A 72,089-nucleotide genomic window follows, 5' to 3' on the forward strand; every position below is an offset into this window, starting at 1 on the left:
TGGAGGCAGGGTGGTCGGGGCCTTGGGGCCTCTGCTGTGGGTCCTAGGAGCAGAGAAGAAATGATTGGCATCTCCAGCACAGAAGCCAGTCAACACTCTCAGATCCTATCTTCTGTCTCCGGTTTTACAAGGGAGAATGTTTCTGTTTAGAGAAAGGCTTAATTCTCCTTTCTTCTCTGGGCTAACTCCCCTGGCACTTGGGAAGTGGAAATGTTTGTGATGTATCACTTTGCAACGGATGTGTTTGTTCCTAAAGTAAATTAAGTCATCAGACTTGATTAATGGGCTTAGGTTGAAGAGTTGAGAGGCATGGAGCTCACCTGACATCCAGAAATACCGCATTGATTTTCCACCAGCCATAGACCCAGCCCCTCCTGAAGAGCTTTAATTACAGATGGGAAGGAGGTGGGACCCAGCAAGCCTGGGAGCAAAACAGGGCATTTTGTGTAACAACTTGCAGATCTGTGGCATTCTTTCTGCTTTGTGTCAGGCTTGGATCTGACCCAGTTTACTTCACACCATGGGCTCTCAAAATTCATGGGAGTTTCAACAAGCACACATGGTGTTGTAGCCGCTTGCTCAGTTCCTGCACACAAAACTCAGAAGGAGACGGAAGGAAACAACTATGTGTAACTCCTTCCCCTTCCTCCTGGCCTTTCCAGAACTTCAGCCACCCTGTCTCAGTTTTGCACTTGCCTTCAGGAAGGCCAAGCCCTCAGCTCTTACAGGATCCCACTTCATCCCTACATCTGCTTTAACCTCTTGCATCCCTTCTCCTGAATTACTTTGTGCAGCTTAATGTGGCTGAAAGAACAACAAGGACTTAAATACAAATCCTAGCCCTCCCATAAATTAGCTGTGTGACTATGGGCAAGTTGCTTAATCTCTCTGGGCTCCAATTTTCTTCTCCATAAAAATGAGGCCCTACCAAAAGCAAAGTCCTAGCCCTAGGATTCTGCTCTGTCTCCCCTGAGCTAGTTTCGATTTGCCCTTTCCAGAATACATTGCCTCTTAAGTTTTCTCCTGCCATTGCTAGAGCAGTAGGAGGTGGGAGAGGGGCAGAGTCTATTTTAATATGGATTCACGAAACATCTAAATGTTCCTCATCCTCATACTAATTCTGTGCACGGGTTTTCTCATCTCCCTTCTTACAGATGGGAAACACTTTCTGAGAAGATGAATGACTTGCCAAGGTGTCCTGGCTTAGCCTTGATGGAGTTAGAGGACTGAGGTTTAAAATCAAGCTCAGAATCGAATCCTCATTTAGAACAACACAGCTATTTGCTCCACACCAAATAAACACCAGGCTCCAGGGCTGCTGTGGCCCCATTAGGAGGAAGGGGAATGATCCTTGCGTCGTTCGGCCATGGTTTGAAGTTCATGCTGCTACTCTGATGAATTAGATGCTACTCTGAGGATCAGAAAGGGAGGATGGTGCTGAAGCAGCCAAAAGTCGTCAACAAACTGTTCTGTCCTTGGTCCTCACCAGTACCATCAGGGCAAAGGCTAATGATCCCAGCGGGCTGAGGTCTATTCTGATTGAACCCAGCCACCTAGTCCAGATGCGGAATCAGAGGCTGTGAAACTCTCCAGGGACTTCATTCCCACTGGCCACTCTGCTGAGAGGAGTCCAAACCACTACATCCCAAGGACTCCAAGCCTCAGGGATACCTGCAACCCACAGTTGCCTTGTGTTCCAGTCACTATGGTTACATAACCCATCCCCACAAAACTTAGTGGCATGGACCAACCACTCATGAGGCCCATGGAGTCCATGGGCCAGGACTATACACGTGGGGAGGTGGCTTGTCTCTGACATACCTTGTCTACAGCCTCGACTGGCAGACTCGAAGCAGGGGGGTGGGTGGCTGGAATCATCCTAGGACTCGTCCACTCAGACATTTAGCACCAGGACTAGGGAGACTCAGACAGCTGGGTTCACTGGGCACCCCTCTCTTTCCCCCCAGCACAGCGGCTGCAGGGTGGCTGGACCGCTCACAGGACACCTCGGGACTCCAAAGGCATGTGTCCCAGGAGAACCAGAGCCAGGTGGCAGCCAGAGCACCTTTCATGACCCTGCTCCAGGAGTCACACAGGATCACGTCCACCACATTCAGTTCATCAAGCAGTGACAAAGTTGGAGGGGCGGGGGCGGTGAGGGGCTTGAGGAGCAGATAGGGCTGAAAGTCTTGCTGAGACCAGTCTCATAAACTACAATCTGCTATCCTTAAGATCAAGATTCTTCTGAACAGTTACATGGCCACCTCTACAGGAGGCTGGCAACATGAATAAATCAATCACCTAGGGCTGAACAGGTTGTCATCTCCATCCACCCACACACACACAAATTAGGGCTCTATTAGCAAAGAAAGGAGACTAGATCTTGGGGAGGCACTTAGTGACTTCCCTCCGGCCGGCTTGGTTAACTGTTTGATCCTAGGGTGTGATACAGAGTAGGGGCCCAACAAACACTCAGCTATCATTTGCAGGGGAGTAGAAAGGGCAAGTGTGCAGCACCCAGTCTCCCTCCTCACCCTCCCACCCCACCCAAACACAGCCTCACAAGGAGGGACTTCCGGCCTGCTGGGAGCCAGCACAGTGGTGAGCCACAGGGGAGGCCCTGCCCAACCAGACACAGAACTCAGCCTCTGGGAGCAGCAAAAAGAACTCTCCATCCAGGTAGCAGATACATTTCCATTTGCCCCGAGGGAAATGGGGAGGTCTCTCTGGGGGCATTTCCCAAGGACACCACCTCCCAGATATTCAGAAAATGTGAACATTTCAACCCATTCCAATCAGGTAGCCCTCAATGAGCACCTACGTGTGCAGCACGATTTTCTTTGGATTTCCATACTGAGCTAAGGATTCAGGGCAGTTTTTGTTGCGCTCCAAACAGTTGTCCAGACCGTTGTGTTCAGAGAAGCTAAAGACTTCTGGAAAATAGCAAAAGCACTGCCAAGCATCTTAGAGTTAAAACAGGCTTTATTTTTTTTCCCTACAGGCACTTTTGGAGAAGACTCGTGGTCTATGGAAGAAAAGAAAAGAGGAGCTTGGAAGGGCATGCAGCCTCGTAATTTACAGAAATAAGCACTCCACCTGCTGCTCTGACTTGACACCGTGAGGGACAAGGAGGGTCACCGTGGTTCCCTTCCAGGTTTGCCCCGTGCCCGCCCTTCTGCGTAGAGGAAGTCACAAATGGAGCTAAGAAACAAACAGAGAACTGAACTCGAGAAGGAAAACACAGGAGGCCTCATCCAACCCAGAAGTCATAAAGAAGCAGCAGAAAAGGTCTAGAACGCACAGGGTACCTTTCTTTAGTCGTCTGCCAGGATTACATTTGAGTCATTTCTTAACACTTGGCAAAGAGGCTTAGATGTTTAAAACTCCTTTTGTGGCTGGGGAACTGGAAGGATCACATCAGTAAAGAGCAATGGGATTTAACCTTTTCGTACTACAATCACTTTCACTTCAAAATATTTGATGTTTTATAGGAGTGCTCTGTTAGGTTGAAGCTTTAACCTGTTCCTCCAGTCACCTAACCGAGCAGTTTTCCAGAAGGGACAGGACTTTCCTGAAATCCTTAATATCCTTAATATTTGGAATCCTTTAATATAATACTTGTAGGTGATCAAACTTTGTATTTTCTGGTACTCTCTTGCTGGTGATTACAAATTAATTGATATGTATTGAATGCTAGGTCCACGTGGAGGAAACAAAGTAAGTCTGTGAGAGAGATTATGTCACCCACTTATTTGCATAGACTATAATCTCATGCTAATTATTATTATTATTTTTTAACTTCATCGTTTTTTTTTTTTTCTATTTTTATTTATTTTTGGCTGCGTTGGGTCTTTGTTGCTGCAGGCGGGCTTTCTCTAGTTGCGGCAAGCAGGGGCTACTCTTCATTGCGGTGGCTTCTCTTGTTGCAGAGCACAGGCTCCAGAGCACAGGCTCAGTAGTTGTGGCGCACGGGCTTAGTTGCTCCGCAGCATGTGGGACCTTCCCAGACCAGGGCTCAAACCTGTGTCCCCTGTACTGGCAGGCAGATTCTTAACCGCTGCGCCACCAGGGAAGCCCCATGCTAATTATTGAACGAAATTTCTTAGACCTATCAAAGATTGATTAAGTAAATGATGATTAAGCGTTCTATGGTTACTGTGCAACTATGAAATTATGATGTAGATTTATGTCGATATGGGTAACTGCGTTTTCTTCCTAGGGTTGTTGTAACAAAGTACTTGTCATAAACTTTGGTGGCTTAAAACAACAGACATTTATCCTCTTACAGCTCTAGAGGACAGAAATCCAAAATCAAGGTGTCAGCAGGAGCTTGTTCTCTCTGAAGGTTCTAGGGGATGGTCTTTCCTGGGCTCTTTCCAGCTTTGGGTGGTTGCTGGCAATCCCTGATACTCCTTGGCTAATAGATATATCACCCCCATCTTTGCCTCCATCTTAACATGGCATACTCCCCCTGTGGCTGTGTGCCTGGGTCCAAATTTCTCTCTTCTCATAAGGACATCAATCATTAGATTAGTCATTCGCTTCAACTACCCTGCATCTATCATGTTGTGAGGAAGCGCAAGCCACATGGAAAAGTCACATGCATGTACTTTTGTCAACAATTGCAGCTGAGTTCAAAATCTCACTGAGCCCAAACCAGGTGCTAGCTCTGTGAGCGAAGAAAGAAGCCTCTAGGTATTTCCAGACCCCAGATGTTCCAGTTACGCCCAGCCATTTGAGTTTTCCCAGCTGATGCCCTGGACTTCATGGAGCAGAGGCAAGATATCCCAGCTATGTCCACTCCAAACTCCTCACCTAGAGAATTCATGAGCTGTAATAAACTGGTTGCTCTTTTATACCTCTAAGTTTTAGGTTGGTTTTGTGTGGCAATAGATCAGATGGTTTACAAAACATCATGAATGGTACAGTCACATTTTTTTTTTTAAGTATGAATGTATGTGCATGCATAGGAAAAGCCTAGAAAGTTTGACCCCCAAACTGTTAACCAAGATTATTTGAGGGCAGGGGTGGGGATGGATACCCTCTTCTTTACACCCTTCTGTATTTTCTCAATTCTTTCTACGATGAGTTCATATTACTTAGACAATCAGGAAAAAAGAAGACACTTTTTGTTTAGAAAAAATGTACCACTTAAATATGGGGGTTGTGTTTCCAGCCACAAGTAATGAAGGTGGAGGCCTCTCTGTACCATAACCATAATCAACACCCAAATTATTTTGCAACCAAAGCTCGTTTTAGCTAAGTCACTTGGCACTCCCACGGCTAAGTCTAGTCTCTTCAGGGCTGGGTTATACGGAGGTAGCAGGAACTAAAAAAGAGGTTTGGGCACTTTCGTGGGCACTGTCCTCCTTCAGACCCACAGCTCCCCCTCCTTTGGGAATGGGGAGGGCAGTGGTTGTGCAGAAGTTTGGGGTGGAGAGAAGGTGGAAAGGACAACAAGAGAAGTGGGAGTGTCCACTGAGGGCCTGCCGATGGAGACCAGGTGATGTGGCAAGGGCACAGCTCATGCATCTCCATGGCTCGGCATGGGGTTGCCCACACATGCCACGGAACCGGGCCTGTGTACTGCTGTTATTTCTACCACCGCCAACAAAGTCTCTAACATAAAGTGTGTCACTAGAGCACATCAATTTCCTTCAGAGATGTAGTATTGAAAGGTTAACAACAAGTCCTGCCAAGAGCACAGACACAAATCTTGGCTTGACAAATGAGGCCTTGGCCCTCTTGAATGGTCACACTTTGGAGACCGAGGGAATGCGGGGAGAAGCAAAAGGCCACAATTAAAAAGAAGAGTTCTTGTGACTTCCACAAAAAATGTGTCAGGATGGGGCCAAGGGTGAGTTCAGTATTATATGCATGGTTTCTAAGGAAACTTTAAAAGCAAATAGTACATTAGGGAGGAAGGCACTCATTACACACAGGAGAAGTTCCCAAACCCAGGGACCAACATTCCCTTCCAGCAGCAACTCCCCACTTCCACAGAATATTCCACGCAGAGATCCCAGGCATAACTGGCACCCAGCGGCCTCCACAGACGTGGAGGGAGCCCCAAGACACCAGGCAAGAAGTGGGTGCCAAGGTGCTCTGAGAGGCTGGGCCAGCATGGGATACTTCCCGAGTATCCTCCAGGGTGCCACCACTCTGTTACAGCCAATAGCCGCTTCTGCTAAATCTGTGATCTTGTCTGTACTCACTTGCCTATTAGCAGATACTCTGGTGGTTTAGAGTGAACTACTTAAGTGGCTCTGGTTTCTATAAAGAGAGTAGGACATGCAGTGCAAAGCAAAACACATCCTCCCAGCACCTTCCTTTTGTTCTTCCCTGCCTTTCCTTTTGTTCATCACATTGCCCTGACGTTTTCATAAGAACAAAGGGAAACATCCTCATCTCCCAGCCAAGGCAGTTTAGGGCTGGGGAAAGCCCTAAATCTGCCTACTTCAAAATTTATATGATACTCTCTGCCTGCTTCAGGTCTCCCTCTGTTTGGCCTTCACTGTACATACAGCTCCGACAGGATCCTTCACACTCTACTCTTCCCCAACCTTTCCTGGGCCAGAAAAACCTCACTATAGTTCATTTCCCAGTGACCTTTGTCCTCACACACAATTCCTGAGGACCAAAGCACACCATACACACACACACACACACACACACACACACACACACAATAAAATCCATGCTTCTGCTTAAAAAAGGCTAAGTCACCTTTGTTCCCAAGTCAGCAAAATTTGATTGTACTTGCCCAAGTTTGACAAATCTAAAGAAAGAGTGTGGGGTGGAATGGAATGTTTTGTCAAATCCTAGAGAAGAAAACTAGAGAAGCAAAATTATTTCTTTTCCCAAGAGTATAACAACATTCCAATAAATGTTCATCTTAAATGTTGATGGTTTATGTTTTGTAAATAAATCTGATCGTAAGGATTTATAATTTTTTAAGGATTATAATTTGTTTTTTTTCAAACAGGAAGCAAATTGGTCCCAATTTATTTATGAATAATGATATCTTTTCTGCAATGATTTGAGGACCTTCTTTTGCATCTACATGTTTCCTTTAAAATTAAAATCTATTTCTAGACTTCATATTCTGTTCCATTGATCTGTTTAGTTCTGTCTCCATATCATACTATTGTAATTAGTGTAATTTTATAATAAGGCTCGATATCTAGAAGTCGAAGAAATTTCTTTTGTACTCCTCTAGGATAGCACACTTTAATTACTAGATAAAGTTTAGCATCACTTTAATAATTTTCTTCAAAAATTTACTGGAGTTTTGATTGTGTTTATATTGAATGTAGAGACCAGAGGAAAGTTGTATTATTTTTAAGAGTCTATACTTTAAAAAAAATTATATCTCTCCATTTATTCACCCTCTGTAATAGTCTCATAAAACTTCATAGCTTATTTTTATGTGTTTAATGTTTTTTCCTATGTGTTCAATTTTTGCTACTATTGTGAATGCTGTATTTTTTCTCTCTGTTTTAGAACTGATTATTATTTGAATATAAGGAAGCTGTGTTGAATTTCTTTGATAATAGGTTTTTTTCCATCACAACTGTTATCTTCCAAACCACAGTTGGGGAATGCTACAGAGAGTTTCAGAAAGAGATTATTAGATGTGGTGACAGTATAATTCTTTATAAAAATATGAATTCATAGTAGAAAAATCTGCTTTATTACACATTTTGATACATTACACTGTAAGTTTCTCTGAGTTTGAAACAGCTACTGTTTTCTTATTACAGAACACACCATCCATTTTCATAGTGTAAACACAACGTTAAGATGTAATAATGGAGTTGCATATCTCTTTAGAGACTGAACTTCTTTCAGTATGCCTTTGCACCTACAAAAAACGGAATCCTAATGCACTCATGCTTGTAAGTAAAAAAAGAGAGGGTCTCTATATGGTCCATCATTCACTAAAATAAAATAAACCTTAATTGTGGCTATTTTCGAACATATAGAACTTCTAGATCAGAGATAGTATATTTATTTACCCACACCAATCCTATTTCGAGAACCTATGAGGAGATCAGAAGAACGTGCACAGTATACTACCATTTATGTAAAAAGGAGGGACACATCTACACATGTGCTTATAAATGTATGGAATATCTCTACAATGATATATAAAAACCTGGCATCAGTGGTTGCCTCTGGAGGATACAGGTAAGCAGGAGTCTTACTTTGCACTGTGTACTCTTTTGTAGCGTTTGAATTTTCTATCACATGCGGGTGTTGTATTTATTAATCTCCGATGTTGGAAAGACGTTGAGGAACAGTAATACTCCATGCTAGCAATATTGTGGTGAGAATGAGATAGGAATTTTTTAAATTTGTAAATGGGATATAAGTTGGTACAATTATATTCGACATGTCAGAAGCTTTAACATTTTCCTTTATCTGCATCTCTGCTTCTTTCTGCTGGATGGACTCCTCAAAGCAGAATTACTGCATGTGGTAGGCGGAATCATGTTTCTCCCAAATGGTCCCCGCACATCCTAATTCCTAGAACCTGTGAATATGTTATGTTACATGGCAGGGAGTCAGGCTGCAGGTGGAACTGAGGTTGCTGACCAGATGACTTTGAGACAGAGAGATTATCAACGATTACCTAGGTAGACCCAGTGTAATCACTAGGGTCTTATAAGTGAAAGAAGGGGACAGGAGAGTCAGTGTCAGAGTTATGCAGTGTAAGAAGGATTCAACCAGCCATTGTTGTCTTTGAAGATGGAAGGGTCCAGGAGCCAATGAATGTGGGCAGCCTCAAGAAGCTGGAAAAGGCAAAGAAATAGATCCTCCCCTAGAACCTCCAGCATGAATGCAGTCCTGACAACACCTAGAATTCAGCCCAGGGAGGGTCATTTTGGACTTCTGGCTTCCCAGACTTCAAGGTAAGTTTGTGTTGTGTTAAGCCATCAGGTCTATAGCCATCTGTTACACCAGCAATAGAAAACTAATGCACTATGTCAAAAAAAGTACTCATTTATAAGTGTAAAAATATGAAAAGAATCTAAATGTCCATTAATAAAGGAAGAGAAGATAAATGATGCTACATTTATATGAAGGAATATCATACAACTAGTAAACACTTAATTGTAAAATTTGTTAAAAGTTATGAGAAAACAGTAAGTTGAAAAAAGCAATTTGTAAACCTGTATCTGCTTTCAAGTATAAAAATTATATATGCATATAATAGATATGTCACATAAGTCCAGGCTTCAGCTCCAGAAAAGAGAAATTATTCAAGCTATTTCAAACAGAAAGGGAAATATAAAGAATCAGACCCATACAAAATCATGGGGGAAACTGTAGGAGTGGACTTGCAAGGGGTCTCCTAAAAGGTCAAACCAGCCCTGCCAGGGTTAGCACTACCTCGACATGGATCACAAAGGGGGAGCGTCAGGTAGAGTCCTAGCCTGAGATCGTGCAGCCAAAAGGCAGGGGAGGGACTTCCCTGGTGGTCCAGGGGTTAAGAATCTGCCTTCCAATGCAGGAGACATGAGTTCAATCCCTGGTCAGGGAACTAAGATCCCACATGCCGCGGGGCAACTAGGCCCACGTGCCACTAGAGAGAAGCCCACACGCCACAACTAGAGAGGAGCCCATGCACCACAACGAAAGATCCCACGTGCCACAACTAAGACCTCCTGACACAGCCAAAAATAAATAAATAAATAAATATTTTTTAAAAAGGCAGGGGAGAGGAGATGGTCCCTTTTCTTATCGCTCCCTTTCTCATGACCATTCTACTCAAATGGTATAAAGAATATTTAAATCTAACGCAAATTTTTTTCTGCCTTTATAATATTTTTAGAAGACAAGCCAGAAAGAAACACCAGAGACTCTATTATCATTAAGAACACAGGTTCTGGAGTTAGATGACCTGGATTTAAATCCCTCTGGCCAGTTACCTCACTCATGGTGCCTGAGCACCTTTGCCAGTAAATGGAGTAATATCAGTGCCTACCCCGCAGGGCCGTCAGGAGGGAATGAGCTCATTGTTGCCAAGCACTTAGCAGGGAGCTTCATCCGTAAAGGAAAACTGCTCAATAAATGGGAGCGATTGTCTTTATAATACTTATACTTATCAGGTATTACTTATCATGTATTAAGTTTATCATCAGAAAAACAAAAACCTCATTTCAGAAAAATCCAAGCTGGATGTTAAGCTTCCCCAAATAATCATGGTCTGATGAAAAAAATATATAAATTTTAAAACTTGTTGCCCTGTATCAGGTTCTTTCCTTTGTATATCTGCTTCCTGTTGATAAGGGGAATAATAAAGACACACAAGGTCTATTTAAAAGTCAAGATTCAAAAGACCCTGAGTATTTTCATTCTCAAGGCCATTAATTCTATCCAACAAATGTCACTCTCTGTTTGTTGCATTAAAAGCAGCCTATTTCAGCATTTGACAATGAATGAATAAGTTTTGGGGGACAAAGGGAAAAGTTCTGATAATCAAAGGGGGTAAAGGAGATGATCGGTTTTCAGTGAAGGTTGAGTTACTAGTTTGACTCTTGATCCTAGAGCCATCTAACTATGGACACTTATAACTGATGAAATGTAAACTTCTTAGAGGCCACCCTCTTGGTAGTGGCTACTGAATAAGCAGCCTGGTCTCCTAATGAAGAGCACAAATTCGGGCTCCACTCTCCCTCCTTATGGGACAGGGACCCTGAAGGAAGATGCTTGATGGTTCACACTTTCACATAGAGATTTGTCATTCGGCGCCACGGCCTCCCTTTGGGAGAGGCAGCTCCAGATTCATGAGTAAGGAATCCATGATTCTCACTGAATTTCAGCATGTCATGTTTAATGGCTTGTTCTTTTTCTACATCACACAATCTCATGGTCCCCAGGGACAAAAAAAGCGTCCAAGTACATGAACTTTAAGGGACCTAAGTGTAAACTCCAATAGGAAGTGATTTTACTTTTATTCCTAAATTCCATTACACACAAGTAAAGGAAGTAAGGCTAATAATTTAGTCAGAATTAGAGATAAGGACCAAGCAGGAAATGACTTTTTATGCGATATCATCCAGGGCCCACATTAGGGGAGGAATGGGCAGGGCAAGCCCTTTGTCCCTTACAGATCTTTCCAGCCCTCTCTGAATGAAAGAATGGTACAGGCAGGGGCAACTTTAATGATAAGTTACCTCAACATAGGTTGTACTGCTCTGTGTGACCGTGATGTAGACATTACTCTAATACTGAAACAAAAAAAGAATGAAAAGAGGGAAGGAGGGAAGAAAGGAAGGGAATTAAAATCCTAATTGTTTAGTAAGATAAACCTCAGCTGGGGAAGCCAGTGAATGTTTCTAGGAATTTTATATTCCAGTTAAGTAATTGTGTCCTTGTGTCACTTTTAATATGGGCATGTCTACCTTAGAGAATATTTGGGATGGTGTTCACAGTGCAAAACACTTTCATCTCACTCACGCATCTTTAATTATTGGGCATGAGGGCGCAGGAGAAAGATAAATCTGGCTCAAATCCCAGCTTGTGTGACTTTGGGCAAGTTACTTAGTCTTTTCACCTATGAAATAGATCAATTAATACCTATCACAGAGGGTTGTTGGGAGAATTAAACAAGGTGATGCATGGAAGTGCCCAACAGAGTTGGCAGTCAATAAATGTTTGCAGTAAATTTCTCCTATGACTGCTTAGTAGATAACTATTTTTTAGACTTTTTAAAGTTGTGGTAAAATACACATAACATAAAATTTACTGTCTCGGTAATTTTTGAGCGTACAGTTTAGTAGTATTTAGTACCTTCCCCTTGTTCTACAGCTGTTCTCCAGAACTCTATTCATCTAGCAAAACTGAAACTCCATAACCATTAAACAAGTCCTATTTCCCCCTCTCCCCAGCCCAGCAACCACCATTCTACTTTCTGTTTCTATGAATCTGACTACTCTAGGTACCTCCTATAAGTGGAATTTGTCTTTTTGTGACCGGCTTATATTAGAAAATCAAGTTTTTAGATTATTTTTTGAGACAACAAATTTTTAAGAAACAAAAGTTTTGGCAACTGCATGTAATATTGATACATTGCCTGAATATCTAACTATTTAGGTAAAATCATAAAGTTTTCCAAAATAAAGGTGATCTATTATAATGTTAAATCATATAAATTGCAATGGATGAATTTTACACAAGTACAGTCAATTCTCAAATCTCCTACCATGTACTGGCACTTGTGTCTTATCCTTTTTACTGTTTTGGAAATTCTTGGAAGTCAGGTAGTACCTGGCATGCATTAAGAGTATATTAAATACTAATGGACTAATTAATAAACCAATGGCTTCAGATCCTATTTTATGAATTGCTAGCAAGAAAATGTCCATCATAGGGTATTTCCCTTCCCATTGATTCTGTGCCACATCTTTACTCACTGACTGATGGTACTTAGAGAATGCAAAATTATTTAAATATTAACCTAAGCAAAACACAGTTACAAAGATGAAGTAGATGAAAAACACCTGCATTAGTCCTTTGAAATGCAAACTCAATCAACTTTTGGATCAAAAACACTTTTGTGTCCCATCAGCTTCTTTTCATTAAAATATTTTTTTTATTTGTTGGCTGTGTTGGGTCTTCGTTGCTGCATACAGGCTTTCTCTAGTTGCGGCGAGCAGGGGCTACTGTTCACGCAGTGCACAGGCTTCTCACTGCAGTGGCTTCTCTTGTTGCAGAGCACACGCTCTAGGTGTGCGGGCTTCAGTAGTTGTGGCATACAGGCTCAGTAGCTGTGGCTCGCAGGCTCTAGAGCGCAGCCTCATTAGTTGTGGTGCACAGGCTTAGTTGCTCGGTGGCATGTGGGATCTTCCCAGACCAGGGCTCGAACCCATGTCCCCTGCCTTGGCAGGTGGATTCTTAACCACTGCACCACCAGGGAACTCCCCATCAGCTTCTTAATGTCAACGCACATGCCAGATTTGCTCAGTTTTCAAATTCTGTAGTACTAATTGACTTTTAACAGTAGGATTGGCAAATATTTAAAACAAAATATCCAGGCCTTGGGAATTCCCTGGCGGTCCAGTGGTTAGGACTCCAGGCTTTCACTACCAAGAGCCCAGGTTCAATCCCTGGTCAGGGAACTAAGATCCCACAAGCCACATGGCACACAGCAAAAAAAAAAACAAAAACCAGTACTGGTTAGGGTGAGGGAAATAAGGGCATGCTAGGGGAAATCTAAACCTTTAAGAGGGCAATTAAAAATTTTTGTGCATTCTCCCCCCACCTTGCTCCCCCCAGCCCTGCAAGTTCATTTCTAGTTAATTTATTGCACAAAGACAGTCATACAAATGTTCAAAGATATGTAGCTGTAGTAAGGTAAACAATGGTCACCCAAAGATGCCTACAATTTAATCCCCAGAACCTGAGTACCTGTGAATATCTCATGTTCACGGCAGGAGGTGATAAAGGCTGCACATGGAATGAAGGTTGCTAATCAGCTGACCTTAATATGATGCTCCTGGATGATACCAGACGGGCCCAATGAAATCCCAGAGGTCATTTAAATGTGGACGAGCGGCAGCAGCACAGTCAGTGTAGGAGTGATTCGATGCTGGTGTGGGAAAGACTCAATCAACATTTGCTGGTTTTGAAGAATGGAAGGGAGCCGGGAGCCAAGGAAGGAAGCAACTTTTAGAAGCTGGAAAAGGCAAGAGAAAGGATTCTCCCCTAGAGTCTCCACAGAAAAATGCCGCCCAGCTGATACCTTAATTTTAGCTCAATGAAATCTGTTTTGGGTTTCTGATCCCCAGAACTGTAAGGTAATATATTTACGTTTCAAGCCACCAAGTTTGCGATAAATTTGTTACAGCAACGATAGGAAACTAATGCAATGACTAAAGAAGCTCACTGCAGCATCATTTGTGACTACCCCCCCCAAACTGTAAACCACCTAAACACCCATTAATAAAAGCCTGACAAAATATTGCATCATTACCACGGATGTTGAAGACTTTAGGCTTTCATCAAAGAGAGAGCTGCGGGAGGTAACCTCTCTTTCTGCTTTCGTGAGGGCTTGCCAATCAATTTAAAGTAAAAGGGAGGGAAAATATAGCAAAGAGATTCCAGTCAATAAATTATAAATGCATAGCAAATAGAACACAACACTGAGATTATAGTACTTTGGGGTCACCCAGTCTTATTTCCTTCTCACCATCAACCTATAAATATGCCAAGCACTGTGCTAAACACTGGAAAATATAGAGAAAAGCAGCTCACTGACTAGAGGAGAAGCAGCAAGAGAAGTATACCAAGTGCAAGACATGGCAAAGCAGAGGAAAGCATGGGTACCTCGCACAGGGAGCTTCTCATGCGGGAAGTCAGGGTGGGAAGGCGGGACAGGACAGCTGCCAGGAGGAAATGCCTGAACCCAGTCTCAGGGGAGAAGCGGGATATTCAGCCAGACAAAGAAGACTTGGAAGGCCGTCCGGGGGGAAGAAACAGCTTACACTAGGCTAGTTGGTATGATGTCCAATGTGGGTGGGGTAGCATCTGAAAAAACCAGAAAACTTTAAAACCCTACACAAGGACTTTTACGTAATTAGCTTTTTTACATTCTCTGAACCTCAGTTTCCCCACCTTCATCATAGAATCATAACATCTTCTTTTCAGGAGAGAATGAAGGGATCAGCGTCTCAGGGCCAGAAAAGGAAGACCTGGCTCCTGGAAGTCCCTGCCCTGTCCTTTTCCCTCCAGGCCGAAGCCCCTCAGCCCCAGGTAGGCTGGAGCCACTTCTGGTTCTTTAAAGCCCTGATGCATTAAAGAAGGAAAACCATTTTGTGGTATATTTTAATCATTTATATTTAACAGATCGTTCCTTTTAACACATACAAAATACAATGAAATAAAATTATGTATTCATTCAAAGTTCAGGACAGAGCATGTGTTCTGGAACTGAAACAGAGATTTGAATTTATATAATGAAGGTTTTCTTCCTTCAATCCCTTCCCTGGTTATGACTCTGTAAGACCTCATGTAGAGGGAAACTTTGAGTGCCTTGGTGAATGAGAAGCTGCAACAGCCTGCCGGTGCCAGGCCCTGTTTATGTTGACGGGAAGAAAGAAAGCCAAGTTGTGCATCAAAATCATCTGGGGAGCTTTTAAAACAGGCTGAAGCCTGTGCCCCACTCTCTAGATTCTGATTCATTTGGTCTAGAGTGGGGTCCAGGCTTCTTAACACTTTTTAAAGTTCCTCAAGTGATGATAATGTAAAACCAGGGTCAAAAAATACCATAAATGAAAGTAGGAGAGACTGAGACAGGAATCCCTTCAAGTTTTATCAACTCATGTACAGATATTTATTAAAAGACAAACAATGGTAAAAAACGAAAACAAAAGACAAAGGAACAAATGGGAGCCAAAGGAAGCTTCAGTAAAAAGGCTCACCAAGGACAGACAGTGGTACTGCAGGGGCACCCTGGGCACCCGGTGGGCAGAGCACAGAGCACGGTGCAGGCCCAACCATGAAGAGCAATGCACGCAGTGTTTGCACATAGTTGCGTAGTGGGAAGGAATCCAAAAGAATTGTGAACAGTCTGTTAAAGTTTGTCAATTCAGTTTGCAAATATCACGTGACAGCATCCTGACCAGGCAGTTAGGAGGTCCCCAGGGTGGATGGAGAGGCAAGCGCTGGGTCCTCAACCCCTATGTTGGAGACACCAGCACTGGTCAGAGGTAGCCACCATGGTGACCAGGCAGACATCACGGTACCAAGAGAGACAAGATTCTCAGGCCGTGACCAGGATAGCCAACCTACTGCTGTAATACAGATGCATGCACCCAGAACCATGGAAGTCAATTTTCTGTGTCAGACCTCTAGTCAGGCTCTTATACTTGGGGACAGTGATGGAGGGGCCCCTAGGAACTTAAATCTTATACTTAAGATATACTTACACTTAAATATAAATATATATATATATTTATATATATTTATATAAATATAAATATACTTATACTTAAATCTTATACTTAAACACTCTTATTTAAGAGTGTTCTCTGAGAGCTGAGTTACAAAATCAATGCTTAATAGAAGAGCCATGCTAAGGAGAATGAACGGTCCTGAAATCAGAGCAAGGCAGATGGTGAAATTATAGAGTAAGCAGTTATCTAATTAGAAGGGGTGGTCATCCGCCATATGGGGGCATAGGAAACAAGGAAGACACTGTTCCTGGGCTTGCTAAGCTCTGTACTGGGGATGTGGCGCCCTGGTCAGGAGACTCAACCCAACTGTCCTCAGCCTCCGCTGCCTCCATTTTACTGTGGCCCCCAGTGTGTCTGGATTATCACAAAGCCTCCTAACTGGCCTCTCTGCTTCTGCCTTTGCTGGCCCCAGCGAGCAGCTAAGTTACCCTGTCAAAACATGAGGCGGATCATGCTCTTTTCCCCTCAAACCCTTCATTGGCTCCCATCTCACTCAGAGTAAAAGCCAAAGTCCTCCCAACAGGGCTTCCCTGGTGGCGCAGTGGTTGGGAGTCCGCCTGCCGATGCGGGGGACGCGGGTTCGTGCCCCGGTCCGGGAAGATCCCACATACCGCGGAGCGGCTGGGCCCGTGAGCCATGGCCGCTGAGCCTGCGCGTCCAGAGCCTGTGCTCCGCGACGGGAGAGGCCACAACAGTGAGAGGCCCTGTTGATGCTCTGGAATGTTCTTCCCCTACGTATCCACAGGGCTCACTCTCAAGTCCTTCAGGTCTTTGCTTCAGGTTGGGAGGTCTGTCCTGGCCACCCATATTTAAAATAACAAATTCTCCCACCTCTCACGACTCATTCCCAACCCCACTTTTTCTTTCTCCATGCCACTTATAATCATCTAAATATCCTATATTTCACTAATACATGTGATAATTATGTCTCCCCCACTAGAATGTAAATTCATGAGGGCAGGGATTTTGGATGGTTTTTGTTAACTGCTGTATTCCCAGCGCCTAGAACAGTGCCTGGAAAATAGGCATTCAGTAAATATTTGTTCAAACAAATGAATAAGCATCCAGGATATCTCTATTGTACCAATGGCTTCATCAAGTTTTCGAAGGTAAGTGATTCAAAGGTGTGTTGATGTTGGGGTAACTACCTTTTTCACAGCAACCTTTTGATGATGATTTGGTTTCCCACAGAGTAAAGGAGAGAGGATGTGCTGGTCAGAAGGCATGTGGTCTGGTTCCATTCAAAGTTTTCGTATTGAAGGAGTGAAAGAACCAGCATGGCAACTGGTGACTTGTTCATCTTATTTAGGGCTTCAGACTCCCAACAGCTTCCATGATGGTGAGTTCCTGGTCTTGACCTGTGAGACCCCCTTGGCCATCCACTCGGAGGACAGCTTTCCTCTTGATTCCTGGAGCTCAGCTTGTGCCTTTCAAGCTCTGCCAGTTGTGTTTAGGGAGAACACACAGCAGCAACCTGGCATATGTGGATCTGAGAGTCAAAACGATGGTTGATCACAAAGGGCTGGGTAGGGAGTGACATGCGACCATGGGTCCTGCTGCCCAGGTGCTGATTCGAATTGGACGGGCTGCGTGGAAGCAGGCCCGCGGCTGAGCAGAGCCGGTCCGCCTGCGGCCGACACGTCTGTTCTCCTGGAACCAGAACACAGGTCTGTCTTTGTGGAAAACAGCCCTCACAAGAAGGCCCACTGCTTGCGCTGGTGGTGCGAACGCAGAGTTTTGGCCTTTCCTTTCTTTCATAAGATGCAATTTAGTGTGATTCACAAACCTGGCGAGTCCTAGAGGTCCTGTTCTCCAAGCACAGTCCTCCTGCACTTAACTTCCCAGGCCTCGATCACGGCCAGGTCCCGAGGCAGTGAGGACAGGGGACAGGGCTGGTTCTCAGAGGGGATATCACCGCCACCTCCTCCTCGGCTCAAGCACTTGTGCCTCTGTTCTCAAATAGGAGTAACCCAAGCTGTGGGGTCAGCTGACCTGGGTTCAAATCCCAACTCTGCCTCTTTCTGGCTGTTGCGACCGTCACGGAATGTCTGGAAGCCTCAGTTTCCTTGTTTGTGAAATGGTTTTGTAATTGAGTTCTGTAGATAAAATAATGTACGTAACGGCCAGTTATAGTACCATACCTAGAGCAGAATACACACTTGAAATCTAAGTGGTAGGAAAAAGAAATCCGTCTCAGCCCAGGATCCATGCGTGCTTAGTTGCTAAATGTCATCACAGAAGTGACAGGGGTGCAGAGAAGGGACCAGACACAGGGATCAGAGCATCGTGGAAGGTTTCACAGGGCAGGGAGGAAGACAAAAAGAGTAACCTGTACCACAGAAAACAAGACTATGGTTTGGTCATACATTTCTCGACAGTCAACTTTACCCATTCTGGTAACAGTACACTTCCTAATAATGCTGTTGGATTTCAACAAGGAATAACACAATGAAGATTGATTTGCTCACTACTGTGAGTCCACTGTTCACATGAGATCGTTCGTTCTACGTTTGGATAACCTGCTTCCGGGTCTCAGAGGCGCTGGCACAGAGCTATGGCTCTATCCTCCTTTGTATATCTTTTTTTTTTTTTTTTGGCTAGTCCCTCTGTCAATTTTAAAATTTATCCTTATTTTTATTTTTAAAACAAAAAATACATTCAATCATTCAAATTCAAACATATACAAAGGCATGTAAATAAAAATCTCCCTCCCACCCCTAACCCCCTGCTGCCCAGTTCCCAGAACCCAAAGCAAACAATGTTACCTTGTTACTAATTGTTTGTCTCTACTTTTAGAAATAATCCAGGCATATATAAGCAAACATAATTGTTTTCTCTTTTATTCAAAGGGTAGCATATAAAATATGATTCTGCCCTTTTCTTTTTGTCATGTAATTTTTCTTGGGAAAATTCTATATTGGTATCTGAAAATCTTTGGGTTTTTTTTAGATGATTGACACCTACAGTTTTTAATCCTTCAGATAACTGTGCAATTTATCATGGGATCACCTGTCAGCATGGGTACCTAAAAAGTCAAATTTTCTTCCCATGGATTCTAGAATAGGAGCTATTACAAAGCACCACATGTTAAGAAAACTGCCTATTTCCCCAGGATTACAGGTTTTACTTTCCTCATGGGTATTTTTGTTCAAATACAGGACAGCAGACGTCAATAAAATCATTATTAATTTGGTAAGCAAAAACAGAATTCCAAGCTGTCTTCAGATATTCTGGTAGAGAACAACTTCCTGAACATACTGGTATTTAAACTCTTTAAGAGCAAGTTGGGAGCCTTATGGAAAAGGGCTGATCTCTGGAGAGCTGAGCCCCTGCCCACCCCAGCAGGAGAAACTTGGTCGGTCTGAGCAGCAGTGAATTAGGCTTCGAGTCAGAATATGCAAGGATGCTGTGCCAGGGTTCTGGAACCAGGATGGGGGTTTGGACCTGAGGCCGGGCTGGATGGGGAGAGCTGGCCAAGACAGGTGCCAAGGTGAGAGCGCCGTGGCTGACAGTGGGACCTCCCGCCTGACGGGGACTGGAGCGTGGATTCCTTACAGCTGATGAGAAGTTCTTATTATTTAAACCCTTCATCTCATCCCTTCTCACGTAATCACAGGGGATCTATATTGTTCTTACTCTTGCCATGCATTGGGCTCAGGGCGTTTCATATGTCATTCAATTCTTGCAGTATTTCTGAGAAGCAGATACTCTATCCCACTATGGATAGAAAACTGGCTCAGAGAGATTAAGTGACTAGCTCAAGATCACACAACGTTTGGGAACATTGCTATCATTTATTAAGTACCTACTTCTGGAATTTTTATCACTTCCTATGGTTATTCAGAGAGGGAGTACTGCCAAATAGTTAAGGACTGTACATACTAGTTAATCTAATACTCTCTAATAAAATCTAAGTAGGCCTATCATACAAATGAGGAAACTGAGGCTCAGAGATGGGTTGGTGAGTTGCCTGAGGTCATTCAGAGAGTAGACAAGCTAGAATATGACCCCTGGCTCCAATGTGTTGCCTTTCTCACCGATATGCTGGGTCAGCTTCCCCACTGTGCTCACAGAGAAGTCCAGCAACTCAGCAGTTGGTTAAGTCCTGAAAGCCATTTCCTCGAGTGACTGAAAATTTAAACCACTAGAAAAATAAGATCTGATGCGTCTGACCATTTCAAACTTAGAAATCATTTCCAGATAGGCTGATGGGACCCACAGCAAAGGAATACCATACACACACCTTGTGTGTTTCTAAGCCTCTTAGAAGTTGAACTGCCTTTAATAAAAGAGGCCACTTTTGGAAGCTCCATCTCTGCCACTGGAATGATGGGATTGGGACATCCTAGGGTCAGGACCAAGTAGGAGGAACTGATGATCCCTAGAAAGGCTTTAGCTATGATCCAATCCTAGATTAACTGCCCACCAACTCAGAGGCCTGGGATAGACGTGAATCCTCAGCTGGGTTTTCCCATGTTCCTGCCCCCAGACCCCTAGCATGGCACCCTTCTGCACTCTGCCTAGAAATCTACTCCACCCACCTCAGACTCACCAGAGCCTACCGCGTGGAGCATTGTTAGAATTCTAACAATGCTCCACGTGGTAGGTAGAAGCAACCTGTGACCAAGGGGAACTTGTCATGGCTGATTCTGACCCTGACCAAGTGGAATTAAACCTTTGACTTGACATTAGCTCCTGTGGTTTCCTTTCTTCCCTCAAACACCCTCTAAGAGAACTTCTCCTTCTCATGCCCCACCCCCTAATCCCAGGCCACAGGTGATTTGTCCAGCTTGGGTCAGGTGTCCGCCACTGGCCCAAGGAAACTTATGAACTGCAAGATGGCTTGGCCGTTTTAGATGTATTAGAAGGTGCTGAGAAAGCCTAGCCACAGGAGAAGAATAAAATAGACCCATAAAGAAAAGAAATTGACAAATTAAAAAGCCCCACGTAGAGGGCAAGCTTAGTTCTTGTTCTTAGTACTTAGTCCCAAAAGATGGGACTTTTGGCCCCGTGTGGGGTTCGCCAGGTTCCGGTACCCACCCGTGACCCTTTACATTCTGGATCAGGCTGGTTTGAGCTGGCAGCCAACAGCATCAGTTTCCAATGGAGACAGCGTGTGAAGTGCTTTCCTTACGTACCTACTATGCGTCAGGTGCTGGGCTCACGACAACTATTATTTCAAAACGTCTCACTCACAATTTATTGCTATAAGCTTAATAGTTACTGAAGTTACTAACATAAGCAGATACTCAGTGGGACCGCCCAAATGGCTTATAGATTTAAATTAATCAAATTTACTACAGAATTTCATGAACAATTTATATGGCAACTGCAGATGGAAGCTTAAGACAGTGAACTCACTCTTCTATCTTTCTGTTTAAGTCTTTCACATTAAATAAATGCCTCCTTGACTACTGGAGAAAACATAATTATAATATTCCATTGAAGCTGAGAAATAAAACAACCTTTGTTTATTTTTAAAAGATAAACATGGCTGATCTGCACTAATCGTAACATTTTGAAGGAAAAAAACAATATTCAAGATTTTTAGCCTGTAAATAAATAGTATCCTGTTTTACTTATTCTGTTAGCCAAAGATAAGGTTGGAAATGAGAAAACTGGATAATGCTTATGGATTTAAAAGTATCAGACATGGTATTCGATTCTGAGGAAATAAGGGCATAAATGGAAAAAATGGCTTAGTAAATGAATAGAAAAAATGAACTTAGGAAAGAATGACATTTAAAAGTTTATACAATAAACTTTACATGCTTGACTTGAGAGACTAAAACATTTTTTCAAGTCCTTAATGATGAGAACAGCAGCAAAATTCAAGACAATTAAAAATCGGCATTTAAGAATCTGCTGTATTGTCGTGAATAAATCTAAGACGACTGTATCAGTGAAGCCTAAGAAAATCCCAATTATGACTCTATTCAAGCCAAGGAGCACTGACTTTCCGTTTCATTTTCAAATGTGTTCCCTTATTCCAGTTTTAAACTGTACCTTCAGATACAAAAGCCTCGAAGAGAAACAGGGTTCCAATGCACGGCTGTAGAACCAGTCTCGCTGCATTAGACTTGCAGCATATAAACGACTCTGTCTCTAATTAAAATAGCAAAGCCAAGCTCAAGTGCATGCCCTCCTGTTCTAAATACATCATATATCTGAAGTATAAATTATAGAAATAAAGACAAATAATGGCATGAAGGGCATGATAGTTTATTTTAAAAAACTGTACCACACTGATCATAATGACCAGCATACACATTATGATGGCTTTTCTCTTGGGTATTAACATTGCAGTATTTTTGTATACTGAAATGTTTCAATAGGACCAAGAACGTTAGAGATATAAAGATCTTAGATGAAAATGAACACTAATAATTCCGGTGTCCTACCCCACAGAATTAATTTAAACCCCTTATGAATCAGTGGCATTATAATGTTATATAGTTATGAAGGATGAAAGTTTTCTTCTAAATAGGCAGCATGAACTTATACTTCCTTTTTCTTTAATCTTTAGTTTTTATAATTTAAGCTATGTCCACCCTGGCCAAAGCACAATCATACAAGACACCTCAGATAATTTCAATGCTACCATTGCAAAGTTTAGTGATTTTTACTTAAACAAACAAACAAAATCAAACCACTGCCAAAAAAGGAGGCAAGTAAAACTGATTTTCCAATCATTTGAAAAGCATAGTGCTTATTTGTCCAATACAGACTCAAACTTAAATTAAATGCTATCATTATAATCTCCAAACTTCTGCAATAAAATTAACATTTATATATATATATATATACACATATATATATATATATATATACACACACACACATATATATATACACACACATATATATATATATATATATGGGTTTTGTTTATAGAACTGTATTTTGCAATCAACAAGAGAAAGTTATTTTTTAAAGAACAATATATTTGGTTACAGTTCCACATGTTGGTAGTAGAGACAAAGCCACATGATGTTAAATCTGGCTCTAAGTTACCTAAGGTATAAAATTTTGATCAAAATTATGATACTCTGATCTTAAAAATTCAACCCATGTGAGATTACTTTTTAGAGTAAATGTGCTGTTGAGTAATCATTTCAATAACCTTCTCTTTGTATGACTATCTGCAAATTGACCCTTTTCTTTAATCAATGTGACTCACCAGCATTTCAAACTGACCTCTTTACTTCTATGTTACCATTTTTATACCCAGGGATTTCTGAGGCAGCATAAGTTTGACTTCATTAAAAACAGTAAATACTTTAACCTTTCAGTGACAGTTTTTAAATCTGTAAACTCAAGAATCACATTATTGAGCTCAGCAACTAGAAAAACATTGAGATTTTGGCATTTCTAACCAGAATCTCTTTGTGCTTTTTAAATTAAGCTGCTTTTGAATCGTTTTGGTATTTATCAGCCATCGTATTTCCCTTATAATAATAAAAGAATATACTTAAGGTAATTTTTAAGGTTAAATGTTCTGGGGGCTTATCAATACTTAAAAACAGAAACAAAAACAAATACTTTTTTCCGTCAGCATTTGGAATAGTAGAAATTATTTCTGGTCCCTCCTTAGATCAACCAACACTACTTTTCATCACGTATAACACTGAATTTTACAGACATCCCTGAAAAGTTTTTGATAAGTAAACGAGTGAATCACAGTGGAGTCTCCATCAGTTAACAGTGTAGATCCAGTAACAAAACAAAACAAAACAAAAATTACACTGAATGTTAAAAGAAAATCTTCAAGCTAAAAAAAAGAAAAGAAAAGAAAAGAAAACCCTCCTTAGAATTAAAACCGAGTGTGTGTTGTCACTGATTCTGTGCTCGTGTCTCCAATTGATTAGACTCCTTCTCTGGGTTATAAGACATGTTCGATGAAATCTCCACACCAAGTTTCCAGGACACTTGAGTGAAGAGGCTATGCTACTGTAGCATCTAAGGGAACAGAGTGGCACCGTTTTCTTCCCTAACAAACACCACATCCAAAGATGAGCATGCGTGTCCCTCCACTGTGCTCACCAGCATGTATCAGGAGACAAAACTTGCTGGGCAAACTGATGACAGCTGATCCTCCCACCCCACCCCCCAGCATCAACAGGAGGTTCCCAGCAGTTTGTCATTATGTGCACTGGCCTTTCACTCTTTCAGTCAGAAAAGTTGTGGTTACTTTAAAAAGGGGGTGGGGGGGTGGAGAAATGAAAAAACCAAGAGTCTAAAGGCACAAAGTCGCATAGCTGCTCTAGTTGGAGTTTGTAAACAGAGAATAAGTTGAATTTAGGTAATCCCAATCTGTGAGAGTAAAAAGGCATCCGCAGCAGGCTTTTATCCAGCCAGCTTCTTTGAGACCCTTCATGGGTTTTGAGGTCTACAAAGTATGCACTAAAATACCCATACTTCAAAAAGCAATAAGGCAAATAGTATAATCATTATTCCAAAAGTTACAATGGTAGTGTAGGCATACATAGTATAATTTAGTTACAATGTGTGGTACTGTTTCTATTATATAACCATATTAACTGCTTCTTTCCTACATAATTATATATTCAGCCGAGTTTCAGTTGAACACAAAACCATCCTTGTACCACTGCTGACAGTTGGCAATAGCTCTTTGATAGCAGTTTTTATTCTGCTGTAGAAATTATCCTTGAACTGAAAAAAAGTCCATAATCCAACCTCCAGTCATTAAACACTATCATATTTGTGAAGAGCCTCTTCCAACTTCTGCGTCACTTTTTGGAAAAATATTATTTGTTGTTGTAAGAAATGCTGCATCTGTGATTTAAAGTCTCTTACTCGAATTTGATGGAAGTGGTGAATTTCTGCCAAAGTGGCAAAAGAAATAGTGTTACAGCGATCCTGAATGCCATCAGCCTTTTGGATCTCCATCTTCCCTTCTTCCACGTGTCGCCTACTCTCCTTTACTTTGGTAAGAGCTCCTGTAGTTAAGACAAAAATTAATTAAAAAATATGTATGTATCCCAGTGGTTCAGCTACATAGTAAACAGAATGCTGGGCATTATAAATACTTGCCTGAACTATTTTAAAGTCCTTTGGCGTTTAAAGGGTTGGCCATAATCACTTATTAAAAAAGAAGAAATCTGGTAAAGTTCCTGAAAACACCTCCATTGCTGCAACTTCAGTTATCAAAACCAGCTTTTGCCATTGACCAAGTAGCTATAGCATGTTTCATCTCTTGCAGGCAGAGAAACTATAAATGACAGATATCAAACTCCAAGGAATTGTCCCTAAAAAGACAAACTAAGCAACTTTGCAGTTTTAACATTCTTAAGAGAAAAGGTGTGACACCATTATATATGCATATATTAAGAGAGACATTTATAAAGGGGAGAATACTGCATGCATGCCTGGTTTTGACTCCACATTCTATCAGGAGACCCGTACCTGCAGCATAATGGCCCTGTGAAGTAAAAATTTGCCTCCTTTTCTTTCTTTTCTTTTTTTTTTTTTTTGGCCATGTGGCATGTGGGATCTTAGTTCTCCAACCAGGGATCAAACCTGTGCTCTGAGCTTCATTAGAAGCTCAGAGTCCTAACCACTGGACCGCCAGGGAAGTCCCTCGCCTCCTTTTCTTTAGGAGCTGTAAAGATCAGTGAGTTTTGAGTCTGCCCTAGTGATGATCTGGTAATGAAGCCAGAAGGTGTCATAGCCTCCAGTCAAGAAATGTCTCACCAGAGGGTGTGTGCAAGGAGGAGGGAAAAGCACGGTCTCTGTGGCAGGTGCCACATGAGGGCAGACCCTCCCCTAGAAGCATAGTCATATGAAAACACAAAAGGTTGAGGATGCTTAGGGGGTAGGAAAAATAAAGACTATTCATGGGTTCGTAAAAATGATAAAGCTCAGATCACTTGAGCACAGCCAGCTCAAGAATTCAGAATACCTGACTCCACCTGGCACCCATTCTACTAAACCATGATGAAAGAGAGAAACGTCTAGGACACCTGGCTTGGAGGTCTGCGGACATGGTGATGCTACAGGGGGGGAAAGGTAGCCTGTTTAGAAGGCAGTGGGAAAGCTGAGCAACTTTGTTGTGGAAATGTTCAGTTTTAGCTGATGGTGAAATACACAGGGGAAAAGCCCTATATCTAAATTTCTTCAAATCTACAAAATAATATAGAGTAAACCTAGTATTAAATACAGCGCCTTTCAGAGCCTAAACAGCGTCTTTTTTTTTGGCACAGCTCAAAGACCCGAGAAATTAAAACCCACCGACAACAAATGTTATAGCTACGTATGTATGTATGTATATTTTCATTTATTTATTCTAAAGAAGATCTTTACCTGAAAAGCAGGTGAGCCCTGGAGTAGAGAAAATGCCCTGCTTCCCCTGTGACCACACAGCGGAGATGCCGTTCGTGTTAGCAGAGCTACAGGAAGACCCCTGACCCATTCCCCTAAGAAGCCATCGCCCTGAAAATACAGCGCTCTTAACATTTTCCCCATGGCGGACGGGACTCGGGAAGCAGTGAAACCTGCCTGCTTGTGGTCTCAATACTAAACAGAGAAAGGGTGCTCCCCCTCAGAGAGAGAAAATAATTTTTTGTAGCAAACTTATGTTCATTATATTTGTACAAGTGTCCTGTCCCGGTTTATATGTAAAAATTGAAGTTGAAGAGACCAGGAAAGTATGAGACAGAAAACTAAAAAAGAAAAGAAAAATATTTCAAAAAGATGGCTGAGAATATGAAATTTATGTTTCAAATGGTTGAGGGTGAGAACAAGAAGTCAAGAGAGCCAAGTCTCAGGAGATCTGACTGTTCATGTGATTCGGGGCCGAGGTGCGGGGCCCACCGTGCGAACACAGAGGACAGGCGCCAGCGCCCTGCTCCCGCAGACCCCCGGGCAGCTGTGCAGCAGCTCTGGCCTGTCCTGCGAATATGCTGCAGGTATTACTTGTTCTAGTCACTAGAGTCCAGCACAGAGGAGCTCAGAAACCTGGCCCTGAGCTGTGCCAATGTCAATGAACCTGCAGCTTGTCAGACTCCAGATGAGATCGCCATATTCTCAGAAATGACATTCTATTACACAGAACTGCAGACTGCAGACGTGCATCCATGAAACCAACTTACAAATGAACAAGACTGAAGTTTTCACAACCTGAATCACATCGGCATACATTTTCAAAACTCCTGGACACGGTACGAGTATTAAATCTCTGCAAGGTCTGAAGGCCTTTTGGCATTTGACACCTTTAAGCTTTCTGAGTGTACATACTAAAGGAGCCGAGAATTTAAGACTCACTTTTCTCCCAACTATAAGTTTATTTACTAAATAACACAGAGCCCCAAACAGTTGGGCTCTGGGGCTAGAATCTCAGCTTTACCAACATTTATGGAGGGTCTAGTGTAGAGCACAGAGCTGGCACACGGAGAAACTCACAAGAAATGTTCAAGTCCCCACCCTCCGGAAGCTCTCGAGGAAATCACCTTGCAAAGCACACTGAGGACAGGCACACAACCATGACATGAAGTGAAACAGGACCACAAAGCACAGAATTCTGCATAGGAGCTGAATATGGCTTTCTCCAAGATAACGTGATCATTTCACAAGGGAAAATGCTCGGAGGGCCTGCTACGTGCCAGGCAGTGCTGTGGACAAAGGGGGGAGGAAGGGCGAGAGGCAGGGAACAGGCGTAGATAACAGTAAATGGTAGCAGCCAAAAATAGTCACAATATAGGCGAGGCACTTTCCGTGTACCAACTCTCACCCTGCTGCTACTTTGCAACAGACATTGCTACTATTTTATGACAAGGGAACTGAGAAAGCCACCCAACCTCTTCGAGCCTCAAAGTCAGCGGTAACCCAGTAAGAGGCAGAGGAGATGGGATCTGAGTGTACAATGACTTCAAAGCAAACACTACAAATATTCAGAAAAGAAACTGGAGCCTGAATAGGCAAAAAAGCAAGGTGGGCGCTGGTGAGCAGGGTGCAGGGGATAAGGGCTGGGCCACTGAGGATCAGCTATCCCCTCTCCTCCCCTTGACCCCAGGTCTCCCCACCCCCTGCCCCAGAGCTGGGGCTCCCGCACTGCCCTTCTCCCTTCCCACCTTCCTTGCAGGTCCCGGACTTTTATTCTGACATGCAAGTCAGAAGACCTTGTGAGTATGTAAAATAAACCATATAGGTTTTGAAAATTTCCCTCTGGAATCTTACGAACCTCATTCAATTCACTAATTGTACCTGCAAAGCCTTTTAATATTTATAAGATGTCTGATTTTAATATTTATAAGATGTCTGATTTTCTTATCTTTGTAGCATATGATTAGGATGCCACAAAACATCGAAAAAGCAGTACATATTTCATTATTTTGAAAATGTAAGCTCAGACCTACATGGGGGAGGGGGGCCTCTCTTCCCCTGCCTCTCTCCCCCCCGACTTAGATCTTACTGGAAAGTTATATAAATTAAGAACTACCACCAAAAATAGTAACATACAACCCCTGGATGGGCTTTGCCTTTGTTTGCTCTAGTGCAGTTGGACATCCCAGCAAAAAATTATTTTGCAAACTAGGAAGGACAGAAAAAAATACTGAGGCGAGTAAGCACCCAAAGGCCAATTTTACTTGGAATTTTGGGTTAACGCACTTAATGCAATTCAAATCCATTAGCATAATGCATCAGGATTGCAAGTAGCAAGGAAATAGGAGGAGATATAAGATATGTTTTTTAAGAAGAGACATACTTCCTATCTTAGGGACTATTTTTTGATGTGACAAGATTTACATGCCTGAAACCATTAAAAAGCTATACAAGGCAGCATATGTATCAAACAGCATTCTATGAATGTACAAACTCTGGTAGAAGAGTGAGTGCTAGGTGTAATCAAAGAAGATCACGTCTCCACAAAACGGGACCCACGAATTTAGAGCAAGTTTTAAAATAACAACAGCAACAACCTCTTTTAACTAAAATGTAGCTAAACTGATTTTCCCCCAGATCCACCTTCAGAACAAAAATGATTAACAATAAAACAGGCTGATAGCAGTATACTTTTTGGGGGTGGGGGGCTGCACTGGGTCTTTGTTGCTGCGCGCGGGCTTTCTCTAGTTGTGGCGAGCAGGGGCTACTCTTCATTGCGGTGCGCGGTCTTCTCATTGCGGTGGCTTCTCTTGTTGCGGGGCACGGGCTCTAGGCGCGCGGGCTCAGTAGTTGTGGTGCGTGGGCTCTAGAGCGCAGGCTCAGTAGTTGTGGCACACGGGCTTAGTTGCTCCGTGGCATGTAAGATCTTCCTAGACCAGGGCTCGAACCCGTGTCCCCTGCATTGGCAGGCAGATTCCTAACCACTGCACCACCAGGGAAGTCCCAGCAATATACTTTTTGAAAAATCATAAGAGTTCCTGAGTTGAGACAGCAGTCCAGTTCTTCTCTAAGCAGCTGGCTGTTAAAGTTCAGGATGACAACCCCAAAGACCTTCAACGCCAAACCCCCCAAAAAGGAAGTTATCTTTTGTAAAATATTATTCAAAGTTTAAAAAATTATTTCCTTTAAGAAGAAAACCATTTTGCTTTTAAATATTCACCTTACAATCCTCTGGTTAGTTCTTCCTATACATTTTAACACTATACATTAACACTTCCTATACATTAAACACTAAGGGTTTAGTGTGTTTGCTTTCTTATGAGAAAGATAAAGTCAAGTCCTTCAGTAAAGCTAATTATGGAAGTTAATTAACTGGTTTACTGTCTGAGAGTGAACAGGAAAAAAAAAAAGTGACATCCTTTAAACAGCTCAAGCTATCCATCTGAACAAACAGCATGGGTGTTTAAACACTTGGGGATTGACAAACAGAACTATTGGGTTGGGCAAAAAGTTCACTCGGGTTTTCAGTAACATCTTAAGAAAAAACCCAAACGAACTTTTTGGCCAATCCAGTACTTTCTGGAGTTTCCCTGAAGCTTCCCTCTTACCCCCCTTCTACCCACTGCATCTCTAAATTCTGGGTTCTCTCAAGATCAAAGTGGGTACATACTTTTCCAATAGAAATTATATTACAAACATTGGTTTAGATGTAAGAAAAATAGTTTAAGTAATAGAACTAGCACTTGGGTTTTGTCACAAATGGCGTATTCTCGCAGTTTGCCGATTCTCAAACTGGGAATTATCTGTACACACTTCTACGCTTCACATATTTTCATACTTAAAATATTAAGTATCACAAGGAAGGCAGAGATAGCCACATTTTCAATCAGGTTTAGCTTCTAAGGAGTGAGAGTTGGAGAAAGAAAACTACTGGAGCAGAGTTAGATCACTACAGACTTGCTACTTCTAAGATAGCTTAAAAAATTAATTTGTAGCTTAAGAAACAACTGCAGAGGTACAATATAACCAGCTGTAGAGTTGTAACAAAGCATTACAGCATATTTTTAAGTACTCTCTCAGCCGTACTGCATTTTTTACCAAACCCAAGAGGAGTGTAAATAAAAGCTAAAACCATGGCCCAGAATCTAAAGAGCAGAGGGAACACACATTTTTATCATGCAATTGATAAAAAAACAGGCAAGGGTTTTCAAAACCTGTACTTTTTATGTGGCTAATTTAGAAGGTATCTATCCCCTGCCAGGTCTCTCCTCTCATAAACATCACATTGCTATCTTGCTTTCATAACAGAAAAGGAAAAACAAAGAATTAAGGGAGAGAAATGATAAAATAAAGCCTAAGAGGAAAAGTAGTTGCTGTTGTATTAAACAGAAGTCCCCAAAACACTCATGGGTAGGGCAGTGATTTTAAAATGAAAGAAAATTAGTGTCAAACACATAGCTAGTGGGAAGCAGCCACACAGCACAGGGAGATCAGCTTGGTGCTCTGTGACCACCTAGAGGGGTGGGATAGGGAGGGTGGGAGGGACATACAAGAGGGAGGGGATATGGGGATATACGTATATGTATGGTTGATTCACTTTGTTACACAGCAGAAACTAACACACCATTGTAAAGCAGTTATACTCCAATAAAGATGTTTAAAAAAATGAAAGAAAATTAAAAATAGGAGAGATCAGAGGGAAACACATTTTAGAATGGGAACCTAAGTACATAACTGTAAAACTGTCTCTCAGGCTAAAAGACAGACATTATATGGAATAATATATGGGCAAAATAAGATTTTACTATGAAAAGAAAATGGTGGAGGCAAGTATTAAATTCTGACATTAAATAAGAAGGGGCTGACAACACAAAGCAGTATTATATTCTTCATTTAAAAAAAAATAACAAGACAAAATAACAAGAAGGTAACAAATGAAAAACGGTTCAGCCTCCCCAAGTTACACAACTGAAAATAAACTCTTAAAGTGTATTTGAAGTACAGGAAAAAGTATTAATGAAAGTGGGGCAATATATTTCCACCACACCCAGGACTTTGCTTCCAAACAGGCAAAAGCAACCCAGCTCCCGTTCAGGACACCGGGCTGAGCTGGACACATTTCAGGTGTTTCTTCCTCAGAGGGTGGCTGAAAGGAACACAGAGACAGCCCCTCCTAAAAAGGCTTACAGGCTGAGAGGGAACCCTCAGCTGAGCACTCAATCTAATTATTAAATCAGTTGGACAAATTATTTAAATTTCTCCACAGGATAGAAGGTTCACCCAGGAACTGATCACCCTAAGCCTTTATTCCAAAGGGTGGAGAAGGAACCCTGAGGACTTCATTCTCATCCATCACTCTGTCCTGGCAAGGCACCCACTGGGGAAGCCGGGAGAGCTGATTCCTCAGTGAGAAGGGCAGAGTTGGGTCCCAGATTTTCTTTTTAATGCACAATAAGGGTTTTAGATGAGTTTTTGGTACAGTTTTCTCAGTCTCTCTAACAACAGGCTAAGTGACTTGTCCAAAGTCCCACAGCTAATTCCTGGCAAAGAACCCACCCTTCCTACCTGCCTGCCAGCCCTGCCACTTCCCACTCAACATACCAGGCAGGGCCTCTGCTCCACTCTGCTGAAAAGGGTCCTTCCTTTTCCATGTTTGGAGAGGTAAAAGGAAAACTAAACCAGTATTTCAACTTTGCTTTAGGACCTGCTATTAACAAAATCTCCCAGACTCCTTTGGCATTCTTAGCTGACTCTGTACATGCAAAATTCCTAACAGGTTCATCTGTATACTTATCGCAATTGCCCAGTCTCAGAGAAAGGCACTTTGCCTGCTTCACCATCACCAAACCCAGCAGAACTCATGTCCTAAATTCACTCCCAGCCCTCTCCTACCATCCGCTTGGTATCTTACAGTGTGAGCACAGTTTTAAAGCATGCTCAGGCTGGAATGAGCATCCTGCCTCATAATCCGCATGCACTCAATTTCAGAGGAATATTACACGTTGGTGGTGAACATAAAAACATAAAGAAATCAATCATATGACAAAGTTCATTAATATTATAACCTTAAAAGGCTCAAACTCAAACAAACTCATTTTATAGATTAATTACAATCCAGGAAGTCAGCACCATTTTTTCTTTCTTTTTTTTTTAAATTTATTGATTGATCGATTGATTGATTGATTGGCTGCGTTGGGTCTTCATTGCTGCGCACAGGCTTTCACTACTTGCAGCGAGCGGGCGCTACTCTTCATTGTGGCGTGCGGGCTTCTCATTGCAGTGGCCTCTCTTGTGGAGCACGGACTTCAGGCGCGCAGGCTTCAGTAGTTGTGGTGCACGGACTTAGTTGCTCTGCGGCATGTGGGATCTTCCCAGACCAGGGCTCGAACCCACGTCCCCTGCATTGGCAGGCGGATTCTTAACCACTGCGCCACCAGGGAAGTCCCAGCACCATTTTCAAAAGCATCATGTTATTTACACAGCATGCCATTAAATTACGTACATCAGTAAAACTGTTTAGGAAGCATTTTATTGCCATTTTGGTTTTTCTACAATGAGAGCAGTGAAGCTCTGGTGTCATGTAGTCAATTAGCACATTTTAAGAACCCACTACCAGCTGAACTAAAGCACATTAGCAAATACAGTCACACTACATTAAACTCTGCTGTATCGTTTGCTTCTGATTTGCAGAGAGAAAGCACTTTCCTGGCAACTTCTGACCCAGCAAAACTAGACAGGGGCAAAAAACCACTGCAGTGCCTCAGGCATTTTAACCAGGGAGGCCCTAAATTCAGCTGAAGAAGTTGTCCAGCTTCCTTCCAGTTTCCCTGGTTAAGGCCTCTCCTCCACCTCCCTCAGGCCCCCCAGGGCTTGCTGGCTGCTCCAAACGCTCCCAACCCACCAGTTTCTGCACCTGAACTTTGCCTTCCTTTCTTCAACCAAATCTCTTATTCTCAGTATGCTTTGTCCCTCCTCAGACCAATTATACAAAAGGCCCAGTCACTAAGCAACAGGGATCCAAAAGCTACATTTTCTCCCTTTAAAAAAAAAAAAAAAAAGCAAGCATTTTATTTAATTTTGAAATCATGACTGTGCCAGAAACATTAACTAGATTTTCTGTCTTCCCAGGGCCCTGCCCCAGAAAACCCAGACTTTGGTGTGAGGGACAGAACAGGAGACGGGCTGAAGGGCACAGGGACAGCTGCGCAGAAGTTGCCTGAGACTGGACTAGACCTGTTTTTCTTCATTCCCTCGTATGCGTAAAATGTTGAAAGAGAATGCTAATTTGGTCAATGTGGCCTACTTTGCTCTTATCCTCTCATCACTGGTACCCACCCCTCTGGGTCCCTGCTAACTCCCCATTAACTCTTTCCCCTCCCCTTTCCTTCCTCCTTTTGGTCTCCACCCACCCACTTGTTGATTCCTCCTTCCCCTCTCTGCTCCAATATTTACTTTTTGATTTTTTTTTTTTTTTTTTGAGTAAAACGGCTCAAAAAACAAAGGCTGGCATTACGTAACAGAGACAGGACGGCCGTCCATCCAGGCAAAACAGTCCCACGTGAGCACCTGCTCTATGCAAAAGCTGTGGTCTGCACCTCGCGGGGTCTCGTTTTCTTCTCTCAGAGGTGGCCAGGAAACTTAGACAAGGTAAGCAACTTTATGAGGTGTCAGCTGCACATGAACCTGGGCTGCCCAACTTCCCAGCCCAAGCAGTTCCCTGTACCTGCCCGATGGGGGCTGCCTCCTCCCTGAGATCTCAAAGCCCCATGGACCAGCCCCGGTACACAGCACGCCACGCCAAGTCCTCCAGAAGCCTCATCTCAGGGATAAGCAACCCCTGACCTGCCTCCAGGCCCTCAAAATTCTATTCCTGAATCACATCCTACTAAGTGGGCTCCAGATTTGGACCACATTAGTAAACTCTGGAGGGCACGAATAGTACTACTGAACTCAAGACAGTGACAGCAATTTTTTGAAGGGATTAAGTGTCCTTAGAGCCAAGAACTATCAAAATGCAAAGATATAATTAATTTAAGATTCACTTTCAATTCACAAAGAGAACTTCTGAGTCATTTTAAAAGGAGGGAAGAGGCTCTCGGGACAAGGATCATAAATTGCAAAAAGCAATAACAACAAAAACCTGGTTGCTTGATAATGAAAAAATTAATCATTTAAAGAACTCAAGCCTCTAGGCTTGGTTTGGTCCTGAAGGTACAAGAAGAAGTCGTTTGTTCTAGGTAAAAGCCTTATTATATCCTAATTAAGCAGCCCTTACAGCTTCATTCAGCAATCACCACAAGTGTAAGGGCAGAAGGACATTTCGTATGAATGAAAGCATTCACTTGAGTGCACCACATCTTAAAACATTTGATTACTTTTACTCACTATGTACATACATTCACACAGCTCACCTTGTTCCAAAAATGAAGAGGGAAATCACATGATTGTATCTCTTGTGGCTCATTTGGTAAAATAGGCTGTTCATCGCTAGGAAATTTTACATATAATAAACGTTCTTATGTTTCAGCTGATACTGAATATTAAATCTGTGATAAAGATACTAGGGTGATAGATTCAAGAGAATTCTGCAAAACAGTGTCTTTATTTCAGCAGCGTCTGGATACAATGGTGAAAATGTTGATTTGCCCATGGCCAAGCAAACATAGATAAAGACTTTAAAATCTGAGAATAAGAAAAGCATGTATCATTTTTTTTCTTAAAGGTTTTATACCCAGAAAATCATAATAATATAAAGTAGAAAGAATATCCTTGATAATCATGAACATACAATAAAACTTGAAAAAACAACTGATGTTGTAAAACAGAATCCATATAATGGTTTAAATTCAGAGAATACAGTTGATGACTGAGGTCCATTGTTCACAGTTCCTAATTTCCTAATTCTTTTGTTTCCTGATATACATGCATGAATATTGGTCTGTACAAATAAAGCGGCATTAGATATGTTCGCAAGCTGCCAGCACTTTGAATTGAAATGGCCTTTGACATACAACAAAACATACATGTACCTAAGAGAAAAGTGAACATTGGAAACTACCTTTAACCAAAGGTAAACCTTAGTTTCTTTCTTTCCAGAAGATAAAGGGAGGCCCAAGCTAAAATAAATCTAATAGAAGCTGCTAAACAGATAGGCCCCTCTATATGGGGCAGGAAGAGAGTGAGGTGGCACCGGCCCTTTAGAATGGAAACCAGGGAGATGTGAGCTACCCGCCCAAAGCCAGGATCCTTGATTGCCACGACTGCTTCTGAGAGGGCTGCAGTTCGTACTACAGTTAGAGTAATATTTTCAAAGACTCTTTCCTTCAAGTATTCTTCTCAAATAATGTCTAGTTTTTAACTTTAGAACTGTAATTGTAAACCCTGGTGTTAACCAACTGCTATTTAAGCTATGGTGGTACCAGTGGTGAGCAGCTAGGCCAGCATTAATCGCTTTCCTTAGTGCCGTCTGCTGTGGCCCTTATGACTGGAACTTCACATGGCTTTATAATCACTAAGCTTTGGAGACAATTTCTACATCAGCGGCTGTAAACTTAGGAACACTCTTGACCCTGGGGTTTTCCTGCTTCCTGACACTGGCAGGGACCAGGTTTCCACTGGCTCTGAGTCTTTACTCTGGCCACATCTGGACTTCCTGAACTAGTTGTAAATAACCAGCTGAAGCCAAAACAAAGCAGCTAGAAATATATCATTTTAAGATAGACATGAAATACAACTCAAAAAGCATGGAAACTTATAGATTACCCATGTTGACATTTACTAGTTTTTAAAGAGGTCTCACTGCAGGCAATAGGTGGGCTTTTGTGAAAATCACAGATGTCAATATAACTAAGTATAATTTTAAAAAAACAGAAAATAGGATTTCTAAGACTCCCTTCAGCCCCATTCCTTCTCTTTCCCTCTAATCCTTCTCCTTTTCTTAACCTGCCTCTTTCTATTCCTGGTATCACTACTTTCTGTCACCCAGACGGAAAACTTCAAAGCCCGCCTCGAGCCTGGTCTACTAATAAGCCTCTGCCCGCCTGTACTCAGCCCCCAGGAGCAGCTTCTTGGGGACCAGGCTGCACTCACTGAGGGATGCCTGCAAGAGCTCACAGTTAGGTTTCTGTGGCTCACTTCCTGTCTGCCAAGTGGGGATAAAGAGAGAATATACCTCAAAATCTCCCATGAGGTTTAAATGGATATAATGCATAGAAAATGTGAAGCATCGTGCCTGGCACACAGGAAGCCCCCAAAGTATGTTCCCTACTTCTATCACAATTCCGATGTCACTCTTCAGTTTCAAACCTTTAGTGGCTGTTGACTGCCTACAGGATAAAACTCAATTTTCTAGCAGATGTACTACTTACTGTAGCATAAAGAGTACTGACCAAGGTCAAGGCAAAAAGTGAACTCAAATGCTGGCTCCTTATTAGCTGTGTGATCCTGGAACTCACTTTACGTCCCTGAGCCTCAGCTCCCACAGGTACCCAGCGGGGGAGTTAACAGCTGTGCTGGGTTCAATAGTATCTACCCCCCCACCCCGCTCCAACAAAATTCACATCCACTTGGAAACTGTGACTGTGATCTTATTTGGATCTATTAGTTTAGGTAAGGTTGTACTCCGTTAGGATGGTCCCTAAATCCAACGTGATTAGTTAGCATCCTTAAAAGAAAAGGAGACAAAGGGACACACAGGGAGAACGCCAGGTGAAGACGGAGAGAGACCGGAGCCAAGAACAGCAAGGAGTGCCGGCAACCACCAGAAGCTGGAGGGAGCCTCCCCTAGAGCCTTTGGAGGCAGTGTGGCCCTGCCGACACCTTCATTTTGGACTTCTAGACTCCAGAACTGTGTGTGAGAGAATAAATTTCTACTTTTTTTAAGCCACCCGGTTTGTGGTAACTTGTTTCAGCAGTCCTGGCAAACAAATACAACAGCTAATAGTTAATGCTTAAAGACATTTGCCATAGAAATGGCAAATGGTCCACCCAAAGAAACGGAGGCTGAGAGGAGCTGCTGGTGGGAACTCAGCCCCACGCAGCTGTGCGTCCAGGCGCACTACCACCCTGCTGCTATACCCACTCCTGAACAGAATGAGACACAATGGATGTGACTGCCCGCAATACCGCTGCTCACAAAGCAAACAGGCCAAACTGGCGGCCACAGCTACACATACACCAGCTACCTAACCTGCTGGACCTCCAAGTCAAGGGTCAGCAAACATTTTCTTTAAGGGTCAGATAGTAAATATTTGATGCTTTGCAAGACGAGGCAAAATCGAGGCCTATATAACCATTAAAAATGGAACCTTTAAAAAATGTAAAAAGCATCCTTCGCTCAAGTGCTATAAACAGACAGGCACCTGGGTGGGCTGGACCCGCAGGCTGTAGTCTGCAGACCCCTGCTCCATCTCCAAGCATCTCCACTGATGGCTCCACAGGCCCTAGTGTGCAGGTCATTTTACACTCCTTCCTGTCCCTTGCCCTACTCCTGTTGGCACACAGCCCCTTGTGTCTCCTCCTCCCCACTCCCACAGACACTGCCTCAGTTTAGGACTGCAACGTGTCTTGCCTGAATCACTGCAAGAACTCCCCATCTTGCCCCACCCTGAGCCACCCTTCACACCTGTCTCCAGGACCTGCGCATCTAAAGTGCCGGCCCGACCACATCAATACCCTTGTCTGATCTTCCATGATGCTCCCCCCATCAACTCCAGCAGCACATCAAAATCACGTGAGGACCTTTCTTAAGAACATCAATGTCTAGGCCACACATTCCTGACATTCAGATTCAACAGATCCAGGGTGGGGCCCATGTACAGCTAGCTGCAACCACCCAAGGCTGACTGTGCGAGGCACCCAGAATTTAATCCCTGATTTTTGTACATATGGTTCCCTCTGCCCAGAATGCCCTTCCCTGCTCTGCCTACCAGGCAAACTTCCAACTGCTTTTCAAAACTCTTCTTAGACTGAGACTGGGAGAAGCCACCCCTGAACTCTCCCGTTCACTCTGCATAGTTAACCACGCCTGCCTCCTCTGTCCTACTTCACACCATGGCACGTGCCCACAACTGCATGAGTCACGCTGTACAGTGACAGCTAACTCACCCTGTCAGCCTCCCTCACTGACCTGAGCCCTGCGCTTGCAGCGTATCAGCTTTCATATGCTTATCAAAGCTAGCCTAAAGCATTCTCAAGATCAACCATGCACCTTCCATCAATGTTCCTCCAAAAGTCAAAATACAATTATCTTTCAAAGGGAAAACCAGTGCTACCACCCAAACCTCTAACACAAATAACAGCAACTCTCCATCCTCCTGACTCCCACGCACTCTTATTATACAGGCACTAAGTTAGATCTACCTCCTATTTCAATTTTCTGCACACACATCCTCCCTCCCTCATGGAACTGCATCTTCCCTGAGGGCAAGGACCTCCTGCTTAAGACGCTCAGTGCTGTGTGTATCCAAGACACTCAACAAGGTGAATGCACTCACTCTGGATCATATGCTTCGAATGAAGCAAAAGGGACCTTCAGTATTATCATGAAGGCTTACCGAAGAGGAAAGAAGTGTATGATATACAAGTTTAAACACCAGGAATCAATATAAAGTGAAACCCAAGGTACATAATATTAATTTTTCTGGCACATAAAGCATTTTCAAACTTCCTCCCCACCGTCTCAATGAATTATGGAAAGTCATTTCGTAGATACTTAAGTCTAAGACGTTTAAATCGCTCACATGTTAATGACTTCATCCATAAACCATAACCAGATCCTATCTTTATTTCCTGTACACTTTTAAACCCTGTTATCCATCATCATATAAATTGAAAAACAAAAACATTCTATGAATCACAGAAGAAATCTATTTTAAAATCAACCAGAAAATACTTACGGGAGTGACTACTTCATTAATTCAACAAGCATTCATTAAGTACTTACTACGCATGCACAAAACGGTGGAACTTCATACTAGAGGAACGTAAAAACTCTGATCCCCACACACTAACCAAGCAATGTATAGTCTCTGGCACACCAGTCAGCGTTCCATCAGCGATGGTGACTTGGAAAAGGGCTGGGATACTCCAAGAAAGAGAACTCGACCTGAGGCTTGACTGTGCACGTGTTGGGTGGGGGAGATGTGGAACAGAACACAGGAGCCTGTCAGTCTCCAAGCATTACACTCACGTCCTGACGGCCCATCCCCACCTCTGTGCCACTCACAGCCTTCCTCATCTCAGCTGACGGAAACTCCATTCTCAGTGTTGGTGAAGCCAAAAACCATTCACCCTTGATGACTCCTCTTCCTCTCAGGTGCCACATCTGATCCCTTAGGAAAACCTGCAGATTCTACCTCCAAAACATACCTGCAGTGGGACCCCTCCTCACTGTCTCATCATCTCTCACCTGGATTATTAGATTATTGGCTCCCTGCTCCTGCCTTTGGCCCCCTCCCACCTCCCCATCCTATTCTCAACACACCAACTGGACTAGGTCTCTTCCAAGGCCTATTGGTACATCATTCCTTCGCTCAAGACCTGCAATGGCTCCCTTCTCACTTGAGCTTTTACTCCAGATCCTGACAATGACCTCTAAAGCCCTGTAAGCCGAACCTTCCGGGACCTCATCTCCTACTCAGACCCTCTTAGCTCCAAGCACCTGGCCTCCTCCTGCCTGGCCAGCACACACCCATGCCAACGCCTTTGCTCTAGCTGTTATCTTCTGCCTGAGAAGCTCTGCCCCATACCTGCTTGGCTAATGCCCTCATCTCCTGCAGGCCTCGGCTGAAATCTCTCCTTCTCAGGGAGGCCTCAACGATCACCCTTTTCATTCTGCCCCATCCCCACTTGAACCGTTCCACTTTAATTTTTCCCCCTAACACATATCATCCTTTGACGTACATTATAATTACATTGTAATTACGTACTGTGTGTTTCCCCTTGTGGCTCCACCCTGCTAGAATGTAAACGCCACAAGGGCAGTGACCTTTGTTTTGACTACTGATGCAACCCTAGCATCTTTATAGTGCCTGACCTATGATGGGCACTTCAATATCTGTTAAGTAAAATCAGGTTTATCTTTCAGAGGATCCCATGAATAAATCGAATGATGTTAAGCTCCCCTCCGTAACCACTGTCTCCGACCCGCTAAATAACACATAAAATTTCTTTATCAGAAGAGAAAAGTCACATCACAGTAAGAGATGTAAAGTTCTAAGAAAAGGAGCAGAAATGACGTGGACTAAAACTCGTCCACACTGAAGTTTAACCAAGCTACAAATCCAAGACCAACAATGCAAGACTGGTTCTACTTCCGGAGAGGAGACAGCACTTAGAACTCAAAGTGAAGTACAGTCTGTAGGAGGGAAAAAGCCCGTCACACCTTCTCTCTCTCGTGGCCCTATTAATTACAACCTCACTGGGGTCGGAGGGAAGCTGCTCCGGCACCCAGCTCGCCTCGGCTTCGGAACACCTGGGAGCTCTCGCCCGCAGGCAAGAGGCCAGGTAGTCATCACTTTCACGTCCACAGCACCTGGCAGGGCAAGCCCTGCATGCACGTTTGCTGATCCAAACTAAACACGCATGACTCTTCTTTCACGTCAACTGATAAAGGATTTTCACACTCCTAGATTGCACAGTCTCGTAAGCAAATAGAACGCTACTGAAACTAGCCTGAAACAATGTCGAAATGTTCATCATATACTTAGGAGTATTTTATTTTCAATGCAGGAACGATGCTATTAAAGTCAACCAACAGAACGATACCTAGGAAATCGTGAACCTCACATATACAGATGAGGGAACTGAAGCTCAGAAATGCCAGTGCTTGGTGCAGGCCACAAGTAATTTGGAGGAGGAGAGGGACTGGCGACAGCAAACTGGTGACCCCACTAACACTGACGTTTATTCCTCTGTTACCATTTCTTCTGGTGTGCAATACAGAACAGCTGAGTTAAAATACAACGCTCAACTGCTATACCGATGCTCCCTTGGCGTTTCATCCTTTTGCCTGCAATTCTGGTGGTAAAAGGCCACCAGGAGGGATGATAAGATCCCTGGAACTGCCTTTTAAGGGACAGTACCTCCCATTTTAAAGGTACCATTTTACTTTGCAAAAATAAAGCATTTAAGTGAGCAGTTACTAAGAACCATAACATTTGATCCTCATGATAACCTTATGAGGAAGTGTTCCCACTTTGTCAATTCAAAACAAGGCTTACAGAGGTTAGAACAGCTTGCCCAAAGCTCCGCTCACATCACACACTGGTCGCCCAGATGCCAGGCTGGCCCACAGTGGTGAGACTGTGCCTGTGGGGCTCTAGAGCTGACTCAGCTCCCTGTCAGAACTGGGCCAGCCCCATCTCCTCTGTGTAGCCCTGAGGGCTCTCAGCAACCTGGCACACAGCTTCTCCGCCACTAGTCAAAAAACTCCATGAGGGGACTTCCTGGTGGTCCAGTGTTTAAGACTCCATGCTTCCACTGAAGGGGACACGGGTTTGATCCCTGGTCGGGGAACTAAGCTCCCACATGCTGCTTGGCGCGGCCAAGAAATAAAATTTAAAACAAACAAACAAACAAACAAAATTCATGAGGATCAGAGTCCTGTCTGTCCCTCCTGCAGACACGAATCGAGTCTCTGTAAACGCGGGATGACAGACAGTACAGGTCTTCCGGGCACTGTCTCTCTAAACAGATCTAAGCATTATTGTGCTGTGTGTGTGTGTGTGTGTGTGTGTGTGTGTGTGTGTGTGTGTGTGTGTGTGTGTGTGTGTGTGTGTGTGTGTGTGTGTGTGTGTGTGAGATCACCATAAATTGATGGCAAATCAAATCTAACTTGATATTACACTTTGGTTTTAAAACACTTTGAGAGACAATATAGCAGATTTTTATTCAGCCTGAAAAGAGGGAATGTAGTTTAAGAAAAATGTCATGTTTGTATCGGTTGTTTGGGTTCCACACAGTCTTTGGAAATCCAAAGATGACCAGACAGGAGCCTGTGAGGAGGATACTTCTGAATAAAGAGGAAAGTCCAGCTGAGTCCAAGAGTCCTCAGAAGACCATGGGTGGGAGTGTGGGTCCCCGCCTCCTTTGGGCTCTGTGGTGACCAGCCTAACAGACTGGGCTTACCGGTGTGATTCTCATGAGGGCTTCGTGGCTCAAAAAAGAAGTCAGAGAAACCAATGACAGGGTGATGTGAGCAGTATCCCCATCTAGATCGTGACCAAGACTGTTGGTGGCCAGTCATGCTGACATTTTTTTTTTTTTTTTTTGCGGTGCGCGGGCCTCTCACTGTTGTGGCCTCTCCCGTTGCGGAGCACAGGCTCCAGACGCGCAGGCTCAGCGGCCATGGCTCACGGGCCCAGCTGCTCCGCGGCATGTGGGATCTTCCCAGACCGGGGCACGAACCCGTGTCCCCTGCATCGGCAGGCAGACTCTCAACCACTGTGCCACCAGGGAAGCCCCATGCTGACATTTTAACCAAGGAATTCAGTCATCTATAACAAAAGCCCCAAAGGTAACCTCATCTTCACTAAGAAAATATAGTTGGACCAAAGATTAAGGCCTGGAACTGAAGTGTCCTTAAAAAGTAGCTGGGAGGGCTTCCCTGGCGGCGCAGTGGTTGAGAGTCCACCTGCCGATGCAGGGGACACGGGTTCATGCCCCGGTCCGGGAAGATCCCACATGCCATGGAGTGGCTGGGCCCGTGAGCCATGGCCGCTGAGCCTGCACGTCTGGAGCCTGTGCTCCGCAACGGGAGAGGCCACAACAGTGAGAGGCCCGCGTACCGCAAAAAAAAAAAAAAAAAAAAAAAAGGAGCTGGGGATGGAAGGACAGGAGAGGAGAAATGGGTGCAGTTAAGACGGGGCTAAAGCAAAAAAGATGAATGACCTCGGTTTCTAGCCGAGGTTTCAAAATAAGGATGAGCTTGTAAACAGCCCGCCTATTAGACCTTTTCTCTGTATTCCTGGCACCACCCTCTCAGGGCTATTTTTAGCTACAGGAGAAAGGGGAGCAGAGAGGGAAGGGCTCACGGTGGCCCAGCCTCACCTCGTGTGCCCTGCCGGGACTCCGGCTATCTTTAATTAATGTCTGAGGGACATAAGACCGACCCTCCCTGTGCTGAAAGGAAGCACAATGGTGAAATTCTACCCCACAAGACTGATAGGCCCACTACTGGTGTACCATTCCTGAGGTCCCGGGGCTGTTTTCTGTTCAAAAGAAGGCTCCATCTGGAACGTTTACAGAGGGCAGTGAAGTAGACCCTGCCTGCATGTTTAATTTACAAGTACAGAAAACAGCACTGCCTTGTTTATATATCTAGTTCTGCATCCTCACTTCACACACTAAGACTACATTTTACCAACCAATCACTTTTACATGATTTTATACCTTTTCTCTGGAATACAATTTCATAAATGCCTCCCTCTGGCTATCTAGTCCAGATTCATAAACAAAGATGAAACCAACATTTCTCATCATCTAACATTACAGCCTTTCCCTTTCGCAATATTCCCCAAGAGATAAGCCTAAAGCTTTTAAACCACCACAACTCACTGCCATTCAGATTAAGCTTCATTAAATATTAGAGGTTAATTGTATCTTTGGAAACAGAACTGAATATGCTAGGAAACTGATAGTGAAATATATTCTATGTACCACCCCAAACTCAGCAAGGCCGGCATTATAAAGACATACTGCAGGCAGGGGCGATAAAGAGGGAAAGGATAAAAGGCTGCCATTTCAAGAAAAGACAATCAAGACCACAGGGTTACAAAGCTCAGTGATAAGACCTGTGTAGACTGCTTAGTCAGCGAACAATGAACTGCCCATGAACAAAGAATTTAAGGGACTCCTGTGAAGACAAAGCAAAATATGAAGAAAATTCAAACAGGTTCTGAATTCCACCTACTGTACTTCAAACTACAGCAAACCGCCTTCTTCCCACACTCAACTCCATTAACAGAAATAGGTCTGTTTATTTAAGACTTCATCAGTTGATGAAAAAAATCAGAATTCTAACCATTCCCTTTTCGCTGAAGGAAACACAAGGCTCTTTTCACTTTTGCAGAAAGTACTTATACGAAAACCATTATTAAGTTTAAGCGATGGTTTCGGTACTAAGTAGAGTCAGAAAATCCCAGTCCACCACATTTGAGAGTATCTGAGTTTTCCACCCTCTTTCTGGAGCTGGTTCCTCACCAGCCTCAGATGTCCATCCTGAGACCAGTTGCATTTTCTTAATGGGACATGAAGGCAGGCTGCAAAGCAGGTGGACATCCTCACACTGCAGAAATATTACTCACTGGTTGAGTGCCTGGGAAGTTCTGTAGAGAGGGATCTAGCAGGACCTGTTTCCCCTCCCATTTTTTATCACCTAAGTCTATATGGAGAGGAGATGCCAGGCGATGACCAAGAAAAAAGCAAACTATCTGGAAAGTATGTGAAAAGATCATCAATTTGCCAGGCAAACTTATGACAGGACTGACAGTTAAACTATGGCCAACGGTCCAGCTCGACACTCTCCAATTAGAACCTGCAGTGGGGATGGAAATATTCCTCACCTCTGTTGTCCAATATGGTAGCCGCTAGCTATAAAACACTTGAAATATAGCTAGTGTGACTAAGGAACTGAACTTTATTTTAACTAACTTAAACAGTCCCACGTGGCTTGCAGACCCAGCATGGAACAGCACAGGTTCAGGACGCTAGGAAAGCTGGCTGATGGCAGCAGTCTCCTGGATAAGAAAAGGGCTCAGAGGAGCCTACTGTTCCTGTCCTTTCCCCCAGAATTAAGGGGGGAAAAAACTAATTAACTCTCCTTCTTAACTGCTTTAGTAATTAAAAAGCACTTTCTAATCATTTTCTGACTCAACTGAATGTGGGTCTCTTAATATATGATTAGAACATGTAAAATGTAAAAGTGGTGAAACTGTTTTTCTCTTACTGTAAACAATGAAGACTTCAGACTTGAAATAACTATTTTGAATTTTTAAATTTCTCCCAAGTTGAAATATAAACTTTGGACCAAATACTTACAACAAAAGATTGTATACGCTGCTTAAAGATTTTCACTTTTTTTTTTTTTTTTTTTTGGCTCTCCTCTCAAAAGTCACAGTAAGGCCTCTGATATGATTACACTTTGAGGCCTTGGAGGAAAAAACAACTTGCAAACAAAATCCCCAAGTGCTCAGACTAAGAACGATTCATTCCAACAGCAACTGTGTACGGGGCTGTGGGGGGAGGTGTCTGAGCTGCTCTTTACAACCACGTGAACATCCAGAACATGTTCAAAAAGCTTTAGCCTGGCTAAAGCTCATCTGCATTCCTAAAAATGCCAGCACTAGCATCCTTGATAAACGCTGGCTGTAAACAAATGCTTTTAGCCTTATGTACTGCACACTATAGCTTTAAATGGCAGTACATTCTAAAGACACGTCATCTAGGGACACAGGTTCCCTGTACGTTACACACCAAGGATACCCCAGAAACAAACTACATTGAACATCAACTGGTGTTCTTTTCCGAAGTTCCTAAAGGTTATGTTTAGTGCCCTTGAATTGTTTAAACAACGTAAAAATGGTACTGGTTTTAATGAAGGGAGTTTCTCAAATCCCAGCAGGAAACAATTTTAGTTCTAGAGTTAAAAAAATAAACTATGTATATGGTTTAACAGGCTACATATAAACTCAAAATAGACCTTAGAGCAAACATCACACCTTTTCTAAGAAATAATTTCAACGGCAGAGCACCTGACAAGACTGAGTGTGTGGTCTGATGACAGTAAAACCAGTGAATGGATGGATGAAACCCTGTAGTAGCCAGTCACCCATGTGTGGCTGCAGGAGTCTGTCCTGGCTCCACCCTTTCAACTACTTACCAACAATTTGCATAAACTTACAGAAACAGTTAAAAAGGCGGCCAGCACTGATGTAACACAATGGAATTTAAATGTAAGGTCCTGCATTAAAGGCTCAAAGAGCCAGTTGCACCAGCACCATCCAAAATGTCAAGGGTTCACAGCAATTTATGCAAAAAAGCATAAGGAATGTAGATGCAGCTTCAATGCAGGTCCAAAGCGATATGGCTGCTCAAATAGCTAATTCAGCCTTACACTGCACTTACAAAATGTAAATTGCCAAGAAAGTTACTGTTCTCTACTAAAACTAGTACTGCAGATGTTTGGGGTGCATTTTATCAGAGGCAAAGCCAAGATCAACGTGTCTGAAGGACCCCCCCTTTGGTAAGTTAGAAGACTGTCACATACTTGGAAGGGGAAGGACTGCTGCAGAGGGGAAGGAAGCTGCTGTCCCCAAAGGTCTGAAGGGCTGACATGTTGGTAAGGAACAGACTTATTTTGTGTGGTTCCAGGGAACAGAAAGAGAATCAAGAGAGGCAAGTTTTAGTTCAATACCAGGAAGAATAGGTCAAAGATCAGGGCTGTTGGTAAAGGGACTGGCCCACATGGCAGGGCAGTGAGCATCTCATTACTGAAGGCGAGACCTGGTGGCCCAAGGTTTCCACCACCTCAGGAAGGTAGTTAGGTGACTCCCTCTTCCCTCTCCACACTGAACAGAAGACATTCACAGGCAAGGCTGCCTCCCTAACTCCACCCCCTCCCCATTCTCCCTCACTCGAGGCATGCTATCAGAAGTTAGTGACTAATGTTAAGACAAGAATTACTAATTTATTTATTGCAGATTGTAAAAAAACAATCTGCAAACTTCAGTGCTTTAACAATAGTTGGGGACTCTAACAGCTACTAACAAAACAAGCTCTGACAGGCAGCTAGGCAGCTAACTCACTGGGATACCAGAAACACTGCTCTCAGACACAATACTCAGAGATTCTATACGTTCTACATAGCTTCCCTGCATCATTCTCCTAAATAATGTTCTTAATTTCAGTCTGTTAATAGACTCCAAACTCAAAATGACCGAACCTAAAGAGATTAATTTTCTTAAAACTTCCTGAAATTAGAGTGGGTCTTTTACCTCATCTCACAAAGGTTGCAAGCAAGAAGCCTGTGCAGACAATTCCTAAGCTGCCCCAGCCAGTACCTCAGAGAACTGACCCTAACGTCTACCAACGCAGTGACTGAGTGGTGTGCAGGGCGAAAGCAGAACTTACCTTTATTTGCAGATATCCATTCCCCCCCCTTATTTCCACACTTCCGGAAACCCACGACTAAGTGACACTACCAGTGTCCAAATGGATGCCTAACATGGTTTGGGTCCCCTTCTAATTCTACCCTAGACACAAGATTACAGATTCCAGAAGCTCATTGCCCGACTATTCAAACTCTAAAATGACAGCATTGTCATCAAAAGTACTCTCAGAAACTCCTCTGAAGAGTACCCGCGCCCTGTCCGCAAATATTTTAAGGAGGAAGCTACCGGCCCCCAATCCGCCCTATGCTCAGGGCACCGCTTGGCTGTCCACATCCCTGCTGTATTCCCGACCTGTGGGATATTAATCTGAAACAGACGATGGTAGTTCTGTCAAAGTCACCCTTTCAGCCTGAACAACACATTCCACACCACCTGCTCTAAAGGCCAGGCTTTACCTTTCTGAACGTGGATGATGTCGGGGAAGTTGGCCAGGTGCCCCTGATACAGCGCTAACAGGTCCATGACGGGGTCCAGGTCCTGCCTGGGCTGGTCGGCGAAGAGCTCGCCGATGGCGTCGTAGGCATCTCCGGTGAAGGCGATGGCCTGGTTCAGGCCGGCCGAGAAGGCCTGCTGGTCCAGCTCAAAGGCCTGGCTGAGGCCGCGGAAGGACTGGCCCACCTTCTGATACTCCTTCTTGAAGCCCGTCACCTGCTTGCGCGCGAATTCATTGGCCGTGTGGTTGAGCTGCAGCGCGCTGTCGTCCATCTTCTTGGTGAAGCACTTGAAGCCGTCGATCTTGCTCTCCACCTCCTGCAGGTCGAGGGCGGCGGCGGGGGGTGTGCTCAGGGTCAGGAAGAAGTTGGCGCCCACCATCTCATCCTTCTCGGCCTTCCTCTTGCCCTGTTTCCAGGCCTTCTCGTCGGTGCTGCTGGGGCAGGTCAGGAAGTGCTGGAAGACGTCGCACTGCGCCAGCACCGGGTGGCTGGCCATGTGGTTCATCCACCAGATCAGGCCCTTCCTGCGCTTGGAGATGAAGTCCTCCTCGAAGCGGCCGGTGGCCTGCTTCTCGGGCAGGTGGGGCACCGAGATGACGGGGAACTTCTCGGCTAGGCGCGCATACAGCCAGTCAAAGTGCTTGTAGCGCCGGTGCACTGGCACCTGCGTGTGCGTGGGCACCAGCTTGTAGGAGATGTAGCTCTTCATGCCCTTGAACTTGGTCTGCTTGGTGGGGTCGTCGATGGTGCACTGGAAGGGGTAGGGGTTCTCCTGCCACTCGGGGCCGTAGGGCCCCAGCACCACGCACAGCTTGTCCCCGTCCTTCACGAAGCCCGACGCCTCGCCCAGCACGAAGGCCTCCCCGCCCGACTTGACGAAGGTGGAGAAGCGATTGAGGTTGCGGCTCACGGTGGCCGAGCTCTTGGCCCCCGACGGGTGGTGCTGCGGGGGCGCCGAGCCGCCGCGGGAGCCCAGCGACAAGTCGGTGCGTGTGGACAGACGGTAGCGGCCCGCAGCGCCGACGCCCCCCGACGACGAGCCGTCGAGGTCCGGGTACGCGCCGCTGCCCAGCACGCCCGGCTCGTCAGCCACCGTGGAGCTGTCGTCCCACTCGTCGTCCCAGTCATCGTCGCTGCCCTGGCTGGCCTGGTAGCCGCCGCCGTAGAGCTGCTGCGGCGACGGCTGCAGGGCACCCCCGCCATACGAGAAGCCAGCGCCCGGCGGCTGGAAGGTGCTCGGCGGCGGCGCCTGCTGCGGTTGCAGCAGCGGCTGGAAGGCGTCGGGCGGCGGCTTGAAGGAGGCGGGCGGCGCGGCGGGCAGGGGCTCGAAACCGCCGGGTGGCACGTTGGCGTAGCGAGCCGGGGCGCCCGGGCCGCCGTCGCCCGCCGGGCCGGGCTCGGGGGCTCGGATCACCTGCACGTACGAGGCCGGGAAGAGGCCGCGGTCCCCGCGGCTGTTGATCCCCTCGAGCCAGCCCTCGATGTCCTGCTCGCTGCACAGGCTCAGCACCTCGTGCTCCCGCAGCGAGATCTCGCCCGGGTTCTCCGACCTGAAGTCGTACAGCGCCCGGGCGCGCAGCGCCATGGTCCCGGCGCCCCGGAGGGCTGCCCCCGACTCCTGGCGCCCCGAGCCTGCTGCCGGCCCGAGGGGGCCGCGGTGGTGCCCGCGCCCTGGCGCGCGGAGAGAAGCCCCGAAGGCGGCGCACACTCCTGTGCCCCTGCCCGCCGGTCGCACCCTCCGCGCCCTCCGCGCCGCTCGGCTTGTAGCGCTGACTGCCGCGCTGGGCGGCCGCCGCGGCCGGTTGGGGGCGGGGCCCGCGGCCTCCCACGTCCCCAGCTACGCTAATCCACGGCCGAGAGCCGCGCACCAGGCGAGAGCAAGCGATGGCCGAGCCGCCGCGCCCGCCCCCGGGTCTGACTCCGTAGCTGCCACTGCCGCCTTGTGGCCTGTGACGCGCAGTGAGGCTCAGGGGTGAGAGCTGCGGGTGAAGGTTTCTGTTCAGAAGTAAATTGTCTGAGACTTTTTTAGGCTTTTAAGTTAAAAAACGTATCCTAGAAAGTAAGTAAATGTTTGCATTGCTGATAAGCGTTCCCACTCTGAGCGCTCATTGAATACTCCTGCAATGACTTAACCCATGCGTCTGTTAAAGGATTTTCAATGAATATTAGCGTTGCGCTAAGAAGAGAGGATGCCTGTGTCGGGGCTGTAGACGGACGGAGAAGCTCCCTTTCATCTTCTCCCCACTGGAGGCTTTTTGTCAAAAAAGGGAGAATGACAAGAGCAAAGTAAGGAAAGGCGCTGTGTTTGACCAATTAAGAGGCTAAGGGTGGTGTGGGGAAGGAGGCACTGGAGAGTTTACACTAAAAGAAGTGTGCAGAGAGAGCTAGCATTTTGCATGTGTCCCTTCCCCTCCCTAAGCCACATGAATGAGACCTTAAGCTTCCGCGCCAGGCTGCTGGGTTCAATCGGCCTCCTGTTAATACCTATCTGTAAGACCTTGAGCAAGTTACTTACTGGACTCCTAGGTTTGCTGTGGGGATTTGATAATCATGTAATCCCTATTTATAGATGAGGAAAATGCAACAGAGCTTAATATATGACTAGCATTATTCGTGGTAAGCACAGTTTAAGTGTTTGCTGCTGCTGTTGCTGTTGTTATTGTTATTTTGGAAAGCAAAACCTCTGTCCTCCTTCATAAAGATAATGGGCGTCCTAAATTACAATCTTGGGGTATATGCCCCAGGAAGGGTACCAGTGTTCACACCCCTGCTCCTAGTCTGAGATCAGTGACCATCCCTCTCCATTCATCTCTGCCTCACTATATTTATATTACTTTTAAGATAAGTAGATAAAAAATCACTTCCTGAAATATTAATCAACTCCAGTCTCCTAGAGTTGCCTTGTTTCACATCTTCTTTTCCTTCAGTGTATAATTTGCCTAAAGCTTTTTCTTCTCAGAACCCCCTCTTATTGTCTAGCCTAATTATTCTTTTGAAGACACCTCTGATTGGGTGTTAGCATTCATATGTCATTAATTTCATCCTGTCCTCTGACCTTTTTCAAGCAAATCTGGGAAACAAGCCAGAAGAGTATACAATTATTGTAAGAGCTGTGGTATTCTAAGCATTCTGTACAAAACCACCAACCCAGTATACCAGAATCACTCCCATAGTGTTTATCCCTAATGCAAAACCTTAATTCAATGCAGTAAGCAAATTCTGAATTACACCATTTGTAGCTGAAAATTCTGGGTTAGGACAATTCTCACAGTAAGTAACAGAGGTCATTGAATTTCGGCGTCAACAATTTATGTGGTCAGAAACATGAAGGCAACATTTGTGAAACATCTAGAATACAATTTATTTTACTTAGTAACTTCTGAGAAGCTAATCTAGAATATTTCAGATAAATACATTTCGTTTCATCCTTACTATTCATCTGGTAGTTACTCCTTAGGTTAAAGAGTTAAAGTAGCGGGAAACTTGCAACGTTTCAGGCTTTCAAATAGAGAGGGAGACTGAAAATCTATTTTGGGTGTGAAACTTCCAGGAGTTTGAGAGTATGGCATTTACAGACAGGTTGGACTGCTCTGTAGAGCAGTGGTTGAGGAACCGTTGGGATTCGGAGGTTGTTTGCAGCGCCAGTGCACGAGCAAATGCTCGGGGTTCATGAAGAACAGGGATGTGGTACCTGGCCCTGTGGCACCCTAATGGCAGGAAAGACCCTACCACTTAAGGGTCTTGGATATCTAGAAAATATACTCCAGTATTAGAAACTTAAAACTGTTCACTTACAGAAGTAGATACAGTAATAACATTTTAAAAAGATTTCTCTAGAAAATGGAGCATATTATTCATAATTCAATTTACAGAATCATCATTATAGCCATCAACTATTTCTATTTTATTACGCTTTTATAAAGACAAGTCATTAAGGGACACTAAATGGCTCCAAACAACTGCATTTGCACACTTCTTCCCTTGGCCTGAGAGGTGGCCAGGCCCCTGCCTCTCTTTCCATCCCTCTCTTCCACTAGAGAGAAACCACAGTGGTTTCTTTGCTATTTCTGGAACAAGCCAAGCGTGCCTTTCATTTTTTTTTCTTTTTTTTAGTAGACTTTTTTTTTTAGAGCAGTATTAGGTTCATAGCAAACTGAGGAGAAAGTACAGAGATTTTCTATATGCTCCCTCCCCGCCACACACACAGCCTCCCCATGGACACATCATTATCACCCGAAGTCCATAGCTTATGTCAGGATTCACTCAGTGTTGTACGTTCTATGGGTTTGGACAAATGTATAATGACATGTATCTACCATTATATTATCATACAGAATAGTTTCACTGCCCTGAAACTCCTCTGTCTATTAATCCCTCTCTCCTTCCCTCCTAACCCCTGGCAAACACTGATATCTTTTCTATCTCCAAAGTTTTGCCTTTTCCAGAATGTCATGTAGTTGGAAGCATACTGTGTAGCCTTTTCATATTGGCTTCTTTCATTTGGTAATATGCATTTAAGGTTCCTCCATTTCTTTTCAATGGCCTGATAGCTCACTTCTTTCTAGCGCTGAATAATATTTCATTGCCTGGGTATGTCACAGTTTATCCACTTACCTACTGAAGGACATCTTGGTTGCTTCCAAGTTTTGCCGATTATGAATAAAGCTGCTGTAAACATCCTTGTGTGGGTTTTTGTGTGGCTATAAGTTAGCCACTCCTTTGGGTGAATATCAAGGAGCACGATTACTGGATTGTATAGTAAGAGTATGTTTAGTTTTGTAAGAAAATGCCCGTGGTCTTCTGCGGTGACTGCACGACTTTGCACTCCCACCAGCAATGAATGTGAGTCTCTCTCGTTCCACGTGCTCACCATCATTTGGTGTTGTCAGTGTTCCGGATTTTGGCCATTCTAATAAGTGTGTAGTGGTATGTCACTGTTGTTTTAATTTGCATTTCCCTGATGACATACGATGTAGAGCATCTTTTCATGCGCTTATTTGCCATCTGTATATCTTCTTCAGTGAGGCGTCTATTAAGGTCTTTGGCCCATTTTTAAATTGGGTTGTTTGTTTTCTTATTTTTGATTTTTAAGAATGTTTTTGTATATTTTGGATAAGAGTCCTTTATCAAATGTGTCTTTTGCAAATATTGCTGCCAGTCTGTGGCTTGTCTTCTCATTCTCTTGACATCATCTTTCACAGAGCAGAAGTTTTTTGTTTTCTGGGTTTTTTTTTTTTTTTTGTGGTATGCGGGCCTCTCACTGTTGTGGCCTCTCCCACTGCGGAGCACAGGCTCCGGACGCGCAGGCTCAGCGGCCATGGCTCACGGGCCCAGCCGCTCTGTGGCATGTGGGATCTTCCCGGACCGGGACACGAACCCATGTCCCCTGCATTGGCAGGCGGACTCTCAACCACTGCGCCACCAGGGAAGCCCAGAGCAGACGTTTTTGATTTTAATGAAGTCCAGCTTACCAATTATTTCTTTCATGGATAGTGCCTTTGAAGTTATATCTAAAAAGTCATTGCATACCCAAGGTCATCTAGGTTTTCTCCTATGTTATCTTCTAGGAGTTTTATAGTTTTGCATTTTTACATTTAGGTCTCTGATCCATTTTGAGTTAATTTTTGTGAAAGGTGTGGGGTCTGTGTCTAGATTCATTTTTTTGCATGTGGATGTCTAGTTGTTCCAGCACCATTTGTTGAAAAACCTATCTTTGCTCTTTTGTCAAAGATCAGGTGACTCTGTGAGTCTGTTACTGGGCTCTCTATTCTGTTCCATTGATTTATCTGTCTCTTCTTTCACCAATACCACACTGTCTTGATTACTGCAGCTTTAGAGTAAGGCTTGAAGTTGAGTACTGTCAGTCCTCTAACTTTGTTCTTCTTCGTCAATATTGTGTTGACTATTCTTGTTTTTTACCTCTCTGTATAAACTTGAGAATCAGTTTGTCGATATCTATAAAACAACTTGCTGGGATTTTGATTGGAAGTGCATTGAATCTATAGATCAAGTTGGGAAGAATTGACATCTTAGCAATATTGAGTATTTCTACTCATGAACATTGAATATCTATTTGTGTAGCTGTTCTTTAATTTCTTTCCTCAGTTTTGTTGTTTCCTCATGTAGATCTTACACATATTTCGTTAGATTTATGCCTAAGTATTTCATTTTGGGGGGTGCTAATGTAAGTGGTGTTGTGTTTTTAATTTCAGTTCCACTTGTTCATTGCTGCTGGAAAACAGTTGGCTTTTGTATATTAACCTTGCATCCTGCAACCCTGCTATAATGTATTATGAATTTCAGGAGGGAGTTGTTGTTGACTCTTCCAGATTTTCTGCATAAACAATTATATCATCTGCAAACAAAGACAGTTTTATTTCTTCCTTCCCAATCTGTATAACTTTTATACCCTATTCTTCATTGCCTTAGCTAGGACTTCCAGTATGATGCTGAAAAGCAGTCATAAGAGGGGGAAGGACAGGGACAAGCTGTGTGGTACTGGGGGTCTACAGCCACAAGTGGAAGGAGAACCCCTTTTTCCAGTGTACCATAGATGACCCCACCAAGCAGACCAAGTTCAAGGGCATGAAGAGCTACATCTCCTATAAGCTGGTGCCCACACACCCTTTCCTCAGTCATGTGCAATCTACTATAAATTCATCAAAGGCATTCTTCATTTCTCTTACAGTGTTTTTGATCTCCAGCATTTCGTTCGGTTCTTTCTTAGAATTTCCTCCTCTCTGCTTACACTGCCCATCAGTACTTGCATGTTGTCTCCTTCATCCATTACAGCCCTTAGCCTATTAATCATAGTTGTTTTAAATTCCTGATCTGATCATTCCAGCATCCTGGCCATCCATGAATCTGGTTCTGTGGCTTGCTCTTTCTCTCTTCCAACTATGTTTTTTTGCCTTTCAGTATGCCTTGTCATACTTTCTTGATAGCCAGGCATGATGTACTGGGTAAAAGGAGCTGTTAGCAACAGACGGTAAGGTGTAGGAGGCTGGGAAGCTTTAATATAGGCTACGATTAGGTTTCATGAGCTTGTACCTCTGCATTGTAAACTTCACGTGTTCTTCTCTTAGGTGGGACTGGATGGCTAGAGGGGACTGGAGTTGAGCCAGTTCCCTTCCCCTAGGTCAGCTGGGCTCTGTTAAAGCCCAAACAGGTTAGGCTTTGGTTAAATAGTTTCTCCTGAGGGCAGGCCTTGTTAAGAAGAACAGAATACTCTGGCATATTTCAAAATGGTTCCTTTTTCCCTGCCAGAATATTCCTCCAGCATGCACTGTGAGAACCTGGTAGAGATCCAAGAGGCAAAACGCACACAAGTGTGGGACCCCCGATGACTGGGTCTCCCTGGAGTTTGTAACTCTCGGAGTTGTCCACGCTAAGCCTCCAGCAATTCCTGAATTACAGTTCAGGTTTTCCTACCCTGGCACTGGTTCCTGTGGAGGTTTCTCCTCTTGTAAGTTGTGATTCTCTATATTCTCCTGTGGGTCTCTCCAGTTTTGGAGGGTTTGTCCTGTGACCTCACTTCTTTTATGGATCTAAGAAGAGTTGTTGATGTTCCACGTTGCCCAGCTTTGCTGTCTTTGCTGTTTTCTCTTTCTGGATTCCTCCTCCCCCAGAGATCCACCATGCTGCACCTGCCCTTCAGAGTCTCTGTGGCTCCTCCATCTCTCCCTTCTTCTCCTGCCTTGGAGAACCCGGAAGTAAGATGGACGGAGCCTGGGCCTCTGAGTCACCAACCCCAGTTGGATTTTGTGAGAGAAAAAGCCTTTGTTTGGTAAGCCAGTGAGATTACATGGTTTGTTTACTGAGACAGCGGGCTTTAATTACTCTGATAAATACCATCTCCCTTTTCCTCATCTCCTTCCATCATCCAGTGCCACTTTCCTTCATAGCACTTACTACCTAATATAAACACATCGATATATTCACAGTCTCTCCCTATTAGAATGTAAACCTTTTTCAGGGCAGCAAGTCTGGGGGAGTGAGAATACAGCAATGAACAGAACAGACATGGTAGGAAACCCACAAATATTTGTTCCGTGCATGAATGAGGGAATGCCCACTTATTATCTCCCTGGAGGTCAGCTCTTCTTAGTAGCTCTTGCTGTGTCTGGCTCTATTTGCCTCAGCCTCTCGGCTGCCAGTTATAACTAACTATTTCTAAGGACAGCTAAATGACACTTCTCTAAACCAACAACCTTGGGCTTCCCTGGTGGCGCAGTGGTTGAAAGTCCGCCTGCCGATGCAGGGGACACGGGTTCGTCCCCCGGTCCGCGAAGATCTCACATGCCGCGGAGCGGCTGGGCCCGTGAGCCATGGCCGCTGAGCCTGCGCGTCCGGAGCCTGTGCTTCGCAACGGGAGAGGCCACAACAGTGAGAGGCCCGTGTACCGCAAAAAAAAAAACAAAATCAACGACCTTAAAGCTAACTCAACCACCCGGAACACCACTCGATATTTTCTGAGATTACTGGAAATTTCACAGTTGGCTAATTTATATTTGGCTCTTTGTATACTATTATAAAAATAGCACTATATTTACAATTTACTTGAAAGCTCTTTGTTTACTGTATCAAGAATTACACAAATATATACATAGGATTTTACAAGCACTTCCATCTTTTAAAATCTTATTTGCTGCTGTATTTTCACAGCAGCTCTTCCATGGGCAGAGCAGTGTCACAGAGAGTGGAGAGGGTTCTTTGCCGAGGTCGCGAGGCTGGGGAGAGGGCCAGCGGCTACTCAGTTGTCCTGAGAACTTCCACTGTCTGGGGCGCAGGTCCTCCCCCTGCTGGCGCCTCAAAACTGCTGTTATGAAACAATAGTGACCACTTGCTAGAAGTTTTGTAGCTGAGATTTAATAGGAGGACTGGGTGCAAGGGCAGCTTTGTGTCTGAAAGGAAGGCTATTTACTGTGTCTCTGTGTCTACCTGGTTTCACCAGGACTAGTAGCTCCATGAGGGCAGGGATTTTTGTCTGCTTTGTTCACCACTGCATGCCCAGCATATTAAATCAAATAAATATTTGTCAAATGAATGAATGAATCAATGAATGAATGAAGCTTTCTGAACACTAGTTTCTTAGTCTACAAAGTGGGAATAAAAATAACTCACTTCATGGGTTTACAGTAGTATTTAATGAAGTACTGAGTTTGTGTAGTATTTTATAATGCTCAAAGTGTAAAAGTAATTTTAATATAATTTAAAACATAGTCCAATTTTTTTAAAAAAATTTTTATTTTATTTATTTTTTTATACAGCAGGTTCTTATTAGTCATCCATTTTATACATATCAGTGTATACATGTCAATCCCAATCTCCCAATTCATCACACCACCACCACCCCTCACCGCTTTCCCCGCTTGGTGTCCGAACATTTGTCCTCTACATCTGTGTCTCTATTTCTGCCCTGCAAACTGGTTCATCTGTACCACTTTTCTAAATACCACATATATGCGTTAATATACAATATTTGTCTTTCTCTTTCTGTCTTACTTCACTCTGTATGACAGTCTTTAGACCCATCCACATCTCTACAAATGACCCAATTTTGTTCCTTTTTATGGCTGAGTAATATTCCATTGTATATACGTACCACAACTTCTTTATCCATTCGTCTGTCAATGGGCATTTAGGTTGCTTCCATGACCTAGCTATTGTAAATAGTGCTGCAATGAGCATTGGGGTGCATGTGTCTTTTTGAATTATGGTTTTCTCTGGGTATATGCCCAGTAGTGGGATTACCGGGTCATATGGGAATTCTATTTTTAGTTTTTTAAGGAATCTCCGTACTATTCTCCATAATGGCTGTATCAGTTTACATTCCCAGCAACAGCACAAGACGGTTCCCTTTTCTCCAAACCCCCTCCAGCATTTGTTGTTTGTAGATTTCCTGATGATGCCCATTCTAACTGGTGTGAGGTGATACCTCATTGTAGTTTTGATTTGCATTTCTCTAATAATTAGTGATGTTAAGCAGCTTTTCATGTGCTTCTTGGCCATCTGTATGTCTTCTTTGGAGAAATGTCTATTTAGATCTTCTGCCCATTTTTTGATTGGGTTGTTTGTTTTTTTGATATTGAGCTACATGAGCTGTTTATATATTTTGGAGATTAATCCTTGTTCCGTTGATTCATTTGCAAATATTTTCTCCCATTCTGAGGGTTGTCTTTGTGTCTTGCTTATGGTTTTCTTTGCTGTGCAAATGCTTTGAAGTTTCATTAGGTCCCATTTCTTTATTTTTGTTTTTATTTCCATTACTCTAGGAGGTGGATCAAAAAAGATCTTGCTGTGATTTATGTCAAAGAGTATCCTTCCTAAGTTTTCCTCTGAGAGTTTTATAGTGTCCAGTCTTACATTTAGGTCTCTAATCCATTTTGAGTTTATTTCTGTGTATGATGTTAGGGAGTGTTCTAATTTCATTCTTTGACATTGTAGCTATCCAGTTTTCCCAGCACCACTTATTGAAGAGACAGTCTTTTCTCCATTGTATATCTTTGCCTCCTTTGTCATAGATTAGTTGACCATAGGTGCATGGATTTATCTCTGGGCTTTCTATCTTGTTCCATTGATCTATGTTTCTGTTTTTGTGCCAGTACCGTATTTTCTTGATGACTGTATCTTTGTAGTAGAGTCTGAAGTCAGGGAGTCTGATTCCTCCAGCTCCGGTTTTTTCCCCTCAGGACTGCTTTGGCTATATGAGGTCTTTTTATCTCCATACAAATTTTAAGATTTTTTGTTCTGGTTCCATAAAAAATGCCATTGGTAATTTGATAGGGATTGCATTGAAGATGTAGATTGCTTTGGGTAGTAGAGTCATTTTCACAATATTGATTCTTCCAATCCAAGAACATGGTATATCTCTCCATCTGTTGGTATCATCTTTAATTTCTTTCATCAGTGTCTTATAGTTTTCTGCATACAGGTCTTTTGTCTCCTTAGGTAGGTTTATTCCTAGGTATTTTATTCTTTTTGTTGCAATGGTAAATGGGAGTGTTTCCTTAATTTCTCTTTCAGATTTTTCATCATTAGTGTATAGAAATGCAAGAAATTTCTGTGCATTAATTTTGTATCCTGCAACCCTACCAAATTCATTCATTAGCTCTAGTAGTTTTCTGGTGGCATCTTTAGGATTCTCTATGTATAGTATCATGTCATCTGCAAACAGTGACAGTTTTACTTCCTCTTTTCCAATTTGTATTCCTTTTTTTTTCCTTTTCTTCTCTGATTGCCGTGGCTAGGACTTCCAAAGCTATGTTGAATAATAGTGGTGAGAGTGGACATCCTTGTCTTCTTCCTGATCTTAGAGGAAATGCTTTCAGTTTTTCACCACTGAGAATGATGTTTGCTGTGTTTGTCATATATGGCCTTTATTATGTTGAGGTAGGTTCCCTCTATGCCCACTTTCTGGAGGGTTTTTATCATAAATGGGTGTTGAATTTTGTCAAAAGCTTTTTCTGCATCTATTGAGATGATCATATGGTTTTTATTCTTCAATTTGTTAATATGGTGTATCACATTGATTGATTTGTGTATATTGAAGAATCCTTGCATCCCTGGGATAAATCCCACCTGATCATGGTGTATGATCCTTTTAATGTGTTGTTGGATTCTGTTTGCTAGTATTTTGTTGAGGATTTTTGTATCTATATTTATTAGTGATATTGGGCTGTAATTTTCATTTTTTGTAGTATCTTTTTCTGGTTTTGGTATCAGGGTGATGTTGGCCTCATAGAATGAGTTTGGGAGTGTTCCTTCCTCTGCAATCTTTTGGAAGAGTTTGAGAAGGATGGGTGTTAGCTCTTCTCTAAATGTTTGCTAGAATTCACCTGTGAAGCCGTCTGGTCCTGGACTTTTGTTTGTTGAAGATTTTTAATCACAGTTTCAATTTCAGTGCTTGTGATTGGTCTGTTCATATTTTCTCTTTCTTCCTGGTTCAGTCTTGGAAGGTTATACCTTTCTAAGAATTTGTCCATTTTTTCCAGGTTGTCCATTTTATTGGCATAGAGTTGCTTGTAGTAGTCACTTAGGATGCTTTGTATTTCTGTGGTGTCTGTTGTAACTTCTCCTTTTTCATTTCTAATTTTATTGATTTGAGTGCTCTTCCTCTTTTTCTTGATGAATCTGGCTAATGGTTTATCAATCTTGTTTATCTTCTCAAAGAACCAGCTTTTAGTTTTATTGATCTTTGCTATTGTTTTCTTTGTTTCTATTTCATTTATTTCTGCTCTGATCTTTATGATTTCTTCTGCTAACTTTGGCTTTTGTTTGTTCTTCTTTCTCTAGTTCCTTTAGGTCTAAGTTTAGATTGTTTATTTGAGATTTTTCTTGTTTCTTGAGGTAGGCTTGGATAGCTATAAACCTCCCTCTTAGAAATGCTTTTGCCACATCCCATAGGTTTTGGATTGTCGTGTTTTCATTGTCACGTGTCTCTAGGTATTTTTTTTTTTTCCTCTTTGATTTCTTCAGTGATCTCTTGGTTATTTAGTAACGTATTGTTTAGCCTCCATGTGTTTGTGCTTTTTAAGTTGTTTTCCCTGTAGTTGATTTCTAATCTCATAGCGTTATTGTCAGAAAAGATGCTTGGTATGATTTCAATTTTCTTAAATTTACTGAGGCTTGATTTGTGAACCAAGATGTGATCTATCCTGAAGAATGTTCCATGTGCACTTGAGAAGGAAGTGTAATCTGCTGGTTTTGGATGGAATATCCTATAAATAATTAATCTATCTGGTCTATTGTATCATTTAAAGCTTGTGTTTCCTTATTAATTTTCTGTTTGGATGATCTGTCTATTGGTGTAAGTGAGGTGTTAAAATTCCCCACTATTATTGTGTTACTGTCAATTTCCTCTTTTATAGCTGTTAGCATTGCCTTATGTATTGAGGTGCTCCTATGTTGGGTGCACATATATTTATAATTGTTATATCTTCTTCTTGGATTGATCCCTTGATCATTATGTAGTGTCCTTCCTTGTCTCTTGTAATATTCTTTATTTTAAAGTCTATTTCATCTGATATGAGTATTGCTACTCCAGCTTTCTTTAGATTTCTATTTGCATGGAATATCTTCTTCCATCCCCTCACTTTCAGTCTGTATGTGTCCCTAGGTCTGAAGTGGGTCTCTTGTAGACAGCATATGTATGGGTCTTGTTTTTGTATCCATTCAGCAAGCCTGTGTTTTCGGTTGGAGCATTTAATCCATTCATGTTTAAGGTAATTATCAATATGTATGTTCCTATTATCATTTTCTTAATTGTTTTAGGTTTGTTTTTGTAGGTCCTTTTCTTCTCTTGTGTTTCCCACTTAGAGAAGTTCCTTTAGCATTTGTTGTCGACCTGGTTTGGTGGTGCTGAATTCTCTCAGCTTCTGCTTGTCTGTAAAGCTTTTGATTTCTCCATCGAATCTGAATGAGATCCTCGCAGGGTAGAGTAATCTTGGCTGTAGGTTCTTCCCTTTCATCACTTTAAGTATATCATACCACTCCCTTCTGGCTTGTAGAGTTTCTGCTGAGAAATCAGCTGTTAACCTTATGGGAGTTATGTTATTCGTTGTTTTTCCCTTGCTGCTTTCAATAATTTTTCTTTGTCTTTAATTTTTGCCAATTTGATTACTATGTGTTTCAGCATGTTTCTCCTTGGGTTTATCCTGTATGGGACTCTCTGCACTTCCTGGACTTGGGTAGCTATTTCCTTTCCCATGTTAGGGAAGTTTTCGACTATAATCTCTTCAAATATTTTCTCAGGTCCTTTCTCTCTCTCTTCTCCCTCTGAGACCCCTATAATGCGAATGTTGTTGCATTTAATGTTGTCCCAGAGGTCTCTTAGGCTGTCTTCATTTCTTTTCATTCTTTTTTCTTGACTCTGTTCTGCAGCAATGAAGTCCACCATTCTGTCTTCCAGGTCACTTATCCGTTCTTCTGCCTCAGTTATTCTGCTACTGATTCCTTCTAATGTATTTTTCATTTCAGTTATTGTATTGTTCATCCTGTTTGTTTGTTCTTTAATTCTTCTAGATCTTTGTTGAACATTTCTTGCATCTTCTCAATCTTTGCCTCCATTCTTTTTCTAAGGTCCTGGATCATCTTCACTATCATTATTCTGAATTCTTTTTTCTGGAAGGTTGCCTATCTCCACTTCGTTTAGTTGTTTTTCTGGGGTTTTATCTTGTTCCTTCATCTGGTACATAGCCCTCTACCTTTTCATCTTGTCTATCTTTCTGTGAATGTGGTTTTTCTTCCACAGGCTGCAGGATTATAGTTCTTTTTGCTTCTGCTGTCTGTCCTCTGGTGGATGAGGCTATCTAAGAGGCTTGTGGAAGTTTCCTGATGGGAGGGACTGGTGGGGGGTAGAGCTGGATGTTGCTCTGGTGGGCAGAGCTCAGTAAAACTTTAATCTGCTTGTCTGCTGATGGGTGGGACTGGGTCCCCTCCCTGTTAGTTGTTTGGCCTGAGGTGACCCAACACTGGAGCCTACCCAGGCTCTTTGGTGGGGCTAATGGCGGACTCTGGGAGGGCTCACGCCAAGGAGTACTTCCCAGAACTTCTGCTGCCAGTGTCCTTGTCCTCACAGTGAGACAGAGCCACTCCCCCCTCTGCAGGATACCCTCCAACACTAGCAGGTAGGTCTGGTTCAGTCTCTCCAAGAGTGGAGTCTCTGTTTCCCCCAGTCCTCTCAAAGTCCTGCGATCAAATCCCGCTAACCTTCAAAGTCTGATTCTCTAGGAATTCCTCCTCCCGTTGCCAGACCCCCAGGTTTGGAAGCCTGACATGGGGCTCAGAACCTTCACTCCAGTGGGCGGACTTCTGTGATATAAGTGTTCTCCAGTCTGTGAGTCACCCACCCAGCAGTTATGGGATTTGATTTTACTGTGATTGCGCCCCTCCTGCTGTCTCACTGTGGCTTCTCCTTTGTTTTTGGATGTAAGGTATCTTTTTTGGTAAGTTCCAGTGTCTTCCTGTCGATGATTGTTCAGCAGTTAGTTGTGATTCTGGTGTTCTCGCAAGAGGGAGTGAGAGCACCTCCTTCTACTCCTCCATCTTGAACAAAATCCAGTCCAATTCTTAATTAAAATCAATTTCCCAAGTTGTGCATTTCATCCCTGAAATGAGCAGAGAGCTCATCGACTTAGACACATTTTCATATTTGGCTTCTATGATGTTTGCTTCTTCTGCATGGTATTTATAGCTGAGAATATACCACAAGGACCTAAAACACTGTCTGCCACTATTGGACAAATCGCTTGTTTTTTAGTACTGGACCCCTTTCACACACAGGTGATTCCTACTCCAAAATCAAATCAAGAACCTGATTCAATATTCTTTACCTGATGGCTCCCTTTATAAAATTTCCACTTTCTTCAAACATGTGTTTCCTAAGTTAACTCAGCTATTGATTGATGAGGGCATTCTTATAGATACATTTCCTCATTTGATTTTTTACTGTCCTCTTTCAAATTGTGACCTCTGTTTCATTGTCAATATATACACAATTTGATAGTTTAGAAGTCAACATTCCTCAGTGTTTTGTACCAAAGGTCACAGTTTGTCAAGCCAAGGCCTGAATCTGGCCTAATGTTTAGTTTGACCAACATTTAAAATGTAGGAGATTTTTCATTCATCCAAAAATATAGATTTCTGACTTCTTTTGGAAAAAAATCAGAAGATCTGACTACACTGGGCAGCACTTCCACATAGCAATTATTGGCTTTTCCCCTTTAGATAAGGACGTTCATGCGAGTCCTTGTTACTCTTTGGTACCTTATACCAGAGACCAACTTCCATCTCAGCTCCTATAGACATAGGAGAGTTCGTCCCTCACACATCTTCCAGGGCAAAAGCAATCACCCCAGTGGCATCACCATAGATAATTCACATCCCTGTCTGTCACAGATTTCTTCCAAGCCCCACACTCATTTTAAAATATGTTTTGGATGTCTCTCACAGAATTCCTATCAGTTTGTCTTTCCTTCTTTGCTTCCTTCCATCAAGCAAGTAGGCACTATGATATTACGAAGTACCTGCTTCATCCTTTAGGGAGCTGGTGGATGAACTCGGCATGGAAGCCGTATGCTATGAGCTATGGTTAGGATGTATGCAGGAAATTATGGAACTTAGCAGATCTTGGAGGGATGTGGGGTGGTAGTTAGGGAAGTCTTTCTGAAGCAAATGGTGCTTGCTTTGATTAATTCAGACCAAAGTGGGTTGGGAGGAGGGTAGAGAATGACTTTTATTCCAGGAGGATTGACAAAACTCAGAAACCTAAGGAGCCAATCTGCCTCCTTCATTTGTTATACCAATACATGTCTGCTATGTGTGGGCCACTCACTATGTTAGTGGTAACCAAGATGGACATGGTCCAGTGGAACTTAGAATTGAGAGGAGCCTGGGTAACCAAGTGGATAGAGGGGTCATTTGCTGAGATGAGACATACATGAGAGCAGGTTTGGCTTGGGAAGATGAGAGTGTAGTTTCAGACACTGAGTTTGAGGTGCCTACAGGACACCCAGGTGGAAATGTTCAGTAGGCAGTTGCACAAAAAGGTCTGGAACCCAGAGAGAGATGAAGGATGCAGACTTGGAGTTAGAAGTCACCAGTTCATAGGTAGTAATTGAGGAGCTGTGAAATGGGAAATTACCGTAGTGAGAGAGTGTGGACAAGAGATAGGAACAGTAGCCAACCATAGATAACCTCCTTCAGACACCCCTTTTCTTCTGCATGCCTGCCAAGGAGGGATCAGATAGGTAAGAGGAAATTCAGAGAGTGATGTCTTAGGAAATAGAAAAAAATTCACAGAAGAGAGAGAAAAAGTCACATTGGCAAACGAAAATGAAGAACATCCATTTGGATTTAGCCACAGAGGTCATTCAACGGGGTCACGGTATCCAAACCCTGCTGGCTGGCCCCAGACCTGCCCACTCCTGGGTTTTCCTCCTCTGGTGATGGTGTTAGAGTACGGAGACACTCCCAAGATGGAAACTTCAGTTACCCTTAACTCCTGTTGCCCCTTCCTCTCTTACCTGTATCCTGAGGTTAGCCCCTCTCCTCCATCCATTCCACCACCACCTGAGTTTAGGCTCATTTCTTACTATAATGGACTGTTGCAAATGCCCTGGTATTATTTACTTTCCACTTTAGCCATACTAGCTTTCCCACTGTTTCCTCAACAGGCTACGTGCCTGTCAAGACTTGGGACTTTTACATGGGCTCTTTCCTCTGCCTGGAGTACCCACCTCTCTTAATCTGTTTGGCAAAACTGTTGGTCATACTTTGAAATCCTGTTAACCTTCCCCCAAGAACCTTCTCTTGGCAAACCTGGCAGAATAATTTATTCCTTCCCTTGTGTTCTCACAGTATACTGTTCATATCTGTTTCATGGCATCTGTCCCATTGTGTTGTGGATTTGTTACCAATCTGCCCCCTTTACGTGGATTTCAGAGTGAAAATTCCAAGAGTTTGAGGTGATGGTTCTTACAGATTGACATTATCCTTGGTTCACACATATATTCTCTGTGGCTATCCTAATGGCAGGAATACAGGAGGTACTGAAGTAGTTCATGTTGGAAGTCAACAAATATGTAGCAGCTATAGGAAATATAAGCATGTTACAAAGTGGTCATTAGCCCACGTTGCGAGAAGAATCAAAGGAGATGTTTGGGATAAATACAGTGAGTTTCAGTTCTTGGATATGGAAGTAGGAAGAGTCTTCCATTTTCATCCCTTAGCTCAGAAAAGAAAAAAGTCATCTCTAAAGTTAGACTATATGAGATCAAGAAGAGAAGAGGAACAGAGAAAAGTAAAAAAGCATCCTGTTGAGAGAAGCCCTTGATTTCCTCAGACGAGGGTGGCTCTCCCTGGAGCAGCTGTGTCCTTCTCTCTTGCCTATTAATTCTTATGAAGCCTTTATCTCATTACCATTTCAGAACTGCATTCATCCACCTTTGCCTGGAGGTCAGAAATTGCAGGAGAATCTAAAATTCAGAGAAGTAAACCAACAAGCAAACCTAAAAGAAGAAACTGCCAAACAAAACCTAAGTGAAAATTTATTCAGGATCGGTTTTCACAACATCTTAATAAATCCCCCAAGACACCTATCAAAACACACTAACAAATGTCTCTAAGACAAGGAAATGAGTTGGAAGGGAAATGAATATGCATGCAACAGACAGAACATTCATCACCCTGAGAACTTAATATATAGCATTCTAGGAGAGCACTGCCATTTATAATACAATCTAAGGGTAAAACGATGTGCTAATCCAGTAATCTGACTTACGTGAAGTGGGTTCAGAGCAGACCTATTATTTAAATGTGAAAGATAGATGCTTAAATATGAGAGAAAAATAACATTTTAAGTAAGAAGTCATCAATTCAAATGCCCATGTGGGAAAGAAGTAACATAAATGGGACTGGTGGGGACGGGGTGGTGGTGAGTGGTAGGAAGTTGGGGGCCTGTGGTGAAATGAGAGTTTGCCCCGTCTACAGGGGACATTGACACACAGCACTGTCCCCTGGGGACAAGCTGGAATATGGGCCCTGTATTGCCATATGCCTTAATTTTTCTAAGAAGCCAGAAACCCTGATCTGTATGTAAAATGTCCTGATTCTGAAAACATTATGTGAGTCTGATAACATGTTTCCACGGGCAACATTTCCTCTATTGGCTTCCAGTTTGCAGCACCTGTTTTGAAAGTCCAAGTTACTTCTTACCTGTCTGAATCCTGAAGAGAGAAAGAGCATCTGAGCCCTGTGAAGTAAAGCTGGAGCATGAACTATACTTCTCCTGGAACATACAGGTATGTATTTATATCTGTATCTGTGTGTGTGTGTGTGTGTGTGTGTGTGTGTGTGTGTGTGTGTGTATACAGTTGACTCTTAAACAGCACAGGTTTTAACTGCAAGGGTCCATTTATACATGGAGTTTTTTCCAATAAATATAATACCTGTATTTTTATTTTAAAGATCTTTATTTTTTAAATTTTATATTGAAGTATAGTTAATTTACAATGTTGTGTTAGTTTCTAATGTACAGCAAAGTGTTTTAGTTATATATATATATATATATGTGTGTGTGTTTTTCCATATTCTTTTCCATTACAGTTTATTATAGGGCATTGAATATAGTTCCCTGTATTATACAATAGGACCTTGTTGTTTATCTATTTTAGACATAGTAGTTTTTATCCACTAATCCCAAACTCCTAATTTACCCCTCCACCACCCCCTTCCCCCTTTGGTCACCATTAAGTTTGTTTTTTATGGCCGTTTTAAAGATCTCTAAATGAAGTATGGGGACAAGTTTGTTTTCAGTTAGAGATCACAGCATCTGGAATCAACGGAACTAGGGTTTGAGTCCTGGTTCTATCCAAACTGTTTCAACTTTCTGCCCCTGGGTGAGACATTTATCAATTCCTTTGTTTTTGAGGCAGAGATAGCAGTACTTGGATTTATGACTGCATGGGGTTTCAGCGCCCCTAACCCCCATGTTATTCAAGGGTCAACTGTGTGTGTGTGTGTGTGTGTGTGTGTGTGTATACATGTATATACACAAACACGCATATGTAGGTATATGTAAATATGTATGTATAAAATGTCAAGTGCTGATTTTATATAAAGCATTGTGTTAATTACATTACAAACATTATCACACCTAATATTCATCTAAAAGGGTTGTTTTGAGGGTTGTTATTCCCAAATTATAAAGGAGGAAATTGAGACTCAGAGAATACATGACTTTCCTAAGGTCAAAAAGCTGGTAAGTGGAGCCATGGGATTAAATCCAGGTTTGCGGGATGCCATGCCTCTGCTCCCAGCCACCACACTGGACTTCCTCTCATATGAAGGAGACATACAGGAACAGAGGTGCTGCTTGAGGTTTTGGTTTTTATTTTGTTTTTGTTTTAAGTCTTTTGAATAACTCATCTAATTCAACACTCAACAACATAAAATATACAGTGGAAAGTCTTGGCCATATACTGTCCTCTCTACTTCCAACCCTCTCCACTGTTGCTGTCCAAAAGCAAAAACTTTTATAATTTCTTGTTATCATTCAAGAGTTTCCTTACACAAATATATTTATCCCTCCTCCACCTTTACACAAAGGTGGCATATTGTATACATTGTAAAGCAACTTTTTTAAACAACATATCTTAGACATATTTCCATGTCAGGATATGGAGCATGTCCTCATTCTCTTTTACTGTACCATAACATCACACTGTATGGATGTACCATAATGTATTGAAACGTTCCGTTCCCTATCTGATGGATGTTTCTGGGTACTATTTTGATCAGACTACCTTACTGAATTCTCTTATTGCTTATAGTAATTTTTCTTTTGATTGTTTTGGGTTTTCCTGGAGTATAATACCATTTCCAACTTTATACTCCTAATTTCCTTTTCTTGTATTGCATCATTCGCTATTACCAGACCTGAGTTTTTAAAGGAGTAGGGCTTAGTCACAGAGAGGATTGGCATTCCATGTAGGAAGAGCAAAAGAGACCCAAAGATGTAAAACACCATGGTGGGAGCTGAGAAACACAAAAAGTAAGTAATAATAACACAAGGTGAGGTGTAGAAGGACTTAAGGATCATGCTGTAAGGAGATCATGTAAGGATCATGCTGTAAGGAGACTGGACTGGACGAGGATGAGAGGTATTTGAAATGAGGGAAATGAAAAGACCAGGCAGTAAGATGGTTCCACTGAAGGGTGGTGAGCCTGATGCTAGAAGCTCCTGAGGGAACTATTGAGTGATTCCAGGTGGAACATGATAAAGATGAACAATGTCAGGGAGGAGAGTGAGTAGAGGATGATAAGAACAATACTACTTAGAAGGTAAAGCTGGCAAACCGGAGGCAGAGGCATGGGGGACAAGAATCTGGACAGGTAGATGGTGTCCCTACGTGAGATAAAGAATGCAGGAGGCAGAGGAACACGTTTTGGGAGGAGGAGAAGTGTGACTTGCAAAATGATGATCTTGAAGTGTATAAACAAAGGGAAGGTACTATGTTAGCCCAACTTTGAATTACCTGATGGGCTTTTTGGTCTCTTGTTTGGTAAATGGTAGAGCTTGGACCTAAACCCAGCTTTCTTAATGCCAAGATCCGCAACCATGCCACTGTGCACGCTGCTTTCAAAATCAGCAGAGCATGCAAAAGAGCATAATTGAAAACAAGCACAGCTGAGTGAAAGGAGGCAGCAAACTTCAGGAGACAGCAGTGGTGGAAGCCGTGCTAGCTAGCCGGACTGGGTCCCCCAAAATAGCAGAACCCTAACAATTGGGGCTTTGACTCCCATTGTTGGAGACTACAAATGGAAAATAATAATCTTTTTAAGACTGTACACATTTTAAGTTATCCCCCAACACCACCTCCGTGGGGAAAGTTATTCTACCATGAGCCCTGAGAGGCCCTGTGCATTCTTGCTGGGTGTGGCAAGAAGGCAGGGCCACGCTTCTCCTGGGTCTTTTCTCAGGGTTGTGTCTGCAAAGGGCAACCTTGAGGAATGAGATAATGTGTCCCCCCTGGGACAAAGCGGGAGGCTGTTTACTGCTGGCTCGAAAACACTGGACTCCCCAAGCTCAGTGTCCCCTCCTGTAACGCAACTCACCGCACACGCAGGTGGCCATCCCAGGCCCCCTGTGTTACCCCCAGGGGACTTGCCGGTGGCAAGAGGAGTCCATGTCAATGTGGTAGTGGTCATGCTGTGCCATGAGTGTGGTCAAAGTCCCTTCTCTCTGAAGCACAAGTCGATGTCTTCTGCCAGCATTCGTTGAATAGTAACAGGCTAATTTATTAGCTTAAAAATAGGACAAAATCAAATCCCAGATCCTGAACATCCCCACCCCTGCCAATTTTTATTTTTTACTGTAGTATAGTTGATTTACAATGTGTTAGTTTCAGGTGTACAACAAAGTGATTCAGTTCTACATATATTTATACTTATTCTTTTTCAGATTCTTTTCCCGTTTAGGTTATTACAGAATATTGAGTAGAGTTCTCTGTGCTATACAGTAGGTCTTGTTGCTTACCTGTTTTATATATAGTAGTGTGCGTATGTTAATCCCAAACTCCTAATTTATCCCTCCCCCCCTTTCCCATTTGGTAACCAGAAGTTTGTTTTCTATGTCTGTGAATCTGTTTCTGTTTTGTAAATAAGTACATTTGCATCTTTTTTTTGGATCTTAGCTCCCTGACCAGGGATCAGACCCATGCCCCCTGCACTGGGAGCATGGAGTCTTTTTTGGGGGGGGAAGGGCACACCGCGCGGCCTGCGGAACTTCCCCGACCAGGGATCAAACCCACACACCCTGTAGTGGAAGCACAGAGTCTTAACCACTGGACCACCAGGGAAGTCCCTGTATCATTTTTTTTAGATTCCACATATAAGTGATATCATATGATATTTGTCTTTCTCTTTCTGACTTACTTCACTTAGTATGATAATCTCTAGGTCCGTCCATGTTGCTGCAGATGGCATTATTTCATTCTTTTTTATGGCTGAATAATATTACATTGTGTTTATGTACCACATCTTCTTTATCCAAATTACCTTCTTTAAGCTAATCGATTATTAAAATAGGATCAAATCAAATCCCAGACCCTGACCATCCCCGCCCCTGGCAATTTTGAGTCATGGCACTCAGTTTGCCCTCCGCAGCTCCTGGGAGCCCCCTTAGCAGCCCAGAGATGGTCTGGCGGGAAAAACAAGGTCAGGGAGCCCACTGGCCTGGGCCCTTTTGTGCTTGAGCAGGGACCCTCCTCCCACCCTCATTGTCTCTTCGTGATGTGACAAGGATGTCACAGCTTGTGGTACCCTCATTACTAATGTTCACTCTCTGAAGCAGAGAGTGAGGTTAGATTGTTCAGGGTCTTTCTAAAAGCTCAGCATTGAATTTCCACTCATCCATTTCTGTACTTCCCTGTCCAGTTTACTGGTTGTGTTCTCACCCTGACCTTTCACCTTGCCACCTGCCTCGGTCCATAGCCCAGAATCACAAGAGTTGATAGAACCAACTCGTGATGAAAATAGCAATCCATTCGTTGCTTTCTCATTATTTTTATAACATTTTTCCATGGTAAGTAATCCTTTGCTTTGGCCTAAGACCCAAAAGTCCTCTCCCACAACCAGAGGAGAAAGAGTAAATCAGAAATAACCCAGCTCATACCAGGCTTGGTTTATCATCACCTGGTAGTTCAGAAAACCTCAGGCCTTGAACTTGAATTAAGCTGATCCCAGATTGCCAGCACTCCCCAGAAACAAACAAAAGTCTTTTTTTGAGGATGATTAACACAAGTCTAGGCTTCAACATATTTCCATAACTTATTTTTCATATACAACCCCACCTCTCAATGATTGCCAGAAACATGAGGAGACAAGGCCCTGAATAAGAACCAACAGAAACAACAGACAACAGATCCACAGGGAATCTAGCTATTGGAATCATCAGACACAGACTGTACAGCACAGTGTTCCCTGCAGAAATGTTCAAGCTTGGCTGATGTCATGTTAATGTAGCAGAGACTTTCTCACAGAACCAGTCACTTGTCCTCTCCTCTCCAGCCCTTCCCATCTCCTTCTAAGAGCTCCCTCCCTCATTTTATCTTTTCCAGAGTCTTCTCTCTTTCCCGAAAGACATCTTCTCTTCTTTTTTTCAAGGTTCTTAGATTTGCCCATAGTGGTTAAACAGGCAGGCTCTGGAAACAGCCTGCCTGGAATTTACTCCTGGCTCCACAATTTACCCAGGGCAAGTTACTTAACCTTTAAGCCTCAATTTCCACATCTATAACCTGCACCTACCTCATAGGGTTGTTATGTGGGTTAAATTAATTGACACAGGCAGTGTATATAAGAGGGCATGGAGTTAGACAGTGTTCAATAACTATTAGCTATTAAAACTCCAGATCACTAAGCTTACTGTTAGGGTTATATAGTCAGGGCACACAAGCAACTGCTTCCCTACCTGAAGCTTCTATTATGGGCTTCACTTCCCCTTGGGCTTCAGTCATGTCAATCCCCCCATGACCACCAGCCCCAGGGATCCACTTCCTCTCTAAAGCTGTGACATAAGCTTGGACAGAAATCCACTCACCCCACCCAACACCATAACACCAGTGTCACATGCAGGGGTTTCAAATGTCTTTCTTAATTTATCAAAATACTGAAAGAAAATGAAA

General features: G+C 43.2%; 1 protein-coding gene across 1 annotated transcript; it reads right to left on the reverse strand.

Moving 5' to 3' along the window:
* Positions 1 to 19,020: 19,020 nt before the first annotated feature.
* On the reverse strand, positions 19,021 to 49,666 carry SNX18 (sorting nexin 18). The gene is made up of 2 exons (XM_060009494.1): positions 47,869 to 49,666; positions 19,021 to 24,922 (listed from the first exon to the last, which is right to left on the reverse strand). Exons 1-2 carry the CDS (start codon positions 49,490 to 49,492, stop codon positions 24,669 to 24,671), a joined length of 1,878 nt encoding a protein of 625 aa, XP_059865477.1. The 5' UTR covers positions 49,493 to 49,666; the 3' UTR covers positions 19,021 to 24,668.
* Between the last annotated feature and the right edge of the window lie 22,423 nt (positions 49,667 to 72,089).

Source organism: Delphinus delphis, chromosome 3 (genome assembly GCF_949987515.2).
Source record: "Delphinus delphis chromosome 3, mDelDel1.2, whole genome shotgun sequence".
Classification (NCBI taxonomy): Eukaryota; Metazoa; Chordata; class Mammalia; order Artiodactyla; family Delphinidae; genus Delphinus; species Delphinus delphis.

What these genes read in the sequence shown, in the direction of transcription:
- SNX18 (XM_060009494.1), bottom strand. Translation starts at nt 49,492, where the DNA reads ATGGCGCTGCGCGCCCGGGCGCTGTACGACTTCAGGTCGGAGAACCCG. An exon ending in CATCATCCACGTTCAGAAAG is followed by an intron (nt 24,923 to 47,868) that starts GTAAAGCCTGGC and finishes TCTTAACTACAG; the next exon opens with GAGCTCTTACCAAAGTAAAG.